This window comes from Arachis stenosperma, chromosome 4 (assembly GCF_014773155.1).
Source record: "Arachis stenosperma cultivar V10309 chromosome 4, arast.V10309.gnm1.PFL2, whole genome shotgun sequence".
Lineage (NCBI taxonomy): Eukaryota > Viridiplantae > Streptophyta > Magnoliopsida > Fabales > Fabaceae > Arachis > Arachis stenosperma.
The window spans coordinates 111,166,314-111,238,402 of NC_080380.1; the positions used below are offsets into that span (position 1 = coordinate 111,166,314).

At 37.3% G+C, this 72,089-nt stretch overlaps 1 protein-coding gene, 1 long non-coding RNA gene and 1 other non-coding gene across 3 annotated transcripts; 1 reads left to right on the forward strand and 2 right to left on the reverse strand.

The window, feature by feature from the left end:
* Positions 1-9,029: 9,029 nt before the first annotated feature.
* On the forward strand, positions 9,030-9,137 carry LOC130977695 (small nucleolar RNA R71). The gene has a single exon (XR_009085377.1). It is a non-coding gene; the product is annotated as a small nucleolar RNA R71 (small nucleolar RNA).
* A 12,261-nt stretch (positions 9,138-21,398) lies between these two features.
* Positions 21,399-23,456, reverse strand: LOC130972899 (uncharacterized). The gene is made up of 4 exons (XR_009083952.1): positions 23,280-23,456; positions 22,653-22,835; positions 22,253-22,341; positions 21,399-21,771 (listed from the first exon to the last, which is right to left on the reverse strand). It is a non-coding gene; the product is annotated as an uncharacterized LOC130972899 (long non-coding RNA).
* Positions 23,457-25,803: 2,347 nt separating this feature from the next.
* Positions 25,804-29,331, reverse strand: LOC130973262 (uncharacterized). Its single transcript, XM_057897712.1, has 2 exons — positions 28,689-29,331; positions 25,804-26,119 (listed from the first exon to the last, which is right to left on the reverse strand). The coding sequence occupies exon 1, from the start codon at positions 29,076-29,078 to the stop codon at positions 28,740-28,742; it is 339 nt and encodes a 112-aa protein (XP_057753695.1). The 5' UTR covers positions 29,079-29,331; the 3' UTR covers positions 25,804-26,119; positions 28,689-28,739.
* Between the last annotated feature and the right edge of the window lie 42,758 nt (positions 29,332-72,089).

Consider the following 72,089-nt stretch of genomic DNA (forward strand, 5'->3'; position numbering starts at 1 on the left):
TATTGATAATCTGAAAAATCATGAAAATTGATTCTTGAAGCAAGAAAAAGCAGTGAAACGCAAAAGCTTGCGAAAAAAGGGGCAAAAAAATTAGAAAGAAAAAGAAAAACAAGCAGAAAAAGCCAATAACCCTTAAAACCAAAGGCAAGGGTAAAAAGGATCCAAGGCTTTGAGCATCAATGGATAGAGGGCCCAAGAAATAAAATCTAGGCCTAAGCGGCTAAATCAAACTGTCCCTAACCATGTGCTTGTGGCATGCAGGTCCAAGTGAAAAGCTTGAGACTGAGTGGTTAAAGTCGTGATCCAAAGCAAAAAGAGTGTGCTTAAGAGCTCTGGACACCTCTAACTGGGGACTTTAGCAAAGCTGAGTCACAATCTGAAAAGGTTCACCCAGTCATGTGTCTGTGGCACTTGTGTATCCAGTGGTAATACTGAAAAATAAAGTGATTAGGGCCACGGCCAAGACTCATAAAAGTAGCTGTGTTCAAGAATCAACAAACTTAACTAGGAGAATCAATAACACTATCTGAAATTCTAAGTTCCTATAGATGCCAATCATTCTAAACTTCAAAGGAGAAAGTGAGATGCCAAAACTGTTTAGAAGCAAAAAGCTACAAATCCCGCTCATCTACTTAGAATTAATATTCATTGATATTTTGGAATTTATAGCATATTCTCTTCTTTTTATCCTAATTGATTTTTAGTTGCTTGGGGACAAGCAACAATTTAAATTTGGTGTTGTGATGAGTGGATAATTTATACACTTTTTGGCATTATTTTTAGGTAGTTTTTAGTAGAATCTAGCTACTTTTAGGGATGTTTTCATTAGTTTTTATGCTAAATTCACATTTCTGGACTTTACTATGACTTTGTGTGTTTTTCTGTGATTTCAGGTAATTTCTGGCTAAAATTGAGGGACCTGAGCAAAACTCTGATAAAAGGCTGACAAAGGACTGCTAATGTTGTTGGATTCTGACCTCCCTGCACTTGAAATGAATTTTCTGGAGCTACAGAACTCAAAATGGCGCGCTCTTAATGGAGTTGGAAAGTAGACATCCATAGCTTTCCATCAATATATAATTGTTCATACTTTATTTGAGATTTGATGACGTAAACTGGCGTTCAACGCCAGTTTCATGCTGCATTCTGGAGTCAAATGCCAGAAACACGTCACGAACCAGAGTTGAGCGCCAAAAACACGATACAACTTGGCGTTCAACTCCAAGATAAGCCTCAACTCGTGTAAAGATCAAGCTCAGCCCAAGCACACACCAAGTGGGCCCCAGAAGTGGATTTCTGCATCAATTACTTACTTCTGTAAACCCTAGTAACTAGTCTAGTATAAATAAGACTTTTTACTATTGTATTAGATATCTTTAGTCTCAGTTTTATTTTATTATTCATCTGAGGAGACTATTGATCACGTCTGGGGGCTGACCATTCGGCCATGCCTGGACCTTCATCACTTATGTATTTTCAACGGTGGAGTTTTTACACACCATAGATTAAGGGTGTGGAGCTCTGCTGTACCTCGAGTTTCAATGCAATTACTATTATTTTCTATTCAATTCCGCTTGTTCTTATTCTAAGATATTCGTTGCACTTCAACATGATGAATGTGATGATCCGTGACACTCATCATCATTCTTACCTATGAACGCGTGACTGACAACCACTTTCGTTCTACCTTAGACCGGGCACATATCTCTTGGATTCCTTAATCAGAATCTTCGTGGTATAAGCTAGAATTGATGGCGGCATTCATGGGAATCTGGAAAGTCTAACCTTGTCTGTGGTATTCCGAGTAGGATTCCGGGATTGAATGACTGTGACGAGCTTCAAACTCGCGATTGTTGGGCTTGATGACAAACGCAGAAGAATCAAGGGATTCTATTCCAACATGATGGAGAACCGACAGATGATTAGCCGTGCTGTGACAAAGCATTTGGACCATTTTCACTGACAGGATGGGATGTAGCCATTGACAACGGTGATGCCCTACATACAGCTTTCCATGGAAAGGAATAAGAAGGGTTGAAGGAAGACAGTAGGAAAGCAGAGATCCAACAGGGACAAGTACCTCCACACACTTATCTGAAATTCCCACCATTGAATTACATGAGTAACTCTATCTTTATTTTCGGTTTTATTTATTTACTATTCAAAAACTCCAAAACATTTATTATCCGCCTAACTGAGATTTACAAGATGACCATAGCTTGCTTCATACCAATAATCTCCGTGGGATCGACCCTTACTCACGTAAGGTATTACTTGGACGACACAGTGCACTTGCTGGTTAGTTGTGCGGAGTTGTGACTAAGTGTGATTCACGTTTGAGAGCGCTACCAAGTCTTTGGAGCCATTGTTGATGATCACAATTTCGTGCACCAAATACCACAGATAAGGTTTAGACTTTTCGGATTCTCAAGAGTGGCTGCCAAAGGGTTCTAGCTTATACCATGAAGATTCTGATCAAGGAATCCAAGAGATATGCGCTTGGTCTAAGGTAGAACGGAAGTGGTTGTCAAGCACGCGTTCATAAGGATGGATGATGATGAGTGTCACGGATCATCACATCCATCAGGTTGAAGGGCAGCGAATATCTTAGAATAAGAATAAGCATGAATTGAATAGAAAACAGTAGTATTTTGCATTAAAACTCGAGGTACAGCAGAGCTCCACACCTTAATCTATGGTGTGTAGAAACTCCACCGTTGAAAATACATAAGTGATGAAGGTCCAGGCATGGCCAAATGGCCAGCCCCCTTGAATGATCAATAGTATGCTAAGATGAACAACTGATTAAAACTGAGACCAAAGATGTCTAATACAATAGTAAAATGTCCTATTTATACTAGACTAGTTACTAGGGTTTACAGAAATAAGTCTAAATGCAGAAATCCACTTCCGGAGCCCACTTTGGTGTGTGCTTGGGCTGAGCTTGAGCTTTACACGTGCAGAGGCTTCTCTTGGAGTTAAACGCCAAGTTGTAACATGTTTTTGGCGTTTAACTCTGGTTTGTAACATGTTTCTGGCGTTTTACTCCAGAATGCAGCATAGAATTGGCGTTGAATGCCAATTTGCATCATCTAAACTCGAACAAAGTATGGATTATCATACAACTCTGGATGTCTACTTTCCAACGCAGTTGAGAGCGCGCCATTTGGAGTTCTGTAGCTCCAAAAAATCCATTTTGAGTGCAGGGAGGTCAGAATCCAACAGCATCAGCAGTCCTTTGTCAGCCTAAATCAGATCTTTTGCTGAGGTCCCTCAATTTCAACCAGAAAATACCTGAAATCATTGAAAAACACACAAACTCATAGTAAAGTCCAGAAATGTGAATTTTGCATAAAAACTAATATAAACATCCCTAAAAGTAGCTAGATCCTACTAAAAACTACCTAAAAATAATGCCAAAAAGTGTATAAATTATCCGCTCATCACAACACCAAACTTAAATTGTTGCTTGTCCCCAAGCAAGTGAAAATCAAATAGGATAAAAACAAGAGAATATACTATAAATCTCAAAATATCAGTGAATATTAGTTCTAACTAGATGAGTGGGACTTGTAGCTTTTTGCTTCTGAACAGTTTTGGCATCTCACTTTATCCTTTGAAGTTTAGAATTATTGGCATATATAGGAACTCAGAGTTCAGATAGTGTTATTGATTTTCCTAGTTAAGTATGTTGATTCTTGAACACAGCTACTTTTATGAGTCTTGGCCGTGGCCCTAAGCACTTTGTTTTCCAGTATTACCACCGGATACATAAATGACACAGACACATGACTGGGTGAACCTTTTCAGATTGTGACTCAGCTTTGCTAAAGTCCCCAGTAATAGGTGTCCAGAGCTCTTAAGCACACTCTTTTTGCTTTGGATCACAACTTTAACCATTCAGTCTCAAGCTTTTCACTTGGACCTGCATGCCACAAGCACATGGTTAGGGACAGCTCGATTTAGCTGCTTAGGCCTGGATTTTATTTCCTTGGGCCCTCCTATCCATTGATGCTCAAAGCCTTGGATCCTTTTTACCCTTGCCTTTTGGTTTTAAGGGCTGTTGGCTTTTTTTGCTTGCTTTTTCTTTTTCTTTTATTTTTTTGCCACTTTTTTTTTTGCAAGCTTTTGTTCTTCACTGCTTTTTCTTGCTTCAAGAATCAATTTTATGATTTTTCATATCATCAATAACATTTCTCTTTTTCATCGTTCTTTCAAGAGCCAACAATTTTAACATTCATAAACAACAAGATCAAAAAATATGCACTGTTCAAGCATTCATTCAAAGGATAAATTTGGAACTCATGTACTTCTTGTTCTTTTGTATTAAAAACATTTTTCATTCAAGAAAAGTGAAGGATTCATGGAATTATTCATAGCCTTAAGACATAGTTACTAGACACTAATGATCATGTAATAAAGATGCAAACATAGACAAACATAGAGCATAAAAACCGAAAAACATAGAGATAAGAACAAGGAAGTTAAGGAATGAGTCCACCTTAGTGATGGTGGCGCCTTCTCCTTGAAAGACCAATGGTGTTCTTGAGCTCCTCTATGTCCCTTCCTTGCCTTTGTTGCTTGATCCCTAGTGATTTTGGTGCTCCTATCCTTAGTTGCTCCCAATAATTGTGTGCAGGAAAATGTATCCTTTGAGGTATCTCAGGGATTTCTTGATGAAGGAATTCCTCATGCTCTTGTTGAGGTCCATGAGTGGGCTCTCTTGATGTGCAGTCAAATGCTTTGCTACTGAGCTATGGACCCTTGAGATGAATCTCTCCATCTCCCATGACTCGGAGGTGGAAGCTTTTGTCTTTCCTTTTCTCTTTCTAGAGGTTTCTTCGGCCTTAGGTGCCATAAATGGTTATGGAAAAACAAAAAAGCTATGCTTTTACCACACCAAACTTAGAATATTGCTCATCCTCGAGCAAAAAAGAAAGAATAGAAGAAGAAGAAGAAGAAGATATGGAGGAGAGGGAGAGAGGTGTTTATTCAGCCAAGGGGGAGAAGAGAGGGAAGTGTTGTGTGAAAATAAAGGAAGATGGAGGGGTTTATATAGTGGAGGGAGAGGGGTTGGGTTCGGCCATTTAGGGTGGGTTTGGGTGGGAATGAGATTTTGAATTTGAAGGTAGGTGGGTTTATGTGGAAGAGTGGATGGATGTGAGTGGTGAAGAGGTGATGTTTGGAAAAAAGTGTTATGAAAAGGTGTGAGAGAGAGGGAGAAGGTAGGTGGGGATCCTGTGGGGTTCACAGATCCTGAGGTGTCAAGGATTTATCATCCTTGCACCAATTAGGCATGTAAAACGCCCTTTGCATGCAATCCTGGCGTTTAACGCCAAATGGATGCTTGTTTCTGGCGTTAAACGCCCAAATGTAGCATGTTTCTAGCGTTTAACGCCAGCCTGATGCTTGTTGCTGGCGTTAAACGCCAGCTTTCCTCAGGGTGCAATCTTGGCGTTTAAACGCCAGATTGCTACTTGTTTCTGGTGTTCAACGTCAAATTCATGCTCTGTTCCGGCGTTGAACGCCAGCCAAATGCTCCTTACTGGCGTTTAAACGCCAGTAAGCTCTTCCTCCAGGGTGTGCTATTTTTTTGCTGTTTTTGATTTTGTTTTTAATTTTTGCAATTAATTTGTGACTCCACATGATCATGAACCTAATAAAATATAAAAGAACAATAGAAAATATAGATAAATAAAAATTGGGTTGCCTCCCAATAAGCGCTTCTTTAATGTCAATAGCTTGACAGTGAGCTCTCATGGAGCTTCACAGATCATCAGAGCATTGTTGGGACCTCCCAACACCAAATTTAGAGTTTGATTGTGGGGGTTCAATACCAAACTTAGAGTTTGGTTGTGGCCTCCCAACACCAAACTTAGAGTTTGACTGTGGGGGCTTTGTTGACTCTGTATTGAGAGAAACTTTTTATGCTTCCTCTCCATGTTTACAGAAGGATAACCTTAAGCTTTAAACACAAGGTAGTCCCCATTCAATTGAAGGACTAGTTCACCTCTGTCAACATCAATCACGCTCCTGCTGTGGCTAGGAAGGGTCTTCCAAGGATGATGCATTCATCCTCATCCTTCCCAGTGTCTAAAATTATGAAATCAGCAGGGGTGTAAAAGCCTTTAACCTTTACTAACACGTCCTCTACCAATCCATAAGCATGTTTTATTGATTTTTCTGCCATCTCTAATGAGATTCTTGCAGCTTGTACCTCAAAGATCCCCAGCTTCTCCATTACAGAGAGTGGCATAAGATTTATACCTGACCCCAGGTCACACAGAGCCTTTTCAAAGGTCATGGTGCCCATGGTACAGGTGACAAATGGACTTTTGTTGGTATAGAATTTGTTAAGTGATCAATCGTAGTATAGTCTAAACCAACACAAAATCCATCGCCAAACAAATCTACAATCTATAACCGAGAGTATTAATCTCCCGAGTCGTTCTCCCTTGGAATTGCCAAAGTGTGCATCTTATTGATTTAGTAAGCTTTGTTGAGTTCTTGAAGGTCTTAGCAAGTAATGAGAAACAACAATCAATTATCAAAAGGACTTGACTTAGGGTTGGCATTAGAAGTCTTTATCATTATAGTTCACTCATTGTTGATAGCCGTTAGACTTTGCTCCGTTTAGTCATCCCCTAAATATAGAAGAAAGTCAAATGGAAACAATTGACTTGAGTCACAAGTTCTAGCTTCACCTTAAGGGAATCTAGTTTTAGTGCACTTCAAGACAATTGGCAAACTCTAACTTCAAATCAACCCTTGATATAACTATTCAATTCATTCCAATGACCAAACCCTATGCCAAGTATAAAAGTTCTACTCCATAGCTAGTATTGACATTTTATCAAACATGTGATGAGCAAAAAGGAAAGTCATAGTGAAATGAAAAGAAAAGTAGGATTAAGAAAATATTGCAACACAAAGAATTAGCAACAAGCATCAAAGAACAACAATGATGATAAAAACCTCAAACATTAATGAAATCCAAAATTCATAGAGTTGAATCCTAGATCCAAGGAATGTCAACAATTACAACTACACTTGAAATTTGAAGAGAAAACCTATTACATGAACAAAGTGAAATGAAAGTTGCAATGGATCTCACCAAGAAATGAGTAAAAATCCAGAATTTTGGTGAAGAAGAACCCTAGTGAGAACTTGAGAGAGGTTGATGAATCCTAGAGAGAAGTTGGAGTTTCTCTCTCTAACAATGTAACTAACTCCCAAAAAATCTTCCAAAACTCAAAAATGAACTAGGTCCCCTCAACCTTTGCCCCCTTGGTCCTCTTAAGTCTTTTCCCGCCAAAGCACTCCTCAAAAGTTGGGATCTCTAACCAACTCCACGCCTAAGTCACGTGACTTTAAAAAAAAATCTTTTTTTCGAACATCGGCGCGCACGCGCAAGGTACGCGTGCGCGCCCTGGATGCGGTTCTGGATTGCGCGGAAGCGGAGTGTACGCGTGCGCGTCCATGAGGATCTTGGCTTAGCCGCTACTCTAATCGGCTCGTGGTTTGGCTTGTGGCTTCGGCTTCGCATTGCTCTCATCCGCGCGGACGCGCCAGGTGCGCGCGCGCGCCCATACGGAAATTCCAGAGCTTCAATTCTTGTGCTTCCTTTCTTTGCACCCTTCTTCCTTATCTTTTCCTGTTCATTCCCAGTCTATGTCCTGAAACCACTTAGCACACGAGTCACGGCATCGAATGGCATCAAGGAGAGATTAGAAATGTGTCTATTTTGGTGCGAAATAAGCATGTTTCCCTTTATGAGGCAAAACTAGGAAAAGAATGCAGATCCTTATACTTCATGCAGAAAATGTGTGAAATCATTGATAAACCCTTTGAAATTAGCACAAGACAAACCCTCAAAATGGGGTTTGTCAACAGGATATTAAGAATTTACCAGGATCTTGTTTCTTTTGAGGTAAAATTTGCTGAACCCATGTATTTAGTGCACTAATGAGCAAGGGAGATTCATCTTCCAAAGGTTCATTACCAAACAACTTGGCATTCAGCTTCATGATAGCTCCTAGATATTGAGCAACTTACTCTTCAGTTACATCTTCATCCTCTTCAGAGGAAGAATAGTTCTCAGAGCTCATGAATGGTAAAAGGAAATTCAATGGAATATCTATGGTCTCTAGGTGAGCCTCAGATTCCTTAGGTTCCTCAGTTTGGAACTCCTTTTTGTTCAGAGGACATCCCAGGAGGTCTTCCTCACTGGGATTCACGTCCTTCTCCTCCTCTTTGGATTCGGCCATATTGATTATATCAATGGCCTTGCACTCTCTTTTTGGATTCTCTTCTGTATTACTTGGGAGAGTACTAGGAGGAGTTTCACTGATTTTCTTACTCAGCTGACCCACTTGTGCCTCCAAATTTCTAATGAAGGACCTTGTTTCACTCATGAAACTTAAAGTGGCCTTAGACAGATTAGAGACTATGTTTGCTAAGCTAAAGGGGCTCTGCTCAGAATTCTCTGTCTCTAGCTGAGAAGAAGATGGAAAAGGCTTGCTATTGCTAAGCCTGTTTCTTCCACCATTATTAAAGCCTTGTTGAGGCTTTTGTTGATCCTTTCATGAGAAATTTGGATGATTTCTCCATGAGGAATTATAGGTGTTTCCATAAGGTTCACCCATGTAATTTACCTCTGCCATTACAGGGTTCTCAGGATCATAAGCTTCTTCTTCAGAAGATGCCTTTTTAGTACTGTTGGATACATTTTGCCATCCATTCAGACTTTGAGAAATCATGTTGACTTGCTGAGTCAACATTTTGTTCTGAGCCAATATGGCATTCAGAGCATCAATTTCAAGAACTCCCTTCCTCTGAGGCGTCCCATTACTCACAGGATTCCTCTCAGAAGTGTACATGAATTGGTTGTTTGCAACCATTTCAATAAGTTCTTGAGCTTCTGCAAGCATTTTCTTTAGGCGAATGGATCCACCTGTAGAATGGTCCAGTGACATCTTAGAGAACTTAGATAGACCATAATAGAATATATCCAGAATGGTCCACTATGAAAGCATATCAGAAGGACACTTTTTGGTCATCTGCTTGTATCTTTCCAAAGCTTCATAGAGGGATTCACCATCTTTTTGCTTGAAGGTCTGAACATCCACTCTAAGCTTGCTCAGCTTTTGAGGAGGAAAGAACTTGGCCAAGAAGGCCGTGACCAGCTTGTCCCAAGAGTCCAAGTTATCTTTAGGTTGTGAGTCCAACCATGTTCTAGCTCTGTCTCTTACAACAAAAGGGAAAAGCATGAGCCTGTAGACTTCAGGATCCACTCCATTAGTCTTGACAGTCTCACATGTCTGCAAGAACTCAGTTAAAAACTGGTAAGGATCTTCTGATGGAAGTCTATGAAACTTGCAGTTCTGTTGCATTAGAGCAACTAGTTAAGACTTCAGCTCAAAATTGTTTGCTCCAATGACAGGGATTGAGATGCTTCTTCCATCAAATTTGGAAGTAGGTGTAGTATAGTCACCAAGCATCCTCCTTGTGGTATTGTTGTTGTTATTATTTTCAGCTGCCATCTCCTCTTCTTTTTTCGAAAATTTCTGTCAAGTCCTCTCCAGAGGGTTGTGCTTTAGCTTCCCTTAGCTTCCTCCATAGGGTCCTTTCAGGTTCAGGATCTGCTTCCACAAGAATGTCCTTGTCCTTGCTCCTGCTCATATGAAAAAGAAGGGAACAGAAAATAATAATAGGGATCCTCTTTACCACAGTAGAGAGATTCCTTTATGTTAGTAGAAGAAGAAAAGAATAGAAGAAGGAAAAGAGGAAAATTCGAACTCAGAGTGGAAGAGGGAGTTTGAATTTTAAGATGAAGAGAAGTGTTAGTAAATAAATAAATAAATAGAAAGAGATGAGAGAGAAGAGTTTTCGAAAATTAGCTAAAATAAAAGAAAAATATTAAAGTTAAAATTTGAAAATCAAGAAAAGGAATAAAATAAAAATTAAAATTTGAAACAATTAGTAAAAAAGAATTTTGAAAAAGAGGGAGGTAATTTTCGAAAATTAGAGAGAGGAAAGTAGTTAGGTGGTTTTGAAAAAGATAAGAAACAAACAAAAAGTCAATTAGTTAGTTGAAAAAGATTTGAAAATCAATTTTGAAAAGATAAGAAGTTAGAAAAAGATTTTTGAAATCAATTTTGAAAAAGATATGATTTGAAAAAGATCTTTTGAAAAGATATGATTGAAAAAGATATTTTGGAAAAGATTTGAATTAAAATTGATTACTTGACTAACAAGAAACTAAAAGATATGACTCTAGAATTTAAAGATTGAACCTTTCTTAACAAGAAAGTAACAAACTTCAAATTTTTTAATCAATCACATTAATTGTTAGTAAAGTTTTCGAAATTTTGAAATAAAGATAAGAAAAAGATTTTGAAAATAAATTTTAAAAATTTTCGAAAATAATAAGAAAACTGAAAAAGATTTGATTTTTGAAAAAGATTTTGAAAAGATAAGATTTTTAAAATTGAAAATTTGACTTGACTTATAAGAAATAGCTAAGTTTTAAAAATTTTTGACTAAGTCAACTCAAATTTTCGAAAATTATGAGCAAAATAAGGAAAAGATATTTTTTATTTTTGAATTTTTAATGAGGAGAGAGAAAAACACAAATATGACCCAAAACATAAAAATTTTGGATTAAAACCAATGATGCATGCAAGAACACTATGAATGTCAAGATGAACACCAAGAACACTTTGAAGATCAAGATGAACATCAAGATTTATTTTTGAAAAATTTTCAAGAAAAGAAAAATATGTAAGACACCAAACTTAGAAATTTTCAATGTTTAGACACTACGGATTAAAAAATGCATATGAAAAACAACAAAAGACACTAAACAAGAAAATATGAAGATCAAACAAGAAGACTTATCAAGAACAACTTGAAGATCATGAAGAACACATGCATGAATTTTCAAAAAAAATGCAAAAGTTTTTAAAACATGCAATTGACACCAAACTTAAAAATTGACACTAGACTCAAACAGGAAATACAAAATATTTTTGATTTTTATGATTTTATAATTTTTTGTTTTTTTTCGAAAATAATTTTTGGAAAAACGAAAACAAAGAAAATTTTTTTGAAAACTTTTTGAAAAGAAAATGACCTAAACTGAGTAACAAGATGAACCGTCAGTTGTCCAAACTCGAACAATCCCCGGCAACAGCGCCAAAAACTTGATAAGCAAAATTGTGATTTACACTTTTATAACTCGAACAATTCTTAGTAATGGCTCCAAAAACTTGGTGCTTACTACTATGGTTCACTCACATTCTTCACAACTTCGCACAACTAACCAGCAAGTGCACTGGGTCGTCCAAGTAATAAACTTTACGTGAGTAAGGGTCGATCCCACGAAGATTGTTGGTATGAAGCAAGCTATGGTCATCTTGTAAATCTCAGTTAGGCAGATAATAAATGGTTATGGGGTTTTTGAAAATAAAGATAAATAAAACATAAAGTAAAGATAGAGATACTTATGTAATTCATTGGTAGGACTTTCAGACAAGTGTATGGAGATGTTGTGTTCCTTCTGAATCTCTGCTTTCCTACTGCTTTCATCCAATCCTTCTTACTCCTTTCTATGGCAAGCTGTATGTAGGGCATCACCGTTGTCAATGGCTACTTCCCATCCTCTCAGTGAAAATGGTCCAAATGCTCTGTCACAGTACAACTAATCATCTGTCGGTTCTCGATCATGTCGGAATAGAATCCATTGATTCTTTTGCGTCTGTCACCACGCCTAACAATCACGAGTTTGAAGCTCGTCATAGCCATTCAATCCTTGAATCCTACTCGGAATACCACAGACAAGGTTTAGACTTTTCGGATTCTCAAGAGTGGCCGCCAAAGGGTTCTAGCTTATACCACGAAGATTTTGATCAAGGAATCCAAGAGATATGCGCTCGGTCTAAGGTAGAACGGAAGTGGTTGTCAAACACGCGTTCATAAGGACAGACGATGATGAGTGTCACGGATCATCACATCCATCAGGTTGAAGGGTAGCAAATATCTTAGAATAAGAATAAGCATGAATTGAATAGAAAATAGTAGTATTTTGCATTAAAACTCGAGGTACAGCAGAGCTCCACACCTTAATCTATGGTATGTAGAAACTCCATCGTTGAAAATACATAAGTGATGAAGGTCCAGGCATGGCCGAATGGCCAGCCCCCCTAAATGATCAATAGTCTCCTAAGATGAACAACTAACTAAAACTGAGACCAAAGATGTCTAATACAATAGTAAAATGTCCTATTTATACTAGACTAGTTACTAGGGTTTACAGAAATAAGTCTAAATGCAGAAATCCACTTCCGGGACCCACTTTGGTGTGTGCTTGGGCTAAGCTTGAGCTTTACACGTGCAGAGGCTTCTCTTGGAGTTAAACACCAAGTTGTAACATGTTTTTGGCGTTTAACTCTGGTTTGTAACGTGTTTCTAGCGTTTTACTCCAGAATGCAGCATGGAACTGGCGTTGAATGCCAGTTTGCGTCGTCTAAACTCGAACAAAGTATGGAATATCATATATTCCTGGAAAGCTCTGGATGTCTACTTTCCAACGCTATTGAGAGCGCGCCATTTGGAGTTCTGTAGCTCCAGAAAATCCATTTTGAGTGCAAAGAGGTCAGAATCCAACAGCATCAGCAGTCCTTTGTCAGCATAAATCAGATTTTTTGCTCAGGTCCCTCAATTTCAGCCAGAAAATACCTGAAATCACAGAAAAACACACAAACTCATAGTAAAGTCCAGAAATATGAATTTTGCATAAAAACTAATGAAAACATCCCTAAAAGTAGCTAGATCCTACTAAAAACTACCTAAAAACAATGCCAAAAAGCGTATAAATTATCCGCTCATCATGTACCAACAGTAATGAGACGAACAGCATCATGAAGGATACATTTCCGAACAAATTGACAATCAATATCAATGTGTTTGGTGCGTTCATGAAAGACATCATTATGGGCAATCTGAATAGCACTGCGGTTGTCACAAAAAATATCAATAAGGAACGACTGAGGAGCACCCAAATCTTTGAGAAGCCAACGAATGGAGATAACCTCAGCAGTGGTGGTATCAGCAAGGCCACAGTACTCAACTTCTGTACTTGATAGAGCAATGAACGTTTGCTTCTTAGCACGCCAAGAAATGAGAGCATCGCCAAGAAACAAACAGTAGCCAGTAGTAGAACTGTAACAACCCCGATTTTCGAGTACGCGGATCTTTTTTACAGGCACGAATTTCTCCGGAAGATCAGTAAAGGGAACACCTCTGCTGTATCATCAAGCATCTCAATCCTCATTGTCATTATGACATCTTTAAGCCAAAACCTCTTTTGAGACAAGCTCGACAACGCGGCCACAGAGAACCTAGTTTTTGAACCGTATTGGTTAGGAGTTTTGATTCTAGTTTTCGTAAATAGGCTCAGTTTGATGAACCGGACTCGATTCATGAGAGAAGAAAGATAATAGTATAATATTATCATTATATTAGTATTAGAAGTTGCTTGAAAGATATTATAAGGTTACCTGGTCTGTTTTAGTTAAAAATAGGAAATCGGTTTAACCAGGTTTACAGTTTACTGGTGCAGCTTAGCACCAGCACTCTCTGATGACTTTAGCAATGCTAAGGGCTCATCATACATGTTTTATTCTCATAATAAATATGTTACTAGTGTCATTTATGCTAGTAGCTCAGAAAATAATTTTTAGAGATATTTTTACAAGTGTTCCGATACACCTAGTTTTAGTTGTTATACACCTGAGATATTTTAATATTATTTTAATCCACCTCCAAGCCAACCAATCACAACTCACCTTACACCCCCAAGACCTCCAAGGCTGTCTCATTTCATCATTTTGGCCGAAAATAACAAGAGAGAAAAGAGAGAAACCTTCATGAACACTTAATCTTCAAAGCTTGATTTCTTCTGAACTAAAACTCAAATCAAAACTCCGATTTCACCAAAATGATCCTCTCTTCTTTCTCTACATAACCATATAACATATCAAGGCTGGAAATAAGGTGAGATGGCTGTCTCCCTCCCTCTTCAATTCGGTTTTCAAGGAAAACCATGTAAACATGTGTTTTCTTGATGTTTTTCCTTAGGAATCATGCTTAACTTGACTTGAGGGCCAAGAAACGTGAATTTCCAGCAAGTCTAAGGTGAGATATCTCTTCCTAACATACTGAGTGAGATTTGGTCAGTTGAGAGTTTTTGGATTTAAAGTTGTTCTTGATGTGATTTAGGAGGAAAAAGTGCTTAAGGAGCACCTGAAAGTTTGATTGAATTAGGAGCAGCAAAACCAGGTAGGGTGTCACGAAATTAATCTTGATTATTTGTGTTTGAGATGTGTGAATGTTGTATTATTTGGTTGTGCTAAAAATTGGTTGCATATATGATTGATTCTTAGTGAAAATTTGGTGAAATTCTGATGAAATTTGATGAAATTTAAGCTTTAAAGTTCATGTTCTTGGGCAGCTGGGAAAAACGAAACCCTAAGCTTAAATTGAGGTTCAATTTGTGTTGAAATCATGTAGAAAAGATGGGGTTTTAGTGGCTGCTAATTTATTATGAATTATAGTAAAAATCGGTTGCTGAAAAGACTGAAAAACGGGTAAAAATAGAGAAAGAATCTGAAGAATTTATGAAGAACATGAAGAACACTTTGAGTGTGATGAAGAACAATGAAAAACAGGCCTTAGATCTTAAAAAGGGCAAGGAAGTAAAATTTTTGGTGTTTTAGGGGTTGTCTGGTAATTTCTGAAAGTTAGGGTGGTAAAAGTAGAAATATTAAAAGTTACGGGTGGTAAAAAGTGAATTTTAAAGGTTAAAGGTTAAAGTAAAGTTAATTTTAGAAAATATATTAATAAAATAATAAATAATAATAAAATATTAAATAATAATATTTAATTAAAAATAATATTTTAATAAAAATAATAAAATAATGCAGAAAAAGGCAGTTTTCTGTAAAAGCTTTAGAAAGACAACTTTAAGTGCAGAATCTCATAATTACCTTCATAAAACACTTAGGGAGTGGTAATAACATGTTAGTGAGGCAAAGATAAAGAAAAGATAAAAAGTTAAAGAAAAGATAAAAATCGAAGAAAAAGTCTGTAATGTTTTAATGACAGAAAAACAGATAGAATTAGTGAACGAACTAGGGCAACATAGTTAGTCCTTGAGTTGCGACTAGGGTTAAGTATTATATGAAAAGTTAAATTGTTTCAGTATAGACTTAATGAACCTATACTTGGGACAGGCTAACTATTCATACCGAAATTTACATAAGCTTTAAATACATATGTTAAGCAGAGAAACCAGAGCAGAGTAAAGAAACACAGAGAATAGAGTAACCAGAGCAGAATAGAGGGATACAGAGAAAAGAGTAAACTGAGCAAAGTAAAAAGGCACAGAGAAGAGAGTAATGTGACAAAGAGAAATGGTTTGAGTTAAGATGTTGTAAAAGTAAAAGCTGTAGAGTTTGTATAGCATGATTGAACAGAGAAAGAAAGAGGTACAGCATAAGAATGTGAAAGTGATGATGAATAATGAGAATGTTAATGAATGATGATAATGAGAATGATTATGTAAGAATCTGCTGCAGAGAGGCAGTCAGATAGATGGTGGTACGACCACTAAGAACGCTTTCCTGGGATACCTTGCTATAATGCTTTGCTGTAAGACAGAGGTTGCTTACAGAGGTATCAAGATGAATGTGCTCCTGTAAGACAGAGGTTGCTTACAGTGAGTGTGTTGTTGCTCCTGTAAGACAGAGTTTGCTTACAGTGAGTATGTTGTTGCTCCTGTAAGACAAAGGTTGCTTACAGTGAGTCTGTTGGGCGTATATCGGCTAATAAGTTTCGCCCTGCAAGACAAAGGTTGCTTGCAGTGGATACCCTGCAAGACAAAAGTTGCTTGCAGTGGATATTGCCAACAGGAAAGCCTTATCCAGACAGAGGTTGCTGGGTAACGTCGGGAGCGGGTATGTAACCGACAGATGAGCTCATTACCTGCACTAGGGCTAGACATGCATCATACTTGGTTGTGCATTTTCTCTATTATGATTGTTGCATGAATGTATGCTTTCTTTGTTTGTATTCTATTCTCTGTGTTTATGTCTGTGTTTTACTTTCTTGTATTCTTCTGTTTGTGATCTTTTTCTGTTTTCTCTATTTTCTCTATTTATCTGTCTTCTGTTTACTACGTCTGCTAAACAACACAAAATTAATGAACGTAACTAATAACCCCGACCCTACTAAGAACTCTCCAGTTCTTACCCCTTCTCTCTCCCTTCCCCCTCCAGATGGAAGCATGAGTACCCTTCCGTAGTTCGCTAATGACCGTTCGTAAAGAGAATTCCGCTCTAGGTAGTCTTCTGAGTCTAGGGTGAATCTCTTTATCTATGTATATGTATATACTGTGAGACCAGCCAACGTCTGCACCCCGTTCGTATGCGCACTTTAACCTGAATCCTATGTACGAGACTCCCGTTGTGTGGCTACTTGATGAGGTACCAGAGGGACGTCCTATGGCAATGTCTGATCGTGCAGAGGAATAGCAGATGATGTCCTACCTTTGGTGACGTTCACCTGACTTGAGTTTTGAAGACTTAGAACGTACTTTCTCTCGCTTTAGTAGTTTAGAGGGACTAGGCGAGTATAGAGTCTAGGCTAGCCTGGGTGCCAGCTTAGGGACTTCTTGAACAGGTCAGGACCTGGGATGTTGTATATATATATATATATATATATATATATTATTTAGCTATATCTAGGGGTGTTCTAACTAAAAGTCTATACTCTAATAAATGCTGAATCACCGAATGTTGTTAACTACTTGTGATGTATTTATGTGTGGTTGTTTATAACTGTTTTATCTGTTATTATTTGTGAATTGATTATAAATGATTCTGTTTATTAATTCAAACATTTTAAAAAAAAGTATCTCGCAAACTAACTACGCTTTTAACAACGAATCAGGCTCATATAATAAATAATAGATAATAATTAGGATGACAAATTGGTAGCACTCAATTTCTGGTATGTCCTAGGCGTACTGAAAATTAGGTCGTTACAAGAACGACAATCAGTGGGATCACCAACCCAATCAGCATCGGAGTACGCCTGAAGGCACAAAGAGGAATGGGCAGAAAAAAAAGGCCATGAAATAGAGTACCTTTGATTTAGCAAAAAATGCGAAGAACTGCCGCATAGTGAGTAGTCTGAGGAGATGACAAGAACTGGCTAAGTACCTGAACTGGATAGGCGATGTCTGGTCGGGTGGCAGTTAAGTAGACGAGTCCTCCAACTAGATGTCGATAGAGAGTAGGATTATCCAAAACAGTGCCATCCATAGGAGTAAATCGCACATTAGGCTCAAGAGGAGTAGACTCAGTGCAACTATCCGTAATTCCGGCTCGAGCAAGGAGATCTGAAGCATATTTAGCCTGAGAGAGATAGATGCCATCATCGGTGGATATGACTTCTAGACCAAGAAAATAGTTGAGAGAACCAAGATCTTTCATCTAAAAAGTACGCTGAAGGGATGCCTTAAGATCAGAGATACCATCAGCATCATCTCCAGTAATGATCGTGTCATCAACATACAGAAGTAGAAGAACGACTCCACGTTCAGTTTTACGAATAAAGAGAGCATGCTCATGAGGACTGCAAGTGAAACCAAGACTACATATGGTAGTGCTGAACTTGTCAAACCATTCACGAGGAGCTTGTTTAAGCCCATAGAGTACCTTGCGAAGGAGACAAACTTTGCCAGAAGGACAAGGATAACCTGAATGGGGTTTCATATAGACCCGCTGTTTCAAATCTCCATTAAGAAATGCATTCTTCACATCCATCTGATTGAGAGACCATTTTTTGACCGCAACAATGGCAAGAAGAGCTCGAACGAATGTGAGACGAGCAACAGGAGCAAAAGTCTCTTCATAGTCAATACCATACTCTTGCGTACAATCCTGAGCAACCAATCGTGCCTTATAATGGTCAATAGAACCATCAGAGCGAGTCTTGATCTTGTATACCCATCTGCTACCTACAACCTCCTGAGCAGAAGGAGGATCAACCAAATCCCAAGTGTGTGCCTTTTCAAGTGCCTGTATTTCTTCCTGCATTGCTTGTTGCCAATTTGGATTTGTAGAGGCTTCTCTGAATGACTTAGGTTCATGTTGATGAAGGATAGTAGAAAAACAATGATAATCAAGAAGATGAGGAGGTGGATTCCTTACCCTAGAAGAACGAGCGGGAAAAGGAGGCATGAGAGTAGGAGCAGGATCATCGTCCAGTCTGGAATCATTGGGAAATGGAGAAGGCGGAAGAACAGGAGGTTGTGGAGGGTCACTCGAGATAGAATCTATAGAATCATCACTAGGAAAAAGATCAACATTGGGGTTAGTAAACAAAGGTGACTGAATAGTAGGAATTAACTCAAAGGATGAGAACCGAGAAAACATGTGATGCTCCCAAAAGACAACATGACGAGATATACGAACACGTTTAGAGAGAGACCCAACAATGATAACCCTTGTGTTTAGTGCCATAACCAAGGAAACAACACATACGAATCCGAGGTTTAAGTTTACTATGTTTATGAGGTTGAAGAAGAACAAAACACACACAACCGAAAACTCGAAGAGAACTATAATCTAGGGAGGTATGATAAAGACGCTCAAAGGGAGTAACATTACCAAGAACAGAAGAAGGGAGTCTATTGATAACATGAACAGCAGTAAGAACAGCTTCACCACAAGTACGCTTAGGACACGAAGAAGAAAGAAGCATTGCATGGACGGAGTCAAGAATGTGACGGTGTTTGCGTTCAGTTCTACCATTTTGTTGAGACGTACCAGAACAAGAAAACTAAGACAAAGTACCATGTTCTGCAAGAAAGATTAAGAGTTTGGAATTACGGTATTCCATAGCATTATCACGTCTGAAAACCTTAATGACCTTGGAAAACTGAGTTTTAATCATACTAGCAAAGTTGATATAGATCTGAGGTAACTCATGGAGATTAGTCATCAAATAAAATCAAGTAAAACGGAAATAATCATAAATGAAAATGACAAAGTATCGAGCTCCGCCTATAGAGGCAGTGGGAGTGGGGCCCCAAACATCAGAGTGAATGAGATCAAAAGGAGAGCAAGCAAGAGATGAATTATTGTGAAAAGATAAAGCAGGTTGTTTGGCAGTTTGGCAAGAAATGCAATCAAAAGATTCATTTGGAACTTGACCTAAAACACCCTAAGACACAAGAGGACGCAGTTTTCTTAAGGAGGTGTCGGCAAGACGTTGATGCCATAAGTGAAGGGTAAAGGGAGAAGAAGCAGCACAGAGATTTGGTACAGGAGGAATATGAAGATTCTCGAGTTCAAACAACCTTCCGACCTTACGTCCAGTCCCGATGATTTGTCCTGTCCGAGGATCCTGTACACGACAACCAGAAACGAAAAAAGTGACTTCAAAACCCAGATCAACAAGTTGACCAACAGAAATAAGATTAAAGTTTAATTTAGGAATATAGTAAGTATCAGGAAGATTAAGAGTCGACTGGGATATAGAACCCTTGTGTGTTGTGTGCAAGAGGGAACCATTTGCAGTATTGACAGAAGGTCTATTTGTAGTGGTAGACAGAGACGAGAAGAGATTACGCAATGGAGACATGTGATTAAAGCATCCCGAGTCAAAATACCATTTAAAATTACATGGAGGGGTCGAAAGAGCAGCAGGGGTATTACCAGAAAAGGAGAGAATACGTTGAAGAAGAGACTCAATATCAGATAGAGAGACAGGAGACGAGTTGAGAGGAGCAGTGGTGGTAGATTCAAGAGCAGTATCAACAGTAGAAGCAGGCGCAGGACGTGGTGGGCGAGTAGGATAGGTAGTAATCAAATGTCCCGAGAGCTTGCAATAATGGCAAAACAATTGTGCACAATGGTAGCTAATATGACCTTTCTGGTGGCATGTGCGACATTCAACAGAGGGACAGCTGGAGAACGAGTGCCCGAAACGGTTACAGTTACGACAGAAGGTACCATTTCTGTCTGTGGCAGCAAAAACATCTGACTTTTCCATAATAGTAGTCACAGAGATCAAGGAAAGGAGAGAAAACTATAATTTTGGAGCAGAAAATGAGGAAACAGATGGCAAAATCGGAAAGAGCTCACCAAAAAACCTTATGGAGGGTCCCACTGTCTGACACGTCATCGGCCACGTCAAATGCCACGTCAACTGCTTCGTCAGCAAAGTAAGACATGTGGCAACACGCGACAGGAGGAAGGGGACGCGTCAGCGCTGACGCGAGCACGGAGCTGGCAGCGGGTCGGAGAATGCGAGTCAGGCCGGGTCGGGTCGGGCGCGGTCTGGGCGGATCCGCGTGGGTGCTGGCGACGACACGTGGCGCTGTCTGGGACCGTTGATCCTGGGCGTGGATCCAACGGTTTTGGATGGCGTCTGTGGAGAGTGAACCTGAAGCGGTGACCGAACTTCTAGCGGCGCGTGAGGGCGTGTCCGGCGGCGGTAGGCGGCGAGGTCGGCGGTGTTGGAAAGCTTGCAACGAGTAGAAGACGAAGGTGGCGGCGGTGACGAACCAAGGCGTCAGGAAGAAGTCGAAAATGGAGGACAAAGTACTGCCGGTGAAACAAGATAAAGGAGGTAGAAACCAATTGTTTCTTAAAAAAATTAACCTAAGCTCTTGATACCATGTTAGAAATAAGAGAGAAATCTGAGAAAAGTGTTTCTGTGTATTATTCAAATTGATGAAAAGTACAATATACAAGGGGTATATATAGGTGCCAAAAGAATCAAAGTAATAAAAGTATAGAATCCTACAATTAATATACAGATATGCCATATAAATATAAACAACACTAACTGATCTAAAATTATTCTAATAATTCTCTAACAAAAATAATGAAGGTTCTCCCCTACTTTGATTGACCATACAGTCCATAATATAACATTTAGGAATTTAAACCGATAAAGTTTTTGAAAAGACAAAAGAAAAATTTGTTCTAGTGTGTTTGGTATATCGCAAGTAATGAAAAATCCTATAATATCTTTTAAAGGATACATTAAATGTCAACAGAGAAAAAGTTTGTTCACTTTCGTACAACTTAGACACCTTTAATTGATATTACTACTAAATAGGGACATAATGTTGGCACTTCAATTTATGCAAGTCTCCAAAAATATCAAGGTTTGTGGATAATAGAGTGTTAAGCAATATCAGATACTGGTAATAATTAAAAAGGAAGAAGAGCATTCCTCAACTTACCTGAGCAAATTCCAAATCCTAATCCATAATGATGACTTTTGTAAATTTATTTTTTAAATCTGTCATAATGGGGATATTCACATAAAAACTCCAAAGCTACAACATTTCTATATTGATCACAAAGTAACTGGACTTATGCATATTGGCTCAATTTGATTAAAAAAATATCATTAGAATATGATCAAGAATCCAAGAATCATGATCAGTCAGATTAAAGTTCAGCGGCTTGTCTCTGGAAGGCATTTTTCATTATAAATATACTTCACCTTGAACTTATCTAAAGAATGTCCTTACCTCATCATCAATTAGCATTTTGATCAAAAGAAAGCCAAAATCCAGAAAAAAAAATTCAATGGACATAGTTGCATTATACTTAAAATCTCAACTTGATCACCAACTTTTATGATTTCTTGCTCAACCCAATGGGCTGTGGCAACTGTTCCTCGTACCTGCAACAAAAAAAAATTAATAAGAAAGCTGAGATAACATTCTATATATCATATCTTAAATAAAAATGTAACTTTTCAAAACTCAAGAGCAAGCCAAACAACAGAGTTTCAAAAATTATATAAACAGAGTTGGGATGTCATGAAAATTTAAATCTAGAGCATCACAAACAACAGTACAATAACAAAACTCAACAAATTTATTGAGGTGAAAATTCAGGTTAATCAAGAACCACTACATATATAAAATAGAAATACTATTTTGATATCATTTTATTCATGATAAAAACATGAAGAAATCACCTGATTAATAAAATATCTAAAATTATTCAAACAAAGTAATAAATAGTAAGAATGTCTTAACTCTAATTATAGATAGGATCAAAAAATTCTATTCGATCTTTTTTTCCCACAACCAAACACATCAACAAAAAATGAGGTATATATAAGTAATTTGTAATAAGTAGGAGGAATGAAAGATTACCTATGTGAAATTTCTGATACCTTTGAAGCTTCTCCAATGAAAAAAACACCTTTCATTGTTCTTTGAGAATAATAAAGAGTAGCATGCGACTGATCCATGGATGAAAAAGATGAAAAAGAAGGTCTTCAAATTGAATTTCAGTATTACGCACTATAACTTCAAGAAATAGAAAGCAGATTATATATATAAAAGTTCCAACATGATCACAATGTATTTGTAATACTAAAAAATTTGTAATACTATTTTTTTATTGAAAACTTAAATCAATGTGCTCTTCAAAGTGACCATTTGGTAGTTCATGCCTTCAGGGCTAAATAAACTCTTCCATGATAAAGCAAGATCAGCATAAAATATTTATCTTAGACTCTTCACTAACAGAATGAGGAACGTAAGAAATTACCTTATGTGTTAGGAGACTGCCTGCTTTTCTATCAATGAAGAAGCCAGTTCTCGGATTTTGTTATCTTCCTCATTTGATAGAATTTTTCTTTTGCTGCAGCATGTTTTACTTTCTCCATTTTGTTATCATCTACCTTCTATGAACCATAATCTACTTTTGTGCCCTTCTCTGATTGATCTTTGCCTATAATCATATGAAGGTTATAATCTTTTACATGAAATCATTAATTGATATATATAACACATCCAAAATAAAAACTAAAAATTAAATTAAAAAAATCATTCTGAGTTAGACCTTTATTCATACATACACCACTTATTAATCTACAAATAACCACTATATTTATTTTCTACTAAATGTTTTTGGACATTGGAAAAAAAGAGACTTGTTCTTCTGCCATTTTCAGCACCAGAAATTGAAGTTCAACAACTTGTCTCACATGGGAAGCAACTTTCGTTATAAATATAGGTGAGACCGAAACTTCACCTTGTGATTATTACTTTATAAATTTTGCCAAAATAAAGAACACAAAAATAACATTAGGACAAAGTTTCTCATAACAGTATTTATTCCAATATTTTTTATGTGTATAGATTGTAAAATTTTCTGAGAATGGAGCAAACATACCGAGTTTTGGGTTAACACGGCAAGTCCTCTCTTCCTCATCTCTTCTGTTTCCTTTCTTGATACTCAGGCCCTCAATTGTTGTTTTAATCAATCTAGGATAGATAGGTTTATATAATTTCCACAGCATGAGAAAATTACAGGCCAGTGTTTGAAATTATAGTTCCTGCTTCCGTATAATATAATTGCAAATTCTTAATTAACTGTTGCTTTAAGGGGCATCCAGAATAACTCAGTTTTAGGACCCACCGTTACATAATAAAAATTATACTAATGTCCATCTATGAAAAAAATATTACATCACTAAATTTGAAAATAAAAGATATAAAAACAAAATGTGATCACTTGGAGCTAGTCAAAAGAAATGTATTAGAATAAAAAAAAGTCAAAATCCAGAAAAAATCTCCGTGAACATACTTGCATTAAACTCAAAATCTCAACTTCATCACCCTATGATTCCTTGCTCAAGCCGGCTTGTGGCAACTGTTCCTCGTACCTTCAACAAAAATAAATAAACTTAGTTGGAAGGAGTAAGCTAAAACAAAATTATATAAACTTTTAAAAAATATATAAACAAAGTTGGAAGGTCATGATTATTTAAATTATATATGGCACAAACAGAAGCCATGAATATTTATGTTTGTGACATTTTAGTACAAAAAAAAATTGAGCTGCCGTTAAGACTTCCATTCACCAGTTTGCGGGATCATATTGAAGCATAAATAGCAATTAGCTCAAAATAGGGGAGCAAACAATCCTGATCAGCCTAACAACAAAGTTCAACAAACTTGATTTTTTCTATTGTTTTTATCTTTTATTTCTTTTCTTTGTACGTTATTATCTACACATTCTAGAAGTTACTAGTTATGGTAAGTCACCATTCTATTAGCACCAAATTTATATTCCTCAAATTTTATAGATTCTTTACAGATTTTGGTGAGCTGTATATTTTATAGGAAACTTTTGTGTATATACTATATATTGATCATAGACAATACAATCATAAAATTTACCACAATTTCGCATCAATACAATCTCTATTTCATTTTCTTGCTAGTCCGTGTTCACGATTTAGGGGGGTGTGCCAAACATGAAAATTTAAACCAGTAAATAAAACAAGTTGGATTTATTCAAAATTTCCACCATAAATGATTCATTTCATCTGTTGTAGGAGTAGTTTTGGACTCCATGGCAAGAGTTTTAAAGGTGCATGTTCAGTTATAGAAAGTTAAAAAAGTGAATTGAGGTTGAGGGTGGGGATAGTTGGGTAATTTTATTAAAAAATCAACAAAAAATTAAGATATGAATACTTTTGTCATATGAAACTCATCTTCCATGGGTACATCATTAATTTTCTTAGTTTATGGGTACTTTTGTCCGCGTTCGTAAATTTCATGGGTACTTTTGGTAGCTTTTCCTTTATTTTCCCCCAAAATATATACACACGCACAAGCACAGTAGCATACTAGAGAACTAGTTCATTTTACTAAATCCTCACTACAAAATCACATATCACCAAAAATTTGGATTAATAGTCAAATTAATTCCCAAAATATAGGTCATTTTTCGAATTCGTCATTGAAAAATTTTATCAATCGAATTAGTCCTTCAAAGATTAAAAATTAATTATTTTTGTTCTTTCTTAACTCAATTAGTATTTTTTTTATCAACAATTGATGATATAAGATGATAACTGACATCATACATGATATTTAGCATATTCAATTGAATATTGAACAAATATAGTTATGAAGATCTATTAATTTAATCTATTTTTTAATTATATAAATTCTAATCCTAATATAACTTCACGACAAGAAATTAATAAATTTTCATAAATATATTTGTTTAACGTCTAATTAGATATATTATGTGTCATGTATGATGTGAGTTAATATTCCATATTATCAATCATTAACAAAAACTACTAATTGAGTGACTGAAGAATAAAAATAATTAATTTATAATCTTTAAAAAACTAATTTAATTGATAAAATCTTTCAATGACGAATTTAAAAAACAATCTATCTTTTAGAGATTAATTTGATTATTAATTCCAAAAATTCTCTTCATGTACTTCAACGCAAGTTTATTCATGAAATCTCCATTTATAATCCCAATAAAATTGAACATGGTTCCTCAATCTATCTCTACAAATTTATTCTCTTCAAACAGGGTACATTTATATGAAAGAAATAAAATATTTTAAGTTTCCCCAATGCATTCAAAACTTGAAAGCTTGCATTTCTAAAAACTTTAATCAATTGTCACTCTCTTTTGATAATAATTAAAAATAATTTTACATGTATATCTAATTATATAATGTCATGTCAGCAAAAATAATCACTTTTTATATTAATTGCTTGAATAATTATCTAAAGAAACGAATGTAATTGGACGAATATATAAAATGTTTTACTGTCAGTACAGCGAAATTAAAATTTCACTCTTAAACAAACTTTGCAAGTAGACAACTTACCGATTAGATCCTCAACCTCAAGCAAAATATGCTATGGAACTCAAGGAATCAAGATAATACCATGTTTTATTGAATTTAGGCGAAAGTATTGCTAGCAAGTAGCATCAAATGTTTCGGTTTTCAATTTACATATATGGATCATGAAAACACCAAGACATCACAGATTAAATGTGATCAGTTAAGTCCAAAACATTGTTGTCACTCGCACTTCATAAGTATTTGATTGTTTGAACATTCACACACTTTTTCGCCTCAAAGACCGGTAAGCCAACCCCAAGGCACCACTCTTTCCACCGACAATTGTGTACGAACTCATCAGTGATCCGAAACACTTTAAATTTCAGAAGTCATATCTTTGAAAAACCTGTGCACAAATATCATTTATTATAAGAACAAAAACGGAGTGATTACTCTACAGCTTCCTACAAGCCTCACAACAAGCTTTGGATTTAAGTACATTATAATTTTGAACACGTTGAAACATTGCATGCAAATGTTCAGTATTCTAGTTGAGTAAACTACCATTTGTATCAATGAAAGTTCAGAATGTTAACGAATCTACTCATGAATAAATGAAACTCTTTTTACTCATGAAAGATGAAAAATTAACATTTCTACCCATAGTTCAAAATAGTGAAAAATCTATACATGAATAAAATCAGCGTTTAAATACTTTTGTCACATAGAAACCAACTTCTGTAGGTACAAAGCTAATTTTGTTCATTCCTAGTTAAATTTGTCAGCGTTTTAAAATTTCATGGTTAGAAATAGTAGTTTACTCATTTTAATTTGAAAACCTAACAATTTTCACAAGTGATTTTTCCCATAAAAAGTTGAGAACACAAGAACAGAGCGACAAACTTCTGGTCTAGGAAAAAAAAACGACATATCCGATGTCAAATTAAAAGCTAAATACAGTTCTAAATAAATACACAAAAAGTATTAATCCCAAAAGTCAGCCAATGGTGATGCAGCTATGCTATAGAATTATCACTAAAAGCTTGAGTCATACATCTTTTGATACAAATATATCCAAAAGTACTTCTCCATTTCACCCACCTAACTCAAATCTTATGGTTTCTATCTCCCTTTGCTCCTCCAAAATTTTGGATGATTAAACCATGCTACTTAAACATTGTGAGACTTGTAGTATGATATTCTCACCATTGTCACATCTAAACTTGGATTTGTGCAACTCTTGCTAAACTTATATTCCATATACTTTACTTATATTTATAAAAAAAATTATGTGCTTCCAAAGTTTGTTTTGACACCTAAACTTCCCATTATTTTCTCCCTCAAGTCCCCAAATATCATTACATCATCTGCCAAAAAAGCACCGAAGCACAAAATCCTATATCTGTATAGTAAGCACATCTAAGCTCAGAGTAAAAGATAAGGACTCAATTGACCATTGGGTGAATTTCTACAGTCGTAGAAAAAACTGGACACCCGAAATTGCGTTCACATATTAGTTTGCTTATTACTTGTGTCTTTGATTGTTTAAATATTTGCAATTCAAACTTCTTTCTTCTCTAGAGCCTTCCATAAGACCTCCCTTATCACATGGCTCATAAGCTTGATCTTCTATGATATGCATAGTTTTGTGTGTCGATCCCATAATAGAGGGCCTAATTCCATGCTGAAACTAATTTAAGAAGCATGATCACCAAAGTTATTCTAAATGCTTATTTGACCATATGCCTAGTAAACGTAGGACTTAGCAAGTCCCCCGTCACGATTCACGACTAGGATTAAACATCTGAAGTGTAAAATTTAGAAACTGGATACTGGCAAGTGATCTAACGTCAATAGTAACACAGGCTTTGGTTCCAACATACAATTGGAAGCTTAGCTCCATTCTAAAAGCTAATTCGTGAGGATGGTCTAAACACGGTTATAAAGTTATCTTAAACATATGCCTAGTCAATGTGGGACTCATATTCTCCCCTCTTTATTTAAATTGACATTAAGGAACTTCCCATGTCTTATAGAGCCAACTCATGTCTTCCTCACTGAGAAACTTCCATGAATCAATAGGTATATTCTCAATTCTCACTGCTATGCCATTATACATCCTCTTTGAAACTTAATTTAAGTCAAACTCTTAAATTCTATAATAGAAGGTAAAGTTTCTATCCTCTTTGATATTTAGCTTAGCCAGTACCGATTTGCATAAGTAACCCTTCCATCTTTCCTTAGTGTCTTGTTTTGTAAGTTATCACAAAAGCTTTACACTCTTTACCCTCTTTATCCTTGATTTCAACTAGTCTAACTCCCATCTCTCTTTCACTTCCTTTAGCAAGCCTATAAATACTTTTCCCCCTTTTTAATACCCAAGAATTAATATATAAACTCATCAAACGCTGTAGTCGTGCTTCAAGCACACGACAGTAACGTTTTCTTAAACTTCTAAGTGAACTATTACACTGTCAACATTAAATGCTGCTTCTAGGTTTTCTCTATGTCCACTTAGTGACAAAATTATTCTATTGTTTTTCAAGGTTTTCTGGTATTATAACATCAACACAATGTCAACATCTTTGTATATTAATATGGGACCTAGCCAAAGTGCTACTAAAGCAGATAACATTCTTTGAATGTTGATCTACATATTCAGCTAGGATATTTCATAAGAACAAAAAAAATCACCTCTTCACATTGCAGAATCACATACCTAGTCATATATCAGCTTCATTCAGCTATAATATTCTTCTAGAAAAATCATTCAATCTATTCACATACCAGTATCACAGTTAATTAATCACATATTGGATTAACACATTAACAAAGTTATTTTATAAAAAATCATCCAAACTCAATCAAATAAACAACAAAATCATTGCTTCCCGCAGATAATTCATTAAAACATGAAAATTAATTACTAGAGAAAAAAGAGAAGAAAAACACAAGAAGTTAATATGCAAACTCACCTCAACAGCAAGGGACCAAGCCACAGTAAAGAAGATAAAACTTTAGAAAAATCAAAAGACCTGAAGCACAGGCCTTTTACCAAGCCTCTTTATCTCTCTATCCATTTGACCAGTAACCATTAAACCAAACATCTTGTAATCACAAAGTAGTGACCAAAATGGGTGACCAAAAGTGGCTGGAACATTGCCTTCAACAAAGAAGTGACTGTACCATGCACATCCATACCCTGAGAAAGGCACAAAGAACAAGAACCACCAGCTGAATAGAAATGAACAGAGCAAGAAAAAGATGCTCAAGAGGGTCCCCACAAAGTGCCAGCGCCTTGTTGATGGCTTTGAATGTTGGGTCATGTAAAAAGCCCAGAACTCTTCCAAGCTCCTGAAATTCATGGCTTTACAGAAGAAAAAGAAAACATAGGCCAAACTGTTATAGATAAATGAATAAAAATCTGACCAAATCAGAATTTTTACGAAAAACCCAGTTGGGGAAAAATGAGAAAAAATATGTGGGGTGTGAATTTTTGAAAGGATTGAGATAAAGGATTGAAAAGGGTGTTGTTTTGAAATCGTGGATTTTGGTTGGTAGCAAGGTTATGGAGATTTTTTTTTTGTGGGGTTTGGTGTGGCAGCTTTGGAAACTAACGAGAAGGTGAAATCATAAATGGGTGTTTGATTGTGATTGGTGTTTTTGTACTTTGATTTGTATTGATCTTCGGTGACTTCAAGGTCAATCGTTTTCTCATTTTTTTTACCCTATTTTCACTTCTACTTTTTTTTTTAATTATGTTATATATACACTAAAATTAATCATTAAAATCAATCATTATTATCAAATACATATTAAAATATAAATATATATTAAAAATAAATTAAATCATATATGTATTTATACATAAATATATTGATAGCTAATTTTAATATACAAATAGTATTTTTGTTTTTTTCTCATAATTTATATAATTAAAATTAGGCCTTCACAAGTGTTGAATCCTGAGAGTTGAGGCTTGGAAACGCCAGACGTGCTTCTTCAAATTTGGACATTGGCCCAATTTGATCTTCCAAGGATGTGGCCATCAGACTTAGAGGGTTGACTGCCAAACGTCTGTCCCAATTTGAAGAGGGTCGTCGGGGGTGTGTGTTATCTGTCGGACTTGTGTGCTGAGTCACTGGGCGTCCATGCTGAATGTTAGGCGTCTGGTTTTTATGTTCTTTGGGTCTGGTTGGACCTTCTTTAGATTGTATTTGTGTTTTCTTGTTAAAAAGGTTTTAATTCTTGATTACTTTAAGAACAAAAACTCCTTAAAATACAATAATACTAACACAACTCCAAATATTTTATTAGTTTTGAATTTTCATTAGAAAATATAAGAAATTTTATTAAAATCTAAGAAAATAAATAAAAAAAACCTTAAAAATGCTAAAGATGCCTAGACATCACAACATCAAATTTAAAACTTTGCTTGTCCTCAAGCAAAAAGAAAAGTAAATAGAGTTTATCTTTACTGAAAAAAAATTGAAAACTTTGTAATTTAATTTCAAAAATAAAAGTGGGATTTATGATAATCCTTGTGATTATATTCGGACTTCTCTTATTTTTTATCAATCTTGCATACTCAGGAATTGAGAATTTTCGAAAGCTTAAATCTGAATTGTATCATCAAAATTCTTTTGGGCTTATATGACTTGAAGGCAGTTACTTCACATTTAATTCGGGGAAAGATCATTGATGCTTTTGACTCCAAGTGTTCTGTCACAAGGCAGCTCTTAATGGACTTTCAATCGATAATCTCGAACCAATTGGCCCAAGTTTTCGAGTGATAAATCATCCCTCGGATCTAATTACCCAAGTCCCTCCTTGACACAATCACACCACAAGCATATAATTAGGATTTTGTTTATCTAGACATTGATGCTTAGAGTCTCTTTGGACTCTAAATATTTTGTTTCAAGAAAACTCTTGAATGTAGTCTTTCAATCGATAATCCTAAGTCAATTGGTCCAAGTTATCGGGTGCTGGGTCACCCCTCGGATTTACCGACCCAAGTCTCTCCTTGAAATATAAACATCAAAGACACATAATTAGACTCTAGTCATTGATGCTCAGAACCTTATTGATTTCGATTTTTCGATCTTTCCATACCTTTTTTTAATCAAAACTGCTTGAAGGAATTGATTTGAATTTTCATAACTCTTCTTCAGAACTTTGTTTTTGGAGATTCTCCTTCCGTTTTCACAAAATTCAAATATCATAAGTTTATCAAATGTAACTACATATTTTTTACCACCATCACTTTTGTTTTAAATTCATTATTCAATTTTTTCATGAAGATATCCTCCATACAACTGATCACTGGAAGAGCAAGCATACAAATTTAAGCACTAAGGGAAAAAGAAAAGTAAATAGAATATGCAATGCATGTAAGAAAAAGAAAAAAAACAAAGAAAAAAAAAACAAAAGAAACAACTAACCACCAGAAAAGAGAATTCATCTTACCCGATTTTACCCAAGATTACTTATTCATCATCACTGTTTTCTTTATCCTTAGTCTGTATTTTTTATTATCCAGAGGTTTATGGTGTCACTAACACTAAATTTAAAGACTTACACCAAATTTAGAGTTTAATAGAATTTTAGGCATAAGTGTTTTAAGTTATATATAAAGAAGCATACATGCATGAAAAAGAAAAGAATAAGATGGCTTTTAAGCAATGTGGCTTAAACAAGAAAAAATGACTAAAATGCCTGGCTTCAATTTAGGACGTTAGGTGTCCTTAAAATTTTCATCCCTAGAACCCTTCTTTTCGATTGGCCAAAGGGCTTCCAAGGTGGGTGCCAGGCGTCGGCCCTTCTTGAAATCTTGAACGCTGGGCATCCATCTTGAACACTGGCATTCAACCTTTTCTTTTAGTAAACGTAAACTAAAATTGAAGTATGCATGTAGAAGAAAGAAAAAGAATGTAAATGAAGAAAAAGAAAAGAAAAACTAACTATGATTGAATTGCCTCCCAACAATCACTTCTTTAACGTCACTAGCTTGACATTGAGTCTTCTAGATTAGTGGTTGGGATGAGTTTTGTTGATCTACTTCTCCAAGATAGGGTTTTAATTTTTGTCTATTGATCACAAACCTCCTTCCAGAGTTTTCATTCATTACTTTAACATGTCCGTATGGGGATATTTTACTCACTGTAAATGGCCTAGACCACCTTGTTTTTAATTTTTCAGGGAATAGCTTCAATCTTGAATTGAATAGCAAAACCTTCTGGCCCAGTTCAAATCTTTTGAGAGAATTTTTTGTCATGCCACTTATGTGTTCTTTCTTTGTACAACTGGGCATTATCATAAGTTTGATTTCTGAATTCATCAAGTTTATTGAGTTACAGAACTATCTTTTTTCCCATAGTCTTGGCATCAAGATTCAAAAATTTTATTGCCCGAAATACTCTATGCTCTAGCTTAATAGGTAAATCGCATGTCTTGCTATAGACTAGATAATAAGGTGACATACCAATTGGTATCTTGAATGCTATTCTATAAGTCAATAGAGCATCACCAATTTTTCTGGATCAGTCCTTCCAAGAGACATTAACCATCTTCTCCAAAATTATTTTCAGCTCTCAGTTGGATACCTCTACTTGTCCACTAGTTTGCAGATGATATGGAGTTTCCACGTTATGTCTGACTCCATACTTTTGAAGAAGAGTTTCCAGTTATTATAGAAATAGGTTCCTCTATCACTAATCAGTGTTCTCGGAACTCCAAATGCATTGAAGATTGTCTTCTTCAAAAAATCAATTATAATTTTAGAATCATTAGTGGGAGATGACATGGCTTCCAACCATTTAGATATATAGTCGACGGCTACTTCTATGTAGAGGTTTGAATTTGAGGATGGAAAAATGAAATCAGTTTTTCATATATCAAACAATTCCACTTCGAGTATGAAATTTTGTAGCATCTCATATTTGCGGGATAAATTTATGGATCTCTGACATCTATCGTATTTTTTAACAAAGTACCGGGTGTAAAAGAATGGGCCAATAGAGGCCGCTTTGAAGTACTTTAGCCACCATCTTCTCTTTACTAAAGTGGCTACCATAGTCTGAAGTGTGGAAATGTTATAATACTCTTTGGATTTCTTCCTCAGGAATTCACTCTGTATGATGTTATCAAAACATCTTTTGAAGAGGTATAAGTCATCCCATATAAAATATCGAGAATCATAAATCAAAATTATTTTCTTTGATTCCAATTAAATACCTTAGCCATGTCAGCAACCATGGAATAACTTTAATGATTAGGAGTTATTCATCTGAAAATTCTTCTTTGAGAGGCATTTGTGGTGCTTGTGTTTCTTCAGGATGGATTCTTGAAAGATAGTCTACCACTGGATTTTTTTGTGCCTTTTCTATCCCGAATTTTCAAAACAAATTCTTGAAATAGTAACACCCATCTTATCAACCTTGGCTTGGCATCCTATTTAGACAAAAGATACTTAAGAGCAGAATGATCAGTATAGACTATTACTTTTGAACCAATTAAATAAAATCTAAATTTATCAAAAACAAACACTACAACTAATAATTCTTTCTCAATTGCTGTGTAATTTTTCTGTGCATCGTTCAAAACACGACTTGCATAGTAAATTACATGTAACAACTTGTCTTTTCTTATCCCAAGACTGTGCCTATGACATAATCACTAGCATCACACATTATTTCAAAAGGCATAGACCAATTAGGAGAGGCAATTATTGGTACACACACAAGTTTACCTTTTAAAATTTCAAAAGCGTGCAGACATTCTCTATTGAAAATAAATGGGACTTCTATTATTAATAAATTACTTAGTGGTTTACTGGTTTTATAATTTTTAAAAAATCTTTTATAAATCTTCTATAAAAGCTTGCATGTCCCAAGAAACTTCTGATTGTCTTCACATTCACTGGTGGTAGTAATTTTTAATTACCTCTACCTTAGTTTTGTCAATCTCTATACCTTTAATTGAGATTCAGTGTCTGTTCCGAGGGTCACCTAAAACGGGGAGGTCAATCTCGGATGAGATCTTCTGGTTTGGCCAAGGCTGCTGTGCCCGACTTGTTGGAGCTCGAGATGCTGCTGGTCCTCAATCACTGAAGGGGGTGGTACCTGCAAGAGACTCCGATGCTTAAGTCAGTACGGGTTTTGGTGCACGAAATTGTGATCATCAATGGCGCCATCAACATGGAACGCTCAATTGCAATCTCAACTCTTTATCACAACTTCGCACAACTAACCAGCAAGTGCACTGGGTCGTCCAAGTAATAAACCTTACGCGAGTAAGGGTCGATCCCACGGAGATTGTTGGTATGAAGCAAGCTATGGTCACCTTGTAAATCTCAGTCAGGTAGATTCAAATGGTTATAGATGATATGAATAAAGCATAAAGTAAAGATAGAGATACTTATGTAATTCATTGGTGAGAACTTCAGATAAGCGAATGGAGATGCTTTGTCCCTTCCGTCTCTCTACTTTCCTACTGTCTTCATCCAATCCTTCTTACTCCTTTCCATGGCAAGCTGTATGTTGGGCATCACCGTTGTCAATGGCTACAGTCCCGTCCTCTCAGTGAAAATGTTCAACGCACCCTGTCACGCAACGGCTAATCATCTGTCGGTTCTCAATCAGGTTGGAATAGAATCCATTGATTCTTTTGCGTCTGTCACTAACGCCCAGCCTTCAGGAGTTTGAAGCTCGTCACAGTCATTCAATCATTGAATCCTACTCAGAATACCACAGACAAGGTTTAGACCTTCCGGATTCTCTTGAATGCCGCCATCAATTCTAGCTTATACCACGAAGATTCCGATTAAGGAGTCCAAGGGATAAACATTCAAGCCTTGTTTGCTTGTAGAACGGAAGTGGTTGTCAGACACGCGTTCATAAGTGAGAATGATGATGAGCGTCACATAATCATCACATTCATCAAGTTCTTGAGTGCGAATGAATATCTTGGAATAAGAACAAGCTGAATTGAATAGAAGAACAATAGTAATTGCATTAATACTCGAGGTACAGCAGAGCTCCACACCTTAATCTATGATGTGTAGAAACTCCACCGTTGAAAATACATAAGAACAAGTTCTAGGCATGGCCATGAGGCCAGCCCCCAAAACATGATCAAAAGATTCAAAGATCTAAAGATGATCTAAGATCCAAAGATGAAAATACAATAGCAAAAGGTCCTATTTGTAGAGAACTAGTAGCCTAGGGTTTACAAAGATGAGTAAATGACATAAAAATCCACTTCTGGGCCCTCTTGGTGTGTGCTTGGGCTGAGCATTGAAGCATTTTCGTGTAGAGGCTTCTCTTGGAGTTAAACGCTAGCTTTTGTGCCAGTTTGGGCGTTTAACTCCCATTCTTGTGCCAGTTCTGGCGTTTAACGCCGGGCATTCTTGAGCTGATTTGGAACGCCGGTTTGGGCCATCAAATCTCATGCAAAGTATGGACTATTATACATTGCTGGAAACCCCAGGATGTCTACTTTCTAACGCCATTGAGAGCGTGCCAATTGGGCTTCTGTAGCTCCAGAAAATCCACTTCGAGTGCAGGGAGGTCAGAATCCAACAGCATCTGCAGTTCTTTTCAGTCTCTGAATCAGATTTTTGCTCAGGTTCCTCAATTTCAGCCAGAAAATACCTGAAATCACAGAAAAACACACAAACTCATAGTAAAGTCCAGAAAAGTGAATTTTAACTAAAAACTAATAAAAATATAATAAAAACTAACTAAAACATACTAAAAACATACTAAAAACAATGCCAAAAAGCGTATAAATTATCCGCTCATCACAACACCAAACTTAAATTGTTGCTTGTCCTCAAGCAACTAAAAATCAAATAAGATAAAAAAAAGAGAATATGCAATGAATTCCAAAAACATCTATGAAGATCAGTATTAATTAGATGAGCGGGGCTTTTAGCTTTTTGCCTCTGAACAGTTTTGGCATGTCACTCTATCCTTTGAAATTCAGAATGATTGGCTTCTATAGGAACTCAGAATCCAGATAGTGTTATTGATTCTCCTAGTTAAGTATGATGATTCTTGAACACAGCTACTTTATGAGTCTTGGCCGTGGCCCAAAGCACTCTGTCTTCCAGTATTACCACCGGATACATACATGCCACAGACACATAATTGGGTGAACCTTTTCAGATTGTGACTTAGCTTTGCTAGAGTCCCCAATTAGAGGTGTCCAGGGTTCTTAAGCACACTCTTTTTGCCTTGGATCACAACTTTATTTTTTTTCTTTTTCTTTTTCTTTTTCCCTTTTTTCGTTTTTTTTTTCGTTTTTCTCCCCTTTTTTTTTAATATTCACTGCTTTTTCTTGCTTCAATAATCATTTTTATGATTTTTCAGATCCTCAGTAACATGTCTCCTTTTTCATTATTCTTTCAAGAGCCAATATTCATGAACCACAAATTCAAAAGACATATGCACTGTTCAAGCATACATTCAGAAAACAAAAGTATTGCCACCACATCAAAATAATTAATCTGTTATAAAATTCAAAAATTCATGCAATTCTTCTATTTTTCAATTAAGAACATTTTTCTTTTAAGAAAGGTGATGGATTCATAGGACATTCATAACTTTAAGGCATAGACACTAAGACACTAATGATCACAAGACACAAACATAGATAAACATAAGCATGAAAATTCGAAAAACAGGAAAATAAGGAACAAGGAAATTAAAGAACGGGTCCACCTTAGTGATGGCGGCTTGTTCTTCCTCTTGAAGATCTTATGGAGTGCTTGAGCTCCTCAATGTCTCTTCCTTGCCTTTGTTGCTCCTCTCTCATGATTCTTTGATCTTCTCTAATTTCATGGAGGAGGATGGAATGTTCTTGGTGCTCCACCCTTAGTTGTCCCATGTTGGAACTCAATTCTCCTAGGGAGGTGTTGATTTGCTCCCAATAGTTTTGTGGAGGAGAATGAATCCCTTGAGGTATCTCAGGGATTTCATGATGAGTGGGATCTCTTGTTTGCTCCATCCTTTTCTTAGTGATGGGCTTGTCCTCATCAATGGGGATGTCTCCCTCTATGTCAATTCCAACTGAATAACAGAGGTGACAAATGAGATGAGGAAAGGCTAACCTTGCCAAGGTAGAGGACTTGTCCACCACCTTATAAAGTTCTTGGGCTATAACCTCATGAACTTCTACTTCTTCTCCAATCATGATGCTATGAATCATGATGGCCCGGTCTATAGTAACTTCGGACCGGTTGCTAGTGGGAATGATTGAGCGTTGGATAAACTCCAACCATCCCCTAGCCACGGGTTTGAGGTCATGCCTTCTCAGTTGAACCGGCTTCCCTCTTGAATCTCTCTTCCATTGAGCGCCCTCTTCACAAATGTCTATGAGGACTTGGTCCAACCTTTGATCAAAGTTGACCCTTCTAGTGTAAGGGTGTTCATCTCCTTGCATCATGGGCAAGTTGAATGCCAACCTTACATTTTCCGGACTAAAATCTAAGCATTTCCCTCGAACCATTGTAAGCCAATTCTTTGGGTTCGGGTTCACACTTTGATCATGGCTCTTGGTGATCCATGCATTGGCATAGAACTCTTGAACCATTAAGATTCTGACTTGTTGAATGGGGTTGGTAAGAACTTCCCAACCTCTTCTTCGGATCTCATGTCGGATCTTCGGATATTCACTCTTTTTGAGTTTGAAAGGGACCTCGGGGATCACCTTCTTCAAGGCCACAACTTCATAGAAGTGGTCTTGATGCACACTTGAGATGAATCTCTCAATCTCCCATGACTCGGAGGTGGAAGCTTTTGCCTTCCCTTTCCTCTTTCTAGAGGTTTCTCCGGCCTTGGATGCCATAAATGGTTATGGAAAAATAAAAAGCAATGCTTTTACCACACCAAACTTAAAAGGTTTGCTCGTCCTCGAGCAAAAGAAGAAAGAAGAGAGTAGAAGAAGAAGAAATAGAGGAGATGAAGATGGCTTTGTGGTTCGGCCAAAGGAGGAGAAGTAGTGTTTAGGGTGTGTGAAAATGAAGGAGTGAAGATGGGTTTATATAGGGGTAGAGAGAGGGGTAGGGTTTGGCTATGGAAGGGTGGGTTTGGGAGGGAAAGTTGTTTGAATTTGAATGGTGAGGTAGGTGGGGTTTTATGAAGGATGGATGTCAGTGGTGAAGAGAAAGATGTGATTTGATAGGTGAGGGGAAGAGTGGTTGAGGTGATTGGTGAATGGGTGAAGAAGAAGAGAGAGGGTGGTGGGGTAGGTGGGGTCCACAGATCCTGAGGTGTCAAGGAAAAGTCATCCCTGCACCAAGTGGCGAGCAAAAATGCTCTCTGTGCCAATTCTGGCGTTAAACGCCGGGCTGGTGCCCATTTCTGGCGTTTAACGCCAACTTCTTGCCCTTTCCTGGCATTTAACGCCAGTCTGGTGCCCCTTTCTGGCGTTAAACGCCCAGAATGGTGCCAGACTGGGCGTTAAACGCCCATTTGCTGCCCTTACTGGCGTTTAAACGCCAGCAAGGTCTTCCTCCAGGGTGTGCTGTTTTTCTTTCTGTTTTTCATTATGTTTTTGCTTTTTCAATTGATTTTGTGACTTCTCATGATCATCAACCTACAAAAAACATGAAATAACAAAGGAAAATAGATTAAATATAACATTGGGTTGCCTCCCAACAAGCGCTTCTTTAATGTCAGTAGCTTGACAGTGGGCTCTCATGGAGCCTCACAGATACTCAGAGCAATGTTGGAACCTCCCAACACCAAACTTATAGTTTGAATGTGGGGGTTCAACACCAAACTTAGAATTTGGTTGTGGCCTCCCAACACCAAACTTAGAGTTTGACTGTGGGGGCTCTGTTTGACTCTGTTTTGAGAGAAGCTCTTCATGCTTCCTCTCCATGGTGACAGAGGGGTATCCTTGAGCCTTAAACACAAAGGATTCTTCATTCACTTGAATGATCAATTCTCCTCTGTCCACATCAATCACAGCCTTTGCTGTGGCTAGGAAGTGTCTGCCAAGGATGATGGATTCATCCATGCACTTCCCAGTCTCTAGGAATATGAAATCAGCAGGGATGTAATGGTCTTCAATTTTTACCAGAACATCCTCTACAAGTCCATAAGCTTGTTTTCTTGAATTGTCTGCCATCTCTAGTGAGATTCTTGCAGCTTGTACCTCAAAGATCCCTAGCTTCTCCATTACAGAGAGAGGCATGAGGTTTACACTTGACCCTAGGTCACACAAGGCCTTCTTAAAGGTCATGGTGCCTATGGCGCAAGGTATTGAGAACTTTCCAGGATCTTGTCTCTTTTGAGGTAGTTTCTGCCTAGACAAGTCATCCAGTTCTTTGGTGAGCAAAGGAGGTTCGTTCTCCCAAGTCTCATTACCAAATAACTTGTCATTTAGCTTCATGATTGCTCCAAGGTACTTGGCAACTTGCTCTTCAGTGACATACTCATCCTCTTCAGAGGAAGAATACTCATCAGAGCTCATGAATGGCAGAAGTAAATCCAATGGAATCTCTATGGTCTCAATGTGAGCCTCAGATTCCCATGGTTCCTCATTAGGGAACTCATTGGAGGCCAGTGGACGTCCATTGAGGTTTTTCTCAGTGGCGTTCACTACCTCTTTCTCCTCTCCAAGTTCGGCCATGTAGGTCATGTTAATGGCCTTGCATTCTCCTTTTGGATTCTCTTCTGTATTGCTTGGAAGAGTACTAGGAGGGAGTTCAGTAATTTTCTTGCTCAGCCGACCCACTTGTGCCTCCAAGTTCCTAATAGAGAACCTTGTTTCAGTCATGAAACTTTGAGTGGTTTTGATTAGAACAGAGACCATGGTTGCTAAGTCAGAGTGGCTCTGCTTAGAATTCTCTGTCTGTTGCTGAGAAGATGATGGAAAAGGCTTGCCATTGCTAAACCTGTTTCTTCCACCATTATTGTTGTTGAAACCTTGTTGAGGTCTCTGTTGATCCTTCCATGAGAGATTTGGATGATTTCTCCATGAAGAATTATAGGTGTTTCCATAGGGTTCTCCCATGTAATTCACCTCTTCCATTGAAGGGTTCTCAGGATCATAAGCTTCTTCTTCAGATGAAGCGTCCTTAGCACTGCCTGGTGCAGCTTGCATTCCAGACAGACTTTGAGAAATCAAATTGACTTGCTGAGTCAATATTTTGTTCTGAGCCAATATGGCATTCAGAGTATCGATCTCAAGAACTCCTTTTTTCTGATTTGTCCCAATGTTCACAGGATTCCTTTCAGAATTGTACATGAATTGGTTATTTGCAACCATTTCAATTAGTTCTTGAGCCTCTGCAGGCGTCTTCTTCAGATGAAGAGATCCTCCAGCAGAGCTATCCAAAGACATCTTGGACAGTTCAGACAGACCATCATAGAAGATACCTATGATGCTCCATTCAGAAAGTATGTCAGAAGGACACTTTCTGATCAATTGTTTGTATCTTTCCCAAGCTTCATAGAGGGATTCACCTTCCTTCTGTCTGAAGGTTTGGACTTTCACTCTAAGCTTACTCAATTTTTTGAGGTGGAAAGAACTTTGCCAAGAAGGCATTGACTAGCTTTTCCCAAGAGTTCAGGCTTTCTTTAGGTTGTGAGTCCAACCATATCCTAGCTCTGTCTCTTACAGTAAAAGGGAATAGCATAAGTCTATAGACCTCAGGGTCAACCCCATTAGTCTTGACAGTGTCACAGATTTGCAAGAATTCAGCTAAAAACTGATGAGGATCTTCCAATGGAAGTCCATGGAACTTGCAATTCTGTTGCATTAGAGAAGCTAATTGAGGCTTAAGCTCAAAGTTGTTTGCTTCAATGGCAGGGATAGAGATGCTTCTCCCATAGAAGTCGGGAGTAGGTGCAGTAAAGTCACCCAGCACCTTCCTTGCATTGTTGGCATTGTTGTTGTTTTCGGCTGCCATGGGTTCTTCTTCTTTGAAGATTTCTGTTAGGTCCTCTACAGAGAGTTGTGCCTTAGCTTCTCTTAGCTTTCACTTCAAGGTCCTTTCAGGTTCAGGGTCAGCCTCAACAAGAATGCTTTTGTCTTTGCTCCTGCTCATATGAAAGAGAAGAGAACAAGAAAATATGGAATCATCTATGTCACAGTATAGAGATTCCTTGAGGTGTCAGAGGAAAAGAAAAATAGAAGGAGAGGTAGAAGAATTCAAACTTATCAAAAGAGATGGAGTTCGAATTGTTCATTGAGGAATAGTGTTAGTCCATAAATAGAAGGATGTGAGAAGAGGGGAAGAAATTTTCGAAAATTAAGTAAAAGATTTTAAAAACATTTTGAAAAATACTAATTGATTTTCGAAAACCAAGAGTGGAAAAGAAATCAAGTGATTTTTGAAAAAGATTTTGAAATTAGAAATTAAAAAGATATGATTGAAAACTATTTTGAAAAAGATGTGATTAAAAAGATATGATTGAAAAGTTATGGTTTTTAAAAAAAAGATGTGATTGAGAAGATATGATTTGAAAAACAATTAAAAAAAATTGATTTTAAAAATTAATGACTTGGCTAACAAGAAAAGATATGATTCAAACATTAAACCTTTCTCAACAGAAAAGGCAACATACTTGAAATGTTGAATCAAATCATTAATTGATAGCAAGTATTTTTGAAAATGGAAAGAAATTGATTTTGAAAAAGATTTGATTGAAAAGATATGATTTGAAAAAGATTTGATTTTGAAAAAAATTTGAAAACTTAAAAAAAATTGAGTAAAAAAACAAAATCTTCCCTCTTGTGCCATCCTGGCGTTAAACGCCCAGAATGGTGCACATTCTGACGTTTAACGCCCAAAACACTACCCTTTTGGGCGTTAAACGCCCAGCCAGGCACCCTGGCTGGCGTTTAAACGCCAGTTTGCCCTTCTTCACTGGGCATTTTGAACGCCCAGCTTTTTCTGTGTAATTCCTCTGCTGTATGTTCTGAATCTTCAATTCTCTGTATTATTGACTTGAAAAAGACACAAATTAAAAAATGTTTGGATTTTTAATAATCAAAATGTAACTAAAATCAAATAACAATGCATGCAAGACACCAAACTTAGAAGTTTGTATACTATTGAAACTAACAAATGAGAATGCATATGAGAAACAACAAAACACTCAAGTCAAGAGAATTCAAAGGTCAGAGCAAGGAAATCATCAAGAACATCTTGAAGATCACTTAAGACACATGAATGAATGCAAGAGGAACAGAAACATGCAATTGACACCAAATTTAAAATGAGACACTAGACTCAACAAGAAACATGAGAATATTTTTTGTTTTTATGATTTTGTAAATTTTTTTTTATTTTTCGAAAATTAAGTGGAAAAGAAAATAAAGATATCAAAATTCTTAATGAGAATTTCAGGAATCATGCAATGTTAGTCTAAAGCTTCAGTCTAAAGGAATTAGACATGGCTAGCCAAGCTTTAGCAGGACATTACATTCAAGAGCTAAATTGATGAGAATCAATCAGCTTTGGTGATGATAAGAACATCACCTTGAAACACTAGAATTCATTCTTAAGAACTCTGAAGAAAAATACCTAATCTAAGCAACAAGATGAACCGTCAGTTGTCCAAACTCGAAACAATCCCTGGCAACGGCGCCAAAAACTTGGTGCACGAAATTGTGATCATCAATGGCGCCATCAACATGGAACGCTCAATTGCAATCTCAACTCTTTATCACAACTTCGCACAACTAACCAGCAAGTGCACTGGGTCGTCCAAGTAATAAACCTTACGCGAGTAAAGGTCGATCCCACGGAGATTGTTGGTATAAAGCAAGCTATGGTCACCTTGTACATCTCAGTCAGGCAGATTCAAATGGTTATAGATGATATGAATAAAGCATAAAGTAAAGATAGAGATACTTATGTAATTCATTGGTGAGAACTTCAGATAAGCGAATGGAGATGCTTTGTCCCTTCCGTCTCTCTGCTTTCCTACTATCTTCATCCAATCCTTCTTACTCCTTTCCATGGCAAGCTGTATGTTGGGTATCACCATTGTCAATGGCTATAGTCCCGTCCTCTCAGTGAAAATGTTCAACGCACCCTGTCACGGCACGGATAATCATCTGTCGGTTCTCAATCAGGTTGGAATAGAATCCATTGATTCTTTTGCGTCTGTCACTAACGCCTAGCCTTCAGGAGTTTGAAGCTCGTCACAGTCATTCAATCATTGAATCCTACTCAGAATACCACAGACAAGGTTTAGACCTTCCGGATTCTCTTGAATGCCGCCATCAATTCTAGCTTATACCACGAAGATTCCGATTAAGGAGTCCAAGAGATAAACATTCAAGCCTTGTTTGCTTGTAGAACGGAAGTGGTTGTCAGACACGCGTTCATAAGTGAGAATGATGATAAGCGTCACATAATCATCACATTCATCAAGTTCTTGAGTGCGAATGAATATCTTGGAATAAGAACAAGCTGAATTAAATAGAAGAACAATAGTAATTGCATTAATACTCGAGGTACAACAGAGCTCCACACCTTAATCTATGGTGTGTAGAAACTCCACCGTTGAAAATACATAAGAACAAGGTCTAGGCATGGCCATGAGGCCAGCCCCCAAAACATGATCAAAAGGTTCAAAGATCTAAAGATGATCTAAGATCCAAAGATGAAAATACAATAACAAAAGGTCCTATTTGTAGAGAACTAGTAGCCTAGGGTTTACAAAGATGAGTAAATGACATAAAAATCCACTTCCGGGCCCTCTTGGTGTGTGCTTGGGCTGAGCATTGAAGCATTTTCGTGTAGAGACTTCTCTTGGAGTTAAACGCCAGCTTTTGTGCCAGTTTGGGCGTTTAACTCCCATTCTTGTGCCAGTTCCGGCGTTTAACGCCGGGCATTCTTGAGCTGATTTGGAACGCCGGTTTGGGCCATCAAATCTCGGGCAAAGTATGGACTATTATACATTGCTGGAAAGCCCAGGATGTCTACTTTCCAACGCCATTGAGAGCGCGCCAATTGGGCTTTTGTAGCTCCAGAAAATTCACTTCGAGTGCAGGGAGGTTAGAATCCAACAGCATCTGCAGTCCTTTTCAGTCTCTGAATCAGATTTTTGCTCAGGTCCCTCAATTTCAGCCAGAAAATACCTGAAATCACAGAAAAACACACAAACTCATAGTAAAGTCCAGAAAAGTGAATTTTAACTAAAAAATAATAAAAATATAATAAAAACTAACTAAAACATACTAAAAACAATGCTAAAAAGCGTATAAATTATCCGCTCATCAGGTTTTAGGCAAGTTTTTTAGTAGAATTGGAGTCTATCTTATACCTGGGTGCTCCAGAGTATTTATATTAGTGTGGAGTGACCTTCCTCGAGATAAGTTTGTTCTCTTATCTTATCTTTCGTGGATAAGATCACCTATCTTTTGGCCGGCCGCCTTTCTAGTAGGCGGTGACTCCTCTTCCTCAGGCCTCTTTGGGCCTCTATGGCAATTCGTCTGAGCTCTTTGTGAAGAGGTCGGCGGTGACCAAACTTTAAAGAGGTCGGTCGCTTTGTCTTTGTCCACACCGGACCTTATACCTCGGTCCAGGGTATGAACAGTATCCAAGAAGAATTCTTTCAGTGACCCTGAAGTGGCACTTCTCCCAATTCAAAACTAGATTTGTTTCTTGGCACTTTTTCAAAACTAATGACAAGTGGTGCAAACAAGTATTAAATGTGTCACCAAATATAAAAAAATTATTAACATCTAAAAAAATTAATTCAACTAATTCAGCAATTCAAAACTAATTTAACATTTTAATTTAACTAATTCTAATCCATTCACATGCAAATTACAGAAAAATGATCAAAATAAGCAAATTAAACTTGAATATTTTTTCTCCTAAATAAAGGTAAACAAAATTGCATTGAATTCGTGGTATTTAGAGAAAGAGATATCTGAAACCTGAGGAAAGAATTAGGACCAATAAAAATTTCAACATATCAGTAACCATAAACTAGGACCAGCAATAACAACAAATTAGGACCAATAACAACAACAAATTTTACTGAAAAAAATTAAGACTATCAACTCTTCGATGTAAAAGCATCAACAATTCAAAAAACTCATAACACACAATACAATGATGACTCTAAACAACCTCGTCAAGTTTATCAAGAACAGACCAGCAGTCATAACAAATTTTATTAAAATAATTGTGAATATACTAACCTCCAAAGACATTGTTGAGTTGAAGGAGAGGGCTTGGGATGCTGTTGCTCGGCGAGGAGAAGGATGCTCAGTGACAACTGCTACGATGAAACTTTAGAATGCAAATACCCTAAAATCAAAATCAATAATAGCAGCAGCAAACCCTAAAATCAAAATCAAGAAAAAATTAAAATGAAGAACAAATTAAAAAAATAGCAACGAACCAAGAACATGGGTTGAGCAAGAGCGCAACAAAACAACAACTCCGAACAGCTCCTACGGCGGTGCAATAGCTCAGTGACGGCATTGGCAACTCTAACACCGGCGTGTAGCTCGCCGACAAGCTCTTTCAACGAAGATGGCCGTGGCTCCGACAACGAGCCTAGTAGCGACGGCAGTAGCGCTACCCTTCTCTCTCCTTGTTCATCTCTCTCTCTTCCTCTCTAGCTCGACGATGACAACGACCTACCCTTGCTCCGTCGACGTTGTCATCTTCTGCTTGTTGGAAATACATGTATGCCCTAAATGCAATCTGTCATTGGCTCTAGTGCAAGTGGGAGATTGTTGGAGATAAGTGTGTATGTCCAACAAAATACTATCATGAATTATTATTATTATTCCTTTTTATAAGAATAAACTTTTATGATTTATGATAGTGTCCTTAATTAAAATTAGAAACGAATAATTACGATAGGGATCGTAATAATGAGATATACGTTTTTTGAGTACTTTTGATTTAAATTGTTCTTAATTGTAGAATCACTAAAAATGGGACATTAGTGATTCAGATATATATATATATAATCTTCATTACATGAAGATTAATAGATCTCATTTATTAAATTATGTATATAAATGGTATATAGAGAGAGATATAACCATTGAACTGATTCACTCTAAGAATTTCTAATGGTTATAGTTACCGTATATTTGTCAATAGGATATTCTTATGATGAACATAATATTAGAATTTTTCTTTGACATGCGACTATCATAGTAATTGATAATCTATTTGTTATACTTTGATTCCGGACACCTAACACCCTACGGTGTTAGTTGAATGGACATTGAGTATAATTTAAATACTTGTAGAATTAATGATTAGTCAAAATGAAATCCATCAACTATGGTAATGAGTTTGAGCTCTACAATTATAATGAATGAAATAAACAATGCCTTGGCCAAATGGTTTGAATGAATTAAGAAATGAGTTTCTTAAGTCATTCATAATTCATTATAATAATTGTAACAAGTTAGAGTTTGACAATCAAACCGTATTCTAAAAGTTAGCCAAGAGCTGAAAAGATAGAAGGGGTTGTATTTTTTGTTCATCTTGGGTTCTTAGTAAAAATATTATTACTTCATAATATTGGGTCGTCAAGGAGCATTGCTAGATGCCAACCTTGATTAGTAAATTTAGTATGACTAATTTACTACCCGCTTAGCATTAAACCTATGGGGTCACACACTAACGAGTGTTCTAATCCTTGGTAAATAATCATTTAATTATTATTTTGATTAGATCAAATAAATAATTATATTAATTCAAATAGAATATTTTTACATTCTTTGCTAGCACCATGAATATAATAATATGATAATTGAGAATATTAAATAATTAATTATTTATTCTACGATGAGTTTTAAATATGGATAAGATCCTAACTGATTCTGTTTCAAATTAAGTTGTAATTTGATTCACAAATCAGTCACCAATCTCATACTACATATATGTGTATATGATAAAAGAAAAGAAAAACAAAATACCTCCACATACACAAATATTCCAATTCTAGTGAAGAATTGCTAGTGTAAGGAGTTGCAAGAAATTTCTCAGTTAAATCCATTGGTCAAGGAGTTGACAACAAGGATTAGTCTCGGTGTGGATACACATAGTACCTTCGTACTATCAAAGGAGAAAGTTTTCATTCACTAGGGTACTCAGGTATTGGCATCTAACCTATCTTATTTCAATAAAATTTTAAGCACAAAATAGATCAATAGGATTACTTTATTACTTTCGCTACGTGTTATAAACACTTGTAATCCTACAGTGGTATCATAGCTTTGGCCTTTTTGTGTTTAAAGTTTTATTGCAGAAATTTACAGAATTAATAGGATAATTTAAGTTTTGTTATTACAGTGAATGTGATTCCTAATAATGGCATGGGGTGCTATTGTCAAAGTTATAAATTTATATGGGTTAAAATTATATGTATGTTAAGGAACATACTGTTATTATTATTTTTATTTATTTATGAAATAAAACTGAAAGGAAAAAAGGATAAATAAATTTTATACTTTGTTTACGAGGAGCTACCTGACAATCAGGAGATTTGTACTCAAGGATAAAATCTATATATATATTTGATACATGGAATGAATTAATTTTTACTTGAACCTAGACAACCTAGGGGTATAAAATATAATTCAATTAAATAATAACCTAACAACCAGGTAATTATTTGGGATTAAAATTGTATGCGATACATTTAATCATCTATTTAAAAAATGTATGAGTAATGACTTGACAACCAAGATACTCATTCATGATTTTAAATATTTTTTAACACTTAATTTAAGAAATAAAGATTTCTTAATTTTCTATAATAACAATTATTGTAGAAAGTGTTATTTGTATGTGTGAATACGTACTTATATTTGATTTTTCTTTTTAGATTCATGAATAATATGTCTGCTCTATCACTACGTGGCATACTTGAAAATAACAAATTGGCTGGAGCCAATTATGATGATTGGTATCACAATTTGAGAATTGTTCTCAGGCATGAAAGGCTAATTGATATAATCGATAAGCCTGCTGTTACGGCCCCAGTTCCTAAAGAGGATGGAAGTATTGATAATAAGGCAACCAAGATTTATGAGAAGTACTTGAAAAATTGTCTTACTATCAAATGCATCACTCTGGCATCCATGGGTTATGATCTTCAGAGGAAACATCAGGATATGGATCCACCAACTATTGTTAAACATCTTAAGAAGATGTATGGTGCACAAAGTAAGACGGCCCGATATCAATTGTCCAAATCTTTGTTTAGATCCACACTTGATGTGGACTCTCCTGTTGGACCCCATGTTCTTAAGATGATTGATCTTATTGAACAACTTGAGAAGTTGGAATGCAAATTGGACAAAGATCTTGCAATCTCTTTTAGAAACTTTTTCATAATTCATTGTTAGCTTTAATATGATTAAAGTAAGCTGTGATATTCATAAAATACTCAACATGCTAATTGATTATGAGAATCAAATTGCATCTGAGAAAAAGAAAGGAGTTTTTATGATAGTTGGCACCTAAGGGTGGTGTGACCAAACCCAAGGGGAAACAAGAAAAGGCTCACAAAATGCTAATTAATTATGAGAATCAAATTGCATCTGAGAAAAAGAAAGGAGTTTCTATGATAGTTGGCACCTAAGGGTGGTGTGACCAAACCCAAGGGCAAAACAAAAAAAGATTGACAAAAATGATGTTAAATGCTTTTATTATAAAGGCAAAGGTCATTGGAAAAGAAACTGCAAGGAGTATCTTGCTTCTTTGAAAACCAAAAAAGAAGGTAAGACATGCTTGAAAACAGTTTTCATGATTTCTTTGGCTACTATTAATTCTTCTATATGGGTATTAGATACCAGAAATGCTCATAATATTTGCAATTCGTTGCAGGGACTACGAGTAAGTAGATAGCTGAAGAAGGGCGAAACTTACCTTCAAGTCGGGAACAGAGCAAATGTTGCTGCTGTAGCTATAGGATTTATTTCTTTAGCAATGCCTACGGGCAAGACATTAGTATTGGAGAATTGTCATTATGTTCCTAATTTTGTTACAAATTTTATTTCTATTTCTATATTGGACAAACATAATTTTTATTTTAATATTAAAAATGACATTTGTTCTACTTATTATGGTGATGACTTATACGTAAATGGTTATCTCCAATATGGCATTTATATTCTTTCCAATTTAAATGGTAATTCTGTCATGCATGTTTCTACTCTCAAAAGAGAGAGGAATAATCAAGTAAATGAATCATATCTTTGGCATTGTAGACTTGGTCATATAGGAGAAAAAATGATTTCTAAGTTACATAAAGAAGGTTACCTTAACAAATATGATTATGAATTATACGTAACTTGTGAATCCTGTCTTAAAGGAAAAATAACCAAAACTCCATTTATGGGACATGGAGAAAAGACTACAGAATTATTGGGACTAATACATACAGATGTTTGTGGACCAATGAAAATTCAAGACAAAGGAGGATATTCTTATTTTATCACTTTCACTGATGATATGTCTAGATATGGCTTTGTATATCTTATGAAACACAAATCTGAATCATTTGAAATGTTCAAAATTTTCATAGTGAAGTTGAAAAACAAACAGGTAAAAGCATTAAGGTGCTTAGATCTGATAGAGGAGGAGAATATCTAAATGATAATTTTCTTGAGTACTTAAAGAAAAATGGGATTTTTTTCTTAATGGACACCTCCTGGTACTCCACAATACAATAGTGTTTCAAAAAGGAGGAATCGAACTTTATTAGATATGGTTCGATCCATGATGGGTTTTACTGATCTTCCATTAAATTTATGAGGCTATGCCATAGAAACAGCAACATATTTGCGAAATAAAGTACCCACTTGATGGGTGGAAATTAGATTTCCACACAAACTCACCGGCAAACGTACCGGGCCGTATCAAGTAGTAATAACTCACAAGAGTGAGGTCGATTCCACAAGGATTGATGGATCAAGCAACTTTAGTGGATGATTAGTCTAGTCAAGCTAACATTGATGCTTTGAGTGAAAATTGAAGCAACAGAATATAAATAACAAGAAATTTAAAGTTGCAAAAAGTAAATGGGTAGAAACGTGAAGAGCAAGGAATGTAAATTGCCAGAATCTTAAATGACAAAAAATCTAAGTTGCATCAAATATAAAGGGGGGCTGGTTGCTAGAAATTTAAAGAAAGCAATAGATCCGAGACATGAAAAGTAAATTCAGATTGTAGCAAGCTCAAATGTAAAGTTGCAGAATGTAAATATGCAGAAAAGTAAATCAAGCTTCAAGGGAAACGAAAATGTGAAAGTGTAGAAGAACAGAATTTGCAGGAAGGTGTAAATTGCATAAACTAAATTGGGAGCAATGTAAACAGAAAAGTAAAATTGCAGAGAAGAAAAGTTGAGCAAAGGATTGTAGAAACTGAGATTTGCATAAACTGAATTCAATATTGAAATATGATAATTGCAGAAAATTAAAAGTGTATTAAAGAAAGCTTTCTATTCTATCCTACTCCTATTGCTCTCTAGCAGAGCCAGCCTTCTCTTTAAAATGAAACAGATGCCTTTTTATAGGCTTTTTCAAAAATAAAAATGAAATTAAAAACAAATTACAAACTAAAATTCCTATTCTAGCTTCTCTGTGTCTTGTGCCTTTGAGTGATGTCCATGAGTTTTGCTTTCTTTGGGCTTGAAGAAGAGTGGATTGATTGGGATTTGGCCATGGATGAATTTGGATTAGGTGGGTCAGGGTGTGTTTAGTGAGGCTCCAGTGGAGCGCTTCGTTAGGAAAGTGAATGCTACATCCACTTGCTCCAAGCATGCTTCCTCACGTCCATTGTTGGTGTGCATCTTGCCTCAAATAGCGTTGCATTAGCGAACGCTACGTTAACTTGTTGAATGTTGCCTAACTTCCCTTTGGCCAGCACTCTTCTTGGGCGCTTCGTTGCAATATTTGAGCACTCCTAGTGCTCCTTGGTGTGTCCTTGCCTTGCTTTCTTGGCTTGGAAGCCCGAAAAAGTGAAAAAGAGTGAACGTAGCGCTTACTCCACAAGCTCCCCTTGTGCAGCGCTTTGCTTTTGATTGAGCGCTCCCCCTTCAATCCTTGGCCAGCGCATGTTTGGTTGATTTTTGGGCCTTAAAGATTCCTTTAACTTGTGCTTCAATTTCATGCCAAATATGGATTGCTATATATCGTTGGAAAGCTCTGAATGTCAGCTTTCCAACGCAACTAGAAGCGCATCAATTGGACATCTGTAGCTCAAGTTATGGTCCTTTGAAGAAGGCATGGTCATGCTGTTTGGAGGCCGCTGGCGCTCAAAGCGTAGCGCTCATTAAGAAAACGTAGCGCTCATAGAAAGAGCGTAGCGTTCATTGGCAAAACGTAGCGCTATTGGCGCTGTTTGGATGCCAAACTTAGCGCCAGCTTCTGAGGCCAATCCTTGAGGTTCACCCCATACTATTATATATCGTTGGAAAGCTTTGGATGTCTACTTTCCAATGCAATTTAGAGCACATCATTTCAAACTCTACAGCTCAATTTATTCTCCTTGGAATGTAAAGAGCTCAGCTGGCCTTACTGCAGGTTGATACCATGTTCATCTATGCACTTTCGAGGCAAGTTTTCTCCCTCAGATTTAGTGTCCACCATACAGTGCCATATATGCTTGGAACGTTTTGGATGTCTACTTTCCAATGCCACTAAAATCACCTCATTTGGAGTTTTGTAGCTCAAGTTATTTATGTTGGAATGTGAAGAGGTCAGGGTTGCAAATCCTCTTTGCTTAATGATAAGCGGATAATTGATACGCTTTTTGGCATTGTTTTTAGGTAGTGTTTAGTAAGTTTAAGCTACTTTTAGGGATGTTTTCATTAGTTTTTATGTTAAATTCACATTTCTGGACTTTACTATGAGTTTGTGTGTTTTTCTGTGATTTCAGGTAATTTCTGGCTGAAATTGAGGGACTTGAGCAAAACTCTGAAAAAGGCTGACAAAAGGACTGCTGATGTTGTTGGAATCTGACCTCCCTGCACTCGAAATGGATTTTCTGGAGCTACAGAACTCCAAATGGCGCGCTCTTAACGGCGTTGAAAAGTAGACATCCAGAGCTTTCCAGAAATATATAATAGTCCATACTTTATTCAGAAATTGATGACGTAACTTGGCATTGAACGCCAAGTACATGCTGCTGTCTGGAGTTAAACGCCAGAAAAACGTCATGATCCGGAGTTGAACGCCCAAAACACGTCATAACTTGGAGTTCAACTCCGAGAAAAGCCTCAGCTCGTGGATAGATCAAGCTTAGCCCAAGCATACACCAAGTGGGCCCCGGAAGTGGATTTATGCATCAATTACTTACTCATGTAAACCCTAGTAGCTAGTTTATTATAAATAGAACATTTAACTAGTGTATTAGATGTCTTTTGACCATGTTTCATCTTTGGTCTCAGTTTTGTTTTATTCTTCATCTTAGGAGGCCATTGAGCACGTTTTGGGGGCTGGCCATTCGGCCATGCCTGGACCTTTTACTTATGTATTTTCAACGGTGGAGTTTCTGCACACCATAGATTAAGGGTGTGGAGCTCTGCTGTACCTCAAGTTTCAATACAATTACTATTACTTTCTATTCAATTCTCTTTTATTCTTATTCCAAGATATACGTTGTACAACACTTTGATGAATGTGATGATCCGTGACACTCATCATCATTCTCACCTATGAACGCGCGTGACTGACAACCACTTCCGTTCTACCTTAGGCCGGGCGCATATCTCTTAGATTTCCCAACAGAATCTTCGTGGTATAAGCTAGATAGATGGCGGCATTCATGAGGATCTGGAAGGTCTAACCTTGTCTGTGGTATTCCGAGTAGGATCCTAGGAATCCGGAAAGTCTAACCTTGTCTGTGGTATTCCGAGTAGGATTCCGGTATTGAATGACTGTGACGAGCTTCAAACTCCTGAAGGCTGGGCGTGATGACAAACGCAAAAGAATCAATAGATTCTATTCCAACCTGATTGAGAACCGACAGATGATTAGCCGTGCTGTGACAGAGCATTTGGACCATTTTCACTGAGAGGATGGGATGTAGCTATCAACCAAGGGTGATGCCTCCAGACGATTAGCCGTGCAGTGACAGCGCATAGGACCATTTTCCCGAGAGGATTAAAAGTAGCCATTGATGATAGTGATGCCCTACATACAGCTTGCCATGGAAAGGAGTAAGAAATGATTGAAGGAAGAGCGAGTAGTGAAGTAGAGTTTCAAGAGGAGCACAGCATCTCCATATGCCTATCTGAAATTCCCACTATTGATTTACATAAGTATCTCTATCTTATTTTATTTAGACGTTTTATTATTAATTTTCGAAACCCATAATCCTTTAATCTGCCTAACTGAGATTTACAAGGTGACTATAGCTTGCTTCATACCAACAATCTCTGTGGGATCGACCCTTACTCACGTAAGGTTTATTACTTGGACGACCCAGTACACTTGCTGGTTAGTTGAGCGGAGTTGTGAATTCAAATAGAGCCAATCATTAAATTTTATACAAGTACAAAGACAATGGATCACAATTTCGTCCACCACTTAACTCAGAAGCCTGTTTGAGTTGTTTCCAACTCTCTTGCCACCATGGGAGTATGATTCTTTTTTTTGGTGCTTTTATTGCTTCTTCTTCTATTATTTCCTACAAAGTTTATAAAATCAAAATATCAAAGAAATATACCATTTAGGCACAAAAGCATTCAATATTTAAGCACTAATCATCAATTTCTTGTATGAAAAAGCATAGAAAAACATGACATGATGACATGTCATTACAACACCAAACTTAAACCTTGCTTGTCTCCAAGCAAGAAAAGAATCATGCAATAAAGATTGACAATTCAAGGTGAGGAGAATAGCAAGTTAATGTTCATGGTAGGCTAGTTTCCTATGCATGGTACAATCACAAAAGAAGTGTAAATGATTGATGCTTCTATCTAGCTCATTTTATGAAATCTTTTCCCTATGTTTCTTCCTTGAAACAAGCTTTTGATTTTCTCATTAGCTTCTCCTTTTGGGTGTTTTACCCCATGAGTTGATAACAAAGCTACGATTCTAAGTGCTTTATTTTCAAGTATTACAACTTGATACATAAGCACCACAAGCATTGAATTAGAGGACTTCATTAAGCTTATTTGTTTCTTATCTTGACTCTCTAATCATTGATGCTCAGAACCTTGAGCCTTGAGAGATTGCTTTTGCACTTGAGCCTAACCTTGACTCTAAGTGTTTTGTTTTCAAGCTTTTTGCTTGATACATAAACACCACAAGTACTTAACAATGAAATTGTCATTGCTACTCAGAGCCTTCAACTTTCTCATTCTTTCCCTTTTTCTTTTCTTGTCTTAATTGCAGTTGTTTTTTCAAGGTTTTCATGATTTCCAAAGATTTCACAAAATGTCCTAGATGAAAACTTCAATTAAATAAAATCTAATGCAATTGAGCAACAATTAACCATATTAGCCTTCCAATACTTGTATGCACATGCTAAGTTCTTCTTTAATTCCTTGTTTGTTTATGATCATGATGCTTTATTGCTTTTGAATTCACAAAACTCAAGTTGGTAGTCATAATGTCACAGCAACATATTGCAAATCAAAATTCAGGCTATGCATATTCATACACACATGTAAACAGAGAAGATAAAGACAATCATGCAATTTAAAGTGCTGGAAGTAATTAGGAGGAGAAAGGAGCGTAACCACCTTATGGTCTATCTTTCTTGTTGTTGTCCTTTTCTTCTTATTCTTCCCTTTTCCTTGCCAAACTCAGAATGCTTGCTCATTCTCAAGCAACAATTAGAACAATGGATATGGGGCTAAGATGGATCATGAATGTCTTACACAATGAAATGTTAGCAGTACATGTGTTTTAAGCAAGCAAAATTAAGGATAACAATCAAGGCATAGGAAACAGAGACATTGTAATTGCAAATATAAGAGGGTGTGCATGATACATTGCATAAAAATATAAGTGGCACACCAAACTTAGTATGACACTCTCACTTGGAATTGATACAAGTATCCAGCGTGGATTGGAAACAAATTTTGTTGCATAACAACACCAAACTTAGAATGCAATCCTATGTCAATTTATTTGAACTAAAACTAAACACAGGGAACTGTTATATGTTAAATACAATCACCAAGCAAAGAATCTGTCATGAGTAAGGATTTCTTGGTGAGATATTTAACAAAAATAGTTAGGGAGCAAACTAACTTAAAGCATAAAAGAAACAAAGAACTAACTAAAGTAAAAAGGAACAAAATCAAACCAAAAGAAAGACAAAACTGCAGAGGCATTATGATTATGCAGACAAGTGATGTTGCTGAATAAATTGCATAGAAAATAAGTGGCACACCAAACTTAGAATCTTAGTGTGACACTTTCAGTTTTGATTTGATGCAATTATTCAGAAGGATTGAAAACAAATTGCTGCAGGGCAACACCAAACTTAGAATGTAATCATATGCCAATTTATTGAAATTTAAACAAAGAAAAAAAAATAAACCAAGCAGAGAAATTAAATGTTACCTAAGGTTGGGTTGCCTCCCAACAAGCTCTTTTAGTGTCATTAGCTTTACATGTTGTTCTTCACTTTCTTCCTCTTCTTCTAGTTTGTTAAGAGGAATGACTTCAAGGGGGGGTAGGGGAAGATTCAGCTATTGCCCCCTGTCTTGGTCTCCTCTCAGCAAGCTTCTTTCTGTAAATTGCCTGGTTGAGCTTGCTTGCTGATGGTTCAGGGGTCGGATTGCTTGTATTCAACCTTTCCTTCTTCATGGATATGATCAATTGTGGCTTGGTCATAATCCTCTCTTTGGTGTTCTTGTCAGTTGCCTTCACTTCTTTGATATCAATACTTGGTGGTTGTGTGATTGTTGGAGTGTTTTCTTCATCAAGAGCCTCTTGAATTGGTCGTTCCATGAGCCCTTCTTCTATGCAACTTTCTGCTTCACTTGAGTTTGGATCTCCTCGATTGTCTTCCTCACTTTCTTGTTCTTCCACTACTTCCTTTGCACTCAACATTTGACTTAATAGCTCTTTCATGGAGGAGGTTTGTTGTTTTTCCCAAGATTTCTTCATCTCCTCTTCATATTTTTCAATCACAGAGTCAAGTGTTGAGAATCTTTGAATCAGGGAAGTTTGTAAGGGTTGTGAGTTTTCATGTTCTCTTGTCATCTCAAGTGCAGTTTCATTTTCAACCACCTCATTCTTCACTGAAAATTTGCTTGACACCGGGGCCTCTTCTTCTTGCTCTTCCACTTCCTCATTCACACTTAACATTTGGTTTACCAGCACTTCCATATTTTTGAAGGAGTTCTCTTGGTCATTCCAGGATCTCTGTGCTTCCCTTTCATATCTTTCAAGCATGGTTTCAAGCCTTGAGAGGCTTTGGTTCATGGAAGTTTGTGTGAACTGTGAGTTTTGGAAGAGATTTTGTGTCAAGGGATAGTTATGTGATGAAGAATTTTCAGATGAAAAAATGGGAGGTGAGGTTTGACAGCTTTCCATGAATGAATTGAAGGTTTGCTCAAGTAATGATAGCTCTTGATAAGTGGAGTATGAATCGTCAAATGCTTTCTGATTTTGATTCTCCCAAGCACAACTTGAAGAATTGTGAAACTCATCACTGTATGGATCACCTTGTTGCCTTGGGGAACAAATTTCCATGTATGTATTGACAGCATAATCAAATGATGATGTTCCTTGATGAACAGAAGATGAAACATTGAAATTCCCTTCCCAGCCACAATTTATGTCAGTATCATAGCAATATGAGTTACTTTGTGGCTCTGGAAAAAAGTTCATTTCACTTGATTGTTCATACTCTTGTTGATATGCCTAGCTACCATGAGGATCATGACATAAATTATTTTGTGGTTTTGGACAATATCTCATGTGAATTGCTTGATCAATTTGTGGATCCGGAGCATATCTCCATTGATTGGAGTGCTTAGAATTTGCAATTTCTTGGTGATAATCCCAGCCACCATTAGAATAATGACTTGAATCATTTTGTGATGGTGGGAAGTATCCCATATGATTCTCTTGCTCATCTTGTGGTTCTGAAGCATATCTCCATGGATTAGAGTGCTCATGATCTGTAATTTCTTGGTGATATTCTCAGCCACCATTAGAGATTGGTGATGGTGGGTAATATCCCATGAAATCTGTTTGATTATAAGATAAGTTGAAATTCATTTGAATTTTGTAAAACACACCACCAAAGAAAATTGAAATTCATGTCACAAAGAAGAATTTCTTAGTGAGGCAATAATTCAAACACCTTGCTATCAGCTTAAATCAGAGAACAAAAACAAAGAAAATTCTTGATCTAGACTTCTCACCCACTTAATCATTGTCGATCTAAATCAATCCCTGGCAACGGCGCCAAAAACTTGATGGGTGGAAATTAGATTTCCACACAAACTCACCGGCAAGCGTACCAGGTCACATCAAGTAGTAATAACTCACAAGAGTGAGGTCAATCCCACATGAATTGATGGATCAAGCAACTTTAGTGGATGATTAGTCTAGTCAAGCTAACATTGATGATTTGAGTGAAAATTAAAGCAACAGAATGTAAATGACAAGAAATTTAAAGTTGCAGAAAGCAAATGGGCAGAAACGTGAAGAGCAAGGAATGTAAATTGCCAGAATCTTAAATGACAAGAAATCTAAGTTGCATCAAATATAAAGGGGGCTGGCTACTGGAAATTTAAAGAAAGCAATAGATCCGAGGCATGAAAAGTAAATTCAGATTGTAGCAAGCTCAAATGTAAAGTTGCAGAATGTAAATGTGTAGAAAAGTAAATCAAGCTTCAAGGGAAACAAAAATGTGAAAGTGTAGAAGAATAGAATTTGCAGGAAGGTGTAAATTGCATAAACTAAATTGGGAGCAATGTAAAAAGAAAAGTAAAATTGCAGAGAAGAAAAGTTGAGCAAAAGATTGTAGAAACTGAGATTTTCATAAACTGAATTCAATATTGAAATATGACAATTGCAGAAAATTAAAAGTGTATTAAAGAAAGCTTTCTATTCTATCCTACTCCTATTGCTCTCTAGCAAAGCCAGCCTTCTCTTTAAAATGGAACAGATGCCTTTTTATAGGCTTTTTCAAAAATAAAAATTAAATTAAAAATAAATTACAAAATGAAATTCTTATTCTAGCTTCTCTGTGTCTTGTGCCTTTGAGTGATGTCCATGAGTTTTGCTTACTTTCGGCTTGAAGAAGAGTGGATTGATTTGGATTTGGCATTGGAAGAACCTGGATCAGGTGGGTCAGTGTGTGTTTAGTAAGGCTCCAGTGGAGTGCTCCGTCAGGAAAGTGAACGCTACTTTCACTTGCTCCAAGCATGCTTCCTCACGTGCATTGTTGGTGTGCATTTTGCCTCCTATAGCGTTGCATTAGTGAACTGGTGGACGAAATTGTGATTCTTGATTAGTGGCTCCTTGGCATGTGCCAAAAAGTTAAACTAACTCAACTAACTGATTACTTTCTTTTCACAATTCCGTTCAACTAACCAGCAAGTGCACTGGGTCGTCCAAGTAATACCTTACGTGAGTAAGGGTCGATCCCACGGAGATTATTGGCTTGAAGCAATCAATGTTTATTTTATTTGTCTTAGTCAGGATATCAACAAAATTGTTTGGATTACTTGAACAATAGAGTTACTTGTTTATAAAGGACTGAGGAATATGTTACTTGTTGTGCAGTAATAGAGAATATGTTGGAGTTTTGGAGATGCTTTGTCCTTTGACTTCAACTCTTCCTTGAAATCCTCTTCTCACACGCAGATTCCTTCCATGGCAAGCTCTATGTAGGGTGTCACCGTTGTCAGTGGCTACTTCCCATCCTCTCAGTGAAAACGTTCCTATGCTCTGTCACAGCACGGCTAATCATCTGTCGGTTCTCAATCAGGTTGGAATAGAATCCATTGATTCTTTTGCGTCTGTCACTAACGCCCAGCCCTCAGGAGTTTGAAGCACGTCACAGTCATTCAATCCCAGAATCCTACTCGGAATACCACAGACAAGGTTTAGACTTTCCGGATTCTCATGAATGCCGCCATCAATCCAGTTTATACCACGAAGATTCTGATTAAGGAATCTAAGAGATATTCATTCAGTCTGATGTAGAACGGAGGTGGTTGTCAGGCACACGTTCATGGATTGAGGAAGGTGATGAGTGTCACGGATCATCACCTTCTTCACAATTAAGCGCGAATAAACATCTTAGATAAGAACAAGCGTGTTTGAATGGGAAAACAAAGGAATTGTATTAAATCATCGAGACGCTGCAGAGCTCCTCACCCCCAACAATGGAGTTTAGAGACTCATGCCGTCACAAAGTATGTAATTCAGATCTGAAAATGTCATGAGGTACAAGATAAGTCTTTAAAAGTTGTTTAAATAGTAAACTAGTAACCTAGGTTTACAGAAAATGAATAAACTAAGATAATTGGTGCAGAAATCCACTTCTGGGGCCCACTTGGTGTGTGCTGGGGCTGAGACTAAAGCTTTCCACGTGTAAAGGCCTTTCTTGGCGTCAAACTCCAGGTTATGACGTGTTTTGGGCGTTCAACTCCGGATCATGACGTTTTTCTGGCGTTTAACTCCAGACAGCAGCATGAACTTGGCGTTTAACGCCAAGTTACGTCGTCTATCCTTGCGCAAAGTATGGACTATTATATATTTCTAGAAAGCCCTGGATGTCTACTTTCCAACGCCGTTGAGAGCGCGTCAATTGGACTTCTGTAGCTCCAGAAAATCCATTTCGAGTGCAGGGAGGTCAGGATCCAACAGCATCAGCAGTCCTTTTTCAGCCTAAGTCAGATTTTTGCTCAGCTCCCTCAATTTCAGCCAGAAAATACTTGAAATCACAGAAAAACACACAAACTCATAGTAAAGTCCAGAAATATGATTTTTACCTAAAAACTAATATTATTTTACTAAAAACTAACTGAAACATGCTAAAATCTACATGAAATTACCCCCAAAAAGCGTACAAAATATCCGCTCATCACAACACCAAACTTAAACTGTTGCTTGTCCTCAAGCAACTAGATAAATAAAATAGGTTTTAACAGAAATAAAGAAGTAATAATATTTTAGAGTTTTAAATGAAGCTTAGATTCTTATTAGATGAGCGGGGCTTGTAGCTTTTTGTTTCTGAACAGTTTTGGCATCTCCCTGTATCTTTTAAATTTCAGAATGATTGGCATCCTTAGGAACTCAGAATTCAGATAGTATCATTGACTCTCCTAGTGTAGTATGTTGATTCTTGAACACAGTTATTTTATGAGTCTTGGCTGTGGCCCTAAGCACTTTGTTTTCCAGTATTACCACCGGATACAAAAAATGCCACAGACACATAACTGGGTGAACCTTTTCAGATTGTGACTCAGCTTTGCTAGAGTCCCCAATTAGTGGTGTCCAGAGCTCTTAAGCACACTCTTTTGCTTTGGATCACGACTTTAACCACTCAGTCTCAAGCTTTTCACTTGGACCTTCATGACACAAGCACATGGTTAGGGACAGCTTGATTTAGCCGCTTAGGCCTGGATTTTATTTCCTTGGGCCCTCCTATCCATTGATGCTCAAAGCCTTGGATCCCTTTTTTACTCTTAGCTAGTGCTCATGGCTTGTTTTTTTTTTTTTTTGACTGCTTTTTCTTGCTTTAAGAATCAATTTCATGATTTTTCAGATAATCAATAATATTTTTCGTGTTCCTCATCCTTTCAGGAGCCAATATTCATCAAATTCAAAGTACAATTTATGCACTGTTCAAGCATTCATTCAGAGAACAAAAAGTATTGCCACCACATATAATTAATTATAGTCTTTATTACTAAGAACTCAAAAATATAAATTACTTCTTTATTCTAAGAAAATTCTACTACTTTATTTATGCCTGATGATGATGAGAAAAATAAATTATAGCTTAATTGGAAATAAAATCAAAATAGACATGCTAATTACTACTACTCCTATATAACTTCTAAGGTAAAATCCTATAATAATACTATCACAGAGTTAAAGCTGGAATTAGAACTTAACAACCTGTATTTTGGGAAGTGGATGTTCCTCTAGTCTGTGGGGTGCCTTCAAGAATTAATTTCTGACGCTTCAGCTCCCTTAAGTTCACATCCTTGCTCCTCCTGTTCTCTTAGGTGCCATGATCTTAATGAGTTTTAGCTCAGTGATCATGACAAATCACACCAAACTTAGAGGTTTGCTTGTCCTCAAGCAAAATGAAGGACAGAAGATGAATAGAGGGAAAGGCAATTTCGAAATCAAAAGATATGATGGGTTGAAAAAGATTTGAAAGAGAAATTAAAAAGATTTGAAAAAGAATTGGATTGGAAAAAGATTTGTGTTTATAAATTAAGATACATTTGATACTTTTGAGAAAGGGATTTTAGAAATTAGGATTTTTAGAAAACCAATTTGATTTTGAAGGATGACATTTTGAAACATGTTTATGCAAGAAATCATGAATTGAAACATAAAAAGTTTGAAAAAATATGAAGAGAAACGAAATTGTACCTCCTCCCACCATCCTGGCGTTAAACGCCCACATGGTGCATGGTTTGGGCGTTTAACGCCCACATGTTGCTTCTCCTGGGCGTTCAACGCCCATGTGATGCTTCTTTCTGGCGTTGAACGCCAGGAAGTCCTTCTTTACTGGGCGTTTTTCTAAACGCCCAGAATGCTAGCAGATTGGCGTTAAACGCCCAGAAGGTGCATCTTTCTGGCGTTTAACGCCCAGAAGATGCTCCTTTCTGGCGTTTAACACCCAGATAGCTACCCTTACTGGCGTTAAACGCCCAGTGGGAGCTTCTTTTGGGCGTTTAACGCCCAGAGTATTTCTTACTGGCTTTTTTATGCCAGTGAGCTTCCAAATTTCCCTGTAACTCTGTGACTTCAACCAATTGCTATTTCACCTTTTGAAGATACTTAACATATACCTGAAACAAAATTAATTAATTAATGAATACGAATAAAATTAAATTTTGTGATTGGCTGGGTTGCCTCCCAGCAAGCGCTTCTTTATTGTCTTTAGCTGGACTACTACTGAGCTCTAATCAAGTCTCAGTTTCGAGCATTCTTGCTCAAAATTTCCTTCAAGATAGTGTTTGACTCTTTGTCCATTAACAATGAACTTTTTGTTAGAGTCACTATCCTGAAGTTCTATGTATCCATATGGTGATACGCTTGTAATTACATATGGACCTCTCCACCGGGATTTTAATTTCCCAGGGAATAATTTGAGCCTTGAATTAAATAACAGAACTTTCTGTCCTGGCTCAAAGACTCTGGATGACAATTTCTTATCATGCCATCTTTTTGCTTTCTCTTTGTAAATTTTTGCATTTTCGAAAGCATTGAGTCTAAATTCCTCTAGCTCATTTAACTGGAGCAATCGTCTTTCTCCAGCTAACTTGGCATCAAGGTTCAGGAATCTGGTTGCCCAGTAGGCCTTGTGTTCCAGTTCCACTGGCAAGTGACACGCCTTTCCATACACAAGCTGGTATGGAGAGGTCCCTATAGGGGTCTTAAATGCTGTTCTGTATGCCCACAGAGCATCATCCAAGCTTCTTGCCCAATCCTTTCTACGGTTAATTACAGTCCGTTCCAGGATTCTTTTAAGTTCTCTATTTGAGACTTCAGCCTGCCCATTAGTTTGTGGGTGATATGGAGTAGCCACCCTGTGGTTGACTCCATAACGTACTAGAGCAGAGTAGAGCTGTTTATTACAGAAATGAGTGCCCCCATCACTGATTAACACTCTAGGGATACCAAATCTGCTGAAGATGTGTTTCTGGAGGAATTTTAACACTGTTTTAGTGTCATTGGTGGGTGTTGCAATAGCCTCCACCCATTTGGATACATAATCCACTGCCACCAGAATATAGGTGTTTGAGTATGATGGCGGGAAAGGTCCCATGAAGTCAATGCCCCATACATCAAACAACTCAATCTCCAAGATTCCTTGTTGAGGCATGGCATAACTGTGAGGCAGGTTACCTGATCTTTGGCAACTATCACAGTTAAGCACAAATGCTCGGGAGTCTTTATAGAGAGTAGGCCAGTAGAAGCCACTTTGGAGGACTCTTGTGGCTGTTCGTTCACTTCCAAAATGTCCTCCATACTGTGATCCATGGCAATGCCAAAGGATCTTCTGTGCTTCTTCTTTAGGCACACATCTACGGATTACTCCGTCTGCACATCTCTTAAAGAGATATGGTTCATCCCAAAGATAGTACTTTGCATCTGTGATTAATTTCTTTGATTGCACCTTACTGTACTCTTTGGGTATGAATCTTACTGCCTTGTAGTTTGCAATGTCTGCAAACCATGGCACTTCCTGGACGGCCAGCAGTTGCTCATCCGGAAAGGTTTCAGAAATTTCAGTGAGAGGGAGGGACGCCCCTTCCACTGGTTCTATTCGGGACAGGTGATCTGCTACTTAATTTTCTGTCCCTTTTCTGTCTCTTATTTCTATATCAAACTCTTGCAGAAGCAGCACCCATCTGATGAGTCTGGGTTTTGAATCCTGCTTTGTGAGTAGATATTTAAGAGCAGCATGATCAGTGTACACAATCACTTTTGATCCTACTAAATAGGATCTGAATTTGTCAATGGCGTAAACCACTGCAAGTAGCTCTTTTTCTGTGGTTGTGTAATTCTTCTGTGCATCATTTAGAACACGGCTGGCATAGTAAATGACGTGCAGAAGCTTGTCATGCCTTTGTCCCAACACTGCACCAATGGCATGGTCACTGGCATCACACATCAGTTCAAATGGTAATGTCCAGTCTGGTGCAGAGATTATTGGTGCTGTAACCAATTTAGCTTTCAGAGTCTCAAATGCCTGCAGACACTCTTTATCAAAGATAAATGGCGTGTCAGTGGCTAGCAGGTTACTCAGAGGTTTAGCGATTTTTGAAAAATCCTTTATAAACCTCCTATAGAATCCTGCATGCCCCAGAAAGCTTCTGATTGCCTTAACATTGGTGGGTGGTGGTAATTTTTCAATTACTTCTACCTTGGCTTGATCCACCTCTATTCCCTTGTTCGAAATTTTGTGCCCAAGGACAATTCCTTCAGTCACCATAAAGTGACATTTTTCCCAGTTTAAAACCAGGTTAGTCTCTTGGCATCTTTTCAGAACAAGTGCTAAATGGTTAAGGCAGGAGCTGAATGAGTCTCCAAATACTGAAAAGTCATCCATGAAGACTTCCAGAAATTTTTCCACCATATCAGAAAAAATGGAGAGCATGCACCTCTGAAAAGTTGCAGGTGCATTGCACAGGCCAAATGGCATCCTTCTGTATGCAAATACTCCAGATGGGCATGTGAATGCCGTTTTCTCCTGATCCTGGGGATCTACTGCAATTTGATTATAACCTGAATATCCATCCAGGAAGCAGTAGTATTCATGACCTGCTAGTCTTTCTAGCATCTGGTCTATGAATGGTAAAGGAAAATGATCCTTTCTGGTGGCTGTATTGAGCCTTCTGTAATCAATGCACATACGCCACCTTGTAACTGTCCTTGAAGGAACCAGTTCATTTTTTTCATTATGAACCACTGTCATGCCTCCTTTCTTTGGGACAACTTGGACAGGGCTCACCCAGGGGCTGTCAGAGATAGGATAAATAATCCCAGCCTCTAGTAATTTAGTGACCTCTTTCTGCACCACTTCTTTCATAGCTGGATTCAGCCGCCTTTGTGGTTGAACCACTGGTTTGGCATCATCCTCCAACAAGATCTTGTGCATGCATCTGGCTGGGCTAATGCCCTTAAGATCACTGATGGACCACCCAAGAGCTGTCTTGTGTGTCCTTAGCACTTGAATTAGTGCTTCCTCTTCCTGTGGCTCTAAAGTAGAGCTTATAATTACAGGAAAGGTATCACCTTCTCCTAGAAATGCATATTTCAAGGATGGTGGTAATGGTTTGAGTTCGGGTTTTGGAGGTTTCTCCTCTTCTTGAGGGATTTTCAGAGGTTCTATTATCTTCTCTGACTCCTCCAAATCAGGCTGAACATCTTTAAAGATGTCCTCTAGCTCTGATTCCAAACTCTCAGCCATATTGACCTCTCTTACCAGAGAATCAATAATATCAACACTCATGCAGTCATTTTGGGTGTCTGGATGTTGCATTGCTTTGACAACATTCAACTTGAATTCCTCTTAATTGACTCTCAAGGTTACTTCCCCTTTTTGGACATCAATGAGGGTTCGGCCAGTTGCTAGGAAAGGTCTTCCTAGAATGAGAGTTGCACTCTTGTGCTCCTCCATTTCCAGCACCACAAAGTCAGTAGGAAAGGCGAATGGCCCAACCTTGACAATCATGTCTTCAATCACGCCTGATGGGTACTTAATGGAGCCATCAGCAAGTTGAAGACATATCCTGGTTGGTTTAATTTCTTCAGTTAAACCAAGCTTTTTGATAGTAGATGCAGGTATTAGGTTGATACTTGCCCCAAGATCGCATAAAGCTTGCTTGGTACAATTACCCTCTAATGTGCATGGTATCATAAAGCTCCCAGGATCTTTAAGCTTCTCAGGTAAGCTTTTCAGAATGACTGCACTGCATTCTTCAGTGAGGTAGACCTTTTCAGTTTCCCTCCAATCCTTCTTATGACTTAAGATTTCTTTCATGAACTTAGCATAAGAGGGTATTTGCTCAAGTGCTTCTGCAAACGGAATCTTTATTTCAAGAGTCCTGAGATAGTCTGCAAAGCGAGCAAATTGCTTATCCTGTTCCGCTTGGCGGAGTTTTTGAGGATAAGGCATTTTGGCTTTGTATTCCTCAACCTTAGTTGCTGCAGGTTTATTACCTACAGAAGTGGGTTGGGAAGCCTTTTTATAAGGATTGTTATCAGCACTTGTATGTGATTGATCACCCACTGGCGTTTGAATACCAGGGGTGGAAGCTGGGGTGGCGTTAAACGCCACTTCCTTGCTTGTTACTGGCGTTTGAACGCCAGAACCATGTTCCTTTTGGGCGTTCAACGCCAGATCCATGCTTGTTTCTGGCGTTGAACGCCAGGACTGAGCATGGTCTGGGCGTTCAGCGCCAGCTCTGTTCCTCTCTGGGCTCTGATTGTCCTCAGAGGGATTTTGAGTATCCTCTTGTTTATTTCTTGGTTTCCTGCTGCTTTGAAGTGAGGTATTTAATGTTTTCCCACTTCTTAATTGAACTGCTTGGCATTCTTCTGCTATTTGTTTTGACAGTTGTTTTTCTGTCTGCTTTAATTGTACTTCCATGTTCCTGTTAGCCATTCTTGTTTCCTGTAATATTTCCTTGAATTCGGCTAGTTGCTGAGTTAGAAAATCTAATTGCTGATTGAATTCATTAGCCTGATCCACTGGACTGAGTTCTGCAGTTACTGTTTTAGCTTCTTCTTTCATAGAGGATTCACTGCTTAAGTACAGATGCTGATTTCTGGCAACTGTATCAATAAGCTCTTGAGCTTCTTCAATTGTTTTTCTCATATGTATAGATCCACCAGCTGAGTGGTCTAGAGAAATCTGAGCTTTTTCTGTAAGCCCATAGTAGAAGATGTCTAATTGCACCCATTCTGAAAACATTTCAGAGGGGCATTTTCTTAGCATCTCTCTGTATCTCTCCCAGGCATCATAAAGGGATTCATTATCTCCTTGTTTGAAGCCTTGAATGTTTAGCCTTAGCTGTGTCATCCGTTTGGGAGGGAAATAGTGATTCAGGAATTTTTCTGACAGCTGTTTCCATGTTTTTATGCTGTTCTTAGGCTGGTTATTTAACCACCTCTTAGCTTGATCTTTTACAGCAAATGGAAACAGTAATAGTCTGTAGACATCCTGATCTACTTCCTTATCATGTACTGTATCAGCAATTTGCAAAAATTGTGCCAGAAACTCTGTAGGTTCTTCATGTGGAAGACCAGAATATTGGCAGTTTTGCTGCACCATGATAATGAGCTGTGGATTCAGCTCAAAGCTACTAACTCCAATGGAGGGTATACAGATACTACTCCCATATGAAGCAGTAGTGGGGTTAGCATATGACCCCAGGGTCCTCTTGGACTGTTCATTCCCACTTGCTTCCATATTGAATACAAGTTGAGAATTTATAGTTATGGAATAAATAAAAGTGGAATATATAAAAATATTTTTTTGAAAATATTTTGTGAAAAAATATATATATATATATTTTTTTTTGTAAAATAAAAACGAAATAAATAAAAGAAAGTGGAAATATTTTTGAAATTGAAAATTGAATTTTTAATATAAAATTTTCGAAAAAATTAGTTCAAAGTTAGTTAGAAAATAAAATTTTTTTGAATTTTGAATTTTATGATGAAAGAGAAAAACACACAAAAGACACAAGACTTAAAATTTTTAGATCTAGTGCTCCTTATTTTCGAAAATTTTTGGAGGGAAAACACCAAGGAACACCAAACTTAAAAATTTTAAGATCAAGACACAAGAAAAACTCAAGAACACCTTGAAGATTCACAAGAACACCAAGAACAAAAGAAAGAACACCAAACTTAAAATTTTTAGAAAATCAAAATAAATTTTCAAAAATTATAAAAAGATTAACAATAAAACACCAAACTTAGAGTTTGGCACAGGATTAAACCAAGGAAAATTATTTTTGAAAAAGATTTTCAAAAGTACTGTTGCTCCCTTATCAAGAATATGACCCTTCTATTCTAGCCAAATGGGCAGCAAATGTAACAATTGTTTTGAAAAAGCACAAGAAACACAAGAAAAGACTCAGAACAAGAAAAATTAAAGATCAAACAAGAAAATAGACAAGAACAACTTGAAGATTAAGGAAAAACAAAGGACACTCACACGAAAAATTCAAAGAAAAATATAAAAGATGCAATTGACACCAAACTTAGAACAAGACACTAGACTCACGAAAAACCAACAGTTAATAAGGAAAAAGTAATATTTTCGAAAAAAAATTTTGAAAAGGGAATAAAAGACTCAAATTTAATGACTCTGTAACATCAATACTATATTCCTAATCTAAGAAATAAAATAAGCCTTCAATTGTTCAAACTCAATAATCCCCGGCAACGGCGCCAAAAACTTGGTGGACGAAATTGTGATTCTTGATTAGTGGCTCCTTGGCATGTGCCAAAAAGTTAAACTAACTCAACTAACTGATTACTTTCTTTTCACAATTCCGTTCAACTAACCAGCAAGTGCACTGGGTCGTCCAAGTAATACCTTACGTGAGTAAGGGTCGATCCCACGGAGATTATTGGCTTGAAGCAATCAATGTTTATTTTATTTGTCTTAGTCAGGATATCAACAAAATTGTTTGGATTACTTGAACAATAGAGTTACTTGTTTATAAAGGACTGAGGAATATGTTACTTGTTGTGCAGTAATAGAGAATATGTTGGAGTTTTGGAGATGCTTTGTCCTTTGACTTCAACTCTTCCTTGAAATCCTCTTCTCACACGCAGATTCCTTCCATGGCAAGCTCTATGTAGGGTGTCACCGTTGTCAGTGGCTACTTCCCATCCTCTCAGTGAAAACGTTCCTATGCTCTGTCACAGCACGGCTAATCATCTGTCGGTTCTCAATCAGGTTGGAATAGAATCCATTGATTCTTTTGCGTCTGTCACTAACGCCCAGCCCTCAGGAGTTTGAAGCACGTCACAGTCATTCAATCCCAGAATCCTACTCGGAATACCACAGACAAGGTTTAGACTTTCCGTATTCTCATGAATGCCGCCATCAATCCAGCTTATACCACGAAGATTCTGATTAAGGAATCTAAGAGATATTCATTCAGTCTGATGTAGAACGGAGGTGGTTGTCAGGCACACGTTCATGGATTGAGGAAGGTGATGAGTGTCACGGATCATCACCTTCTTCACAATTAAGCGCGAATAAACATCTTAGATAAGAACAAGCGTGTTTGAATGGGAAAACAAAGGAATTGTATTAAATCATCGAGACGCTGCAGAGCTCCTCACCCCCAACAATGGAGTTTAGAGACTCATGCCATCACAAAGTATGTAATTCAGATCTGAAAATGTCATGAGGTACAAGATAAGTCTTTAAAAGTTGTTTAAATAGTAAACTAGTAACCTAGGTTTACAGAAAATGAATAAACTAAGATAATTGGTGCAGAAATCCACTTCTGGGGCCCACTTGGTGTGTGCTGGGGCTGAGACTAAAGCTTTCCACGTGTAAAGGCCTTTCTTGGCGTCAAACTCCAGGTTATGACGTGTTTTGGGCGTTCAACTCCGGATCATGACGTTTTTCTGGCGTTTAACTCCAGACAGCAGCATGAACTTGGCGTTTAACGCCAAGTTACGTCATCTATCCTTGCGCAAAGTATGGACTATTATATATTGCTGGAAAGCCCTGGATGTCTACTTTCCAACGCCGTTGAGAGCGCGTCAATTGGACTCCTGTAGCTCCAGAAAATCCATTTCGAGTGCAGGGAGGTCAGGATCCAACAGCATCAGCAGTCCTTTTTCAGCCTAAGTCAGATTTTTGCTCAGCTCCCTCAATTTCAGCCAGAAAATACCTGAAATCACAGAAAAACACACAAACTCATAGTAAAGTCCAGAAATATGATTTTTACCTAAAAACTAATATTATTTTACTAAAAACTAACTGAAACATGCTAAAATCTACATGAAATTACCCCCAAAAAGCGTACAAAATATCCGCTCATCATGAACGCTACGTTAACTTGTTGAACGTTGCCTAGCTTCCCTTTGGCTAGCACTCCTCTTGGGTGCTCCGTTGCAACATTTGAGCGCTCCTAGTGCTCCTTGGTGTGTCCTTGCCTTGCTTCCTTGGCTTGGAAGCCCGAAAAAGTGAAAAAGAGTGAACATAGCGCTTACTCCACAAGCTCCCCTTGTGCAGCGCTTTGCTTTTGATTGAGCGCTCCCCCTTCAATCCTTGGCCAGCGCATGTTTGGTTGATTTTTAGGCCTTAAAGATTCCTTTAACTTGTGCTTCAATTTCATGCCAAATATGGATTGCTATATATTGTTGGAAAGCTCTGAATGTTAGCTTTCCAACGCAACTGGAAGCGCATCAATTGGACATTTGTAGCTCAAGTTATGGTCCTTTGAAGAAGGCATGGTCATGCTATTTGGAGGCCGCTGGCGCTCAAAGCGTAGCGCTCATTAAGAAAACGTAGCGCTCATAGAAAGAGCGTAGCGTTCATTGGCAAAACGTAGCGCTATTGGCGCTGTTTGGATGCCAAACTTAGTGCCAGCTTCTGAGGCCCATCCTTGAGGTTCATGGTGGACGAAATTGTGATCACTTGTTATTTGTTTATAAAGGATGTTTACTCTTAGGGCACTGTTTATTTTCTTCACAACTCCGTTCAACTAACCAGCAAGTGTACTGGGTCGTCCAAGTAATAACCTTACGTGAGTAAGGGTCGAATCCACAGAGATTGTTGGTATGAAGCAAGCTATGGTCACCTTGCAAATCTCAGTTAGGCGGATTGAACATTTGTAATAGTGATAATTGGATTGTTCTAATAAAAAGGAATAATAAAAGGGATAGAGATACTTATGTAGATTCATTGGTGGGAATTTCAGATAAGCGGAATGGAGATGCTGTAGAGCTCTAGGACGCCTGCTCTCCTATTCCTTCTACCCAATCCTTCTTACTCCTCTCCATGGCAAGCTTTGTATAGGGGTTCACTATCAGCTGTGGCTACTTTCATTCCTCTCGGGGAAATAACCTGCACGGCTGTCACTCACACAGCTAACCAGTCTGGAGGCATCACCCATGGTTGATAGCTACATCCCATCCTCGCAGTGAAAGCTATGCACGCACTCTGTCACAGTACGGCCAATCACCGGTTGGTTCCCGCTCCTACTGGAATAGAATCCCTCTTTTGCGTTTGTCACTAACGCCCAGCAGGTTAAAGTTTGAAGCACGTCACAGTCATTCATGAACGGAATCCTACTCGGAATACCACAGACAAGGTGAGACTTTCCGGATTCCCAGGATCCTACTCGGAACACCACAGACAAGGTTGGACTTTCCGGATCCAGATGAATGCCGCCATCTATCTAGCTTATACCACGAAGATTCTGTTGGGGAATCTAAGAGATACACATTCAAGCCTTGTTACACGCAGAACGGAAGTGGTTGTCAATCACGCGCGTTCATAAGTGAGAATGATGATGAGAGTTATTAGCTCATCACATTCATCATGTTCTTGAGTACGAATGAATATCTTGGAATAAGAATAAGATAGAGAATTGAATAAAAGAAAATAGAACTTCATTAATCTTTGAGGTACAGCAGAGCTCCACACCCTTAATCTATGGTGTGCAGAAACTCCACCGTTGAAAATACATAAGCAAGAGGTTCAGGCATGGCCGAATGGCCAGCCCCCTAAACGTGATCAATGATCTCCTAAGATGAAGAATAAAGCAAAACTGAGATCAAAAGATGATTGATACATTAGTAAATCATCCTATTTATAATAAACTAGCTCCTAGGTTTACATGAGTAAGTAATTGATGCATAAATCCACTTCCGGGGCCCACTTGGTGTGTGCTTGGGCTGAGCTTGATCTATCCACGAGCAGAGGCTCCTCTTGGAGTTGAATTTCGAGTTATGATGTGCTTTGGGCGTTCAACTCCGGATTATGACGTTTTTCTGGCGTTTAACTCCAGAAAGGAGCGTGTACTTGGCGTTCAACGCCAGTTTGCGTCGTCATTCTTCGAATAAAGTATGGACTATTATATATTGCTGGAAAGCCCTGGATGTCTACTTTCCAACGCCGTTGAGAGCGCGCCATTTAGAGTTCTGTAGCTCCAGAAAATCCATTTCGAGTGCAGGGAGGTCAGAATCCAACAGCATCAGCAGTCCTTTTGTCAGCCTTTTTCAGAGTTTTGCTCAAATCCCTCAATTTCAGTCAGAATTTACCTGAAATCACAGAAAAACACACAAACTCATAGTAAAGTCCAGAAATGTGAATTTAACATAAAAACTAATGAAAACATCCCTAAAAGTAGCTCAAACTTACTAAAAACTATATAAAAACAATGCCAAAAAGCGTATAAATTATCCGCTCATCACAACACCAAACTTAAATTGTTGCTTGTCCCCAAGCAACTGAAAATCAAATAGGATAAAAAGAAGAGAATATACTATAAAGTCCAAAATATCAATGAATAATAATTTAATTACATGAGCGGGACTTGTAGCTTTTTGCTTCTGAACAGTTTTGGCATCTCACTTTTTCCTTTGAAGTTCAGAGTGATTGGCATCTTTAGGAACTTAGAATTTCAGATAGTGTTATTGACTTTCCTAGTTAAGCATGTTGATTCTTGAACACAGCTACTTTGAGTCTTGGCCGTGGC

Bases quoted from the DNA above. Each gene is read 5' to 3' on its own strand.
- LOC130973262 (XM_057897712.1), bottom strand. From the start codon at position 29,078: ATGAATTTCAGGAGCTTGGAAGAGTTCTGGGCTTTTTACATGACCCAA.